General features: G+C 41.2%; 2 protein-coding genes, 5 long non-coding RNA genes and 5 gene segments (V, D, J or C); 6 read left to right on the top strand and 6 right to left on the bottom strand.

The window, feature by feature from the left end:
• The window catches only part of LOC128635440 (uncharacterized), a 1552-nt gene extending 588 nt beyond the window's left edge, over nucleotides 1-964 (bottom strand). Inside the window, exon 1 of the long non-coding RNA XR_008398409.1 lies at nucleotides 600-964. This is a non-coding gene — a long non-coding RNA (uncharacterized LOC128635440). The remainder of the gene's footprint in view (nucleotides 1-599) is intronic.
• A 5514-nt stretch (nucleotides 965-6478) lies between these two features.
• LOC128635442 (uncharacterized) lies at nucleotides 6479-8111 on the bottom strand. Its single transcript, XR_008398411.1, has 2 exons — nucleotides 7666-8111; nucleotides 6479-6947 (listed from the first exon to the last, which is right to left on the bottom strand). It is a non-coding gene; the product is annotated as an uncharacterized LOC128635442 (long non-coding RNA).
• A 9007-nt stretch (nucleotides 8112-17118) lies between these two features.
• LOC128635441 (uncharacterized) lies at nucleotides 17119-18519 on the bottom strand. Its single transcript, XR_008398410.1, has 2 exons — nucleotides 18285-18519; nucleotides 17119-17586 (listed from the first exon to the last, which is right to left on the bottom strand). It is a non-coding gene; the product is annotated as an uncharacterized LOC128635441 (long non-coding RNA).
• A 99-nt stretch (nucleotides 18520-18618) lies between these two features.
• LOC108262444 (immunoglobulin kappa variable 6-21-like) lies at nucleotides 18619-19094 on the top strand. The segment is given in 2 exon segments: nucleotides 18619-18667; nucleotides 18766-19094. Coding segments are annotated over 2 exon segments (378 nt in total).
• A 7891-nt stretch (nucleotides 19095-26985) lies between these two features.
• Nucleotides 26986-28425, bottom strand: LOC128635439 (uncharacterized). Its single transcript, XR_008398408.1, has 2 exons — nucleotides 28188-28425; nucleotides 26986-27457 (listed from the first exon to the last, which is right to left on the bottom strand). It is a non-coding gene; the product is annotated as an uncharacterized LOC128635439 (long non-coding RNA).
• Nucleotides 28426-31438: 3013 nt separating this feature from the next.
• Nucleotides 31439-31914, top strand: LOC108261783 (immunoglobulin kappa variable 6-21-like). The segment is given in 2 exon segments: nucleotides 31439-31487; nucleotides 31586-31914. Coding segments are annotated over 2 exon segments (378 nt in total).
• A 4855-nt stretch (nucleotides 31915-36769) lies between these two features.
• Nucleotides 36770-37299, top strand: LOC108261767 (immunoglobulin kappa variable 6-21-like). The segment is given in 2 exon segments: nucleotides 36770-36860; nucleotides 36959-37299. Coding segments are annotated over 2 exon segments (432 nt in total).
• Nucleotides 37300-44277: 6978 nt separating this feature from the next.
• LOC128635443 (uncharacterized) lies at nucleotides 44278-45488 on the bottom strand. Its single transcript, XR_008398412.1, has 2 exons — nucleotides 45439-45488; nucleotides 44278-44742 (listed from the first exon to the last, which is right to left on the bottom strand). It is a non-coding gene; the product is annotated as an uncharacterized LOC128635443 (long non-coding RNA).
• Nucleotides 45489-45530: 42 nt separating this feature from the next.
• On the top strand, nucleotides 45531-46376 carry LOC128635438 (Ig kappa chain V region 120-like). The segment is given in 2 exon segments: nucleotides 45531-45737; nucleotides 45836-46376. Coding segments are annotated over 2 exon segments (420 nt in total).
• A 3334-nt stretch (nucleotides 46377-49710) lies between these two features.
• Nucleotides 49711-50177, top strand: LOC108262182 (immunoglobulin kappa variable 1-39-like). The segment is given in 2 exon segments: nucleotides 49711-49759; nucleotides 49858-50177. Coding segments are annotated over 2 exon segments (369 nt in total).
• Nucleotides 50178-56275: 6098 nt separating this feature from the next.
• Nucleotides 56276-63249, bottom strand: LOC108279649 (Ig kappa chain V-III region MOPC 63). Its single transcript, XM_053688454.1, has 4 exons — nucleotides 63186-63249; nucleotides 62801-63087; nucleotides 57448-57499; nucleotides 56276-56743 (listed from the first exon to the last, which is right to left on the bottom strand). Exons 1-4 carry the CDS (start codon nucleotides 63232-63234, stop codon nucleotides 56427-56429), a joined length of 705 nt encoding a protein of 234 aa, XP_053544429.1. The 5' UTR covers nucleotides 63235-63249; the 3' UTR covers nucleotides 56276-56426.
• On the top strand, nucleotides 63233-64743 carry LOC108279645 (immunoglobulin kappa constant). Its single transcript, XM_053688126.1, has 3 exons — nucleotides 63233-63271; nucleotides 63505-63556; nucleotides 64276-64743. Exons 1-3 carry the CDS (start codon nucleotides 63233-63235, stop codon nucleotides 64590-64592), a joined length of 408 nt encoding a protein of 135 aa, XP_053544101.1. The 3' UTR covers nucleotides 64593-64743.
• The last annotated feature ends 6949 nt before the right edge of the window (nucleotides 64744-71692 follow it).

The following is a 71692-nucleotide window of genomic DNA, read 5'->3' as shown; positions in this document are numbered from 1 at the left end:
GTGGAACTGTCTGATCTTACAGAGTAATTAAGTCTAATAAAGTCTGATTCATGACTGAGTTTCATCGAGTACTTTATTATTTGACATCAGTTTCAGTGCAGAGACAAAACAAACATGTTCCACACTGTAATTTATCTGGGAAAAATCATTTTTTATAACAAGTGTTATTACTTTATAGTTCAAACCTTCAGCATATTTAACTGCAGCAAATACAAATGAAGCTGATTACAGAAATATTCATTGTTTAACACAAACACACACAGCAGCTTTCATCTGGATTTTACATCCGCACAAAGTAACTCTATTTATTAAATGTTTATTATAGAGGAACTGCAGAGTTATTGCATGTCGAATATATAGCGAGTGTGTAATTATTACATATTTAACATCAATAATTGTAGATTTGTTGAATGTTCAAGAACATTGATATGGGATCTGTTCTGATACTGAAATGTGTTCCTCATCAGAGCTTAATATTACACAATAACATCAATGATGCAATTATAAACATAAATAATCTGTTTAGTTTAAGTTTATTTATTCATGTAATTAGTAATGAACTAAATGGATTTTGTGTTAAAAGAAGAAAACACACTTACTGTTCACCACGAGTTTGGAGCCTCCACCAAAAGTGACCCACAGTGATACATTCTAATGAAACCATCGTACAAAAACCTCCATCACACTGCAGTGCACACACACACACACACACACACACACACACACACACACACACACACACACACACACACACACACACACACACACTTTGCATTGCCAGTCCATGCTTCAGTGCTCTGCGAGTGTTTATAGCCCTGTGACTTTAACACTTCATGACTGAGAGCTGCTGCTCAGCAACTTCACCCACAGCAACCATGACTTTGATCAGCGTCTTCATCTGCACACTGGCCCTCTGGACTCAAGGTGAGAGTTTAACATCAACTCACAGCCTCACACACTTCATTTCATACGAATTCTACACCACTTTACAGCATAGAAACACAATCTATGTTTCTCTTCAGGATCCAGAGGTCAGGTGACTGTGACTCAGACTCCTTCACTGCAAACTGCTGATCCAGGACAAACAGTCACCTTCAACTGTAGAACCAGTAGCAGTGTCGATTGGAATATGTTTCTTGGTTACTATCTACACTGGTACCTGCAGAAACCTGGAGAAGCTCCTAAACTCCTGATCTATGGGGCTACTACTTTACAGTCAGGAACTCCAGCTCGTTTCAGTGGCAGTGGATCTGATACTGACTTCACTCTGACCATCAGAGGAGTCCAGACTGAAGATGCAGGAGATTACTACTGTCAGAGTTACCATAGTGGTGGAGTGTTCACACAGTGTTAGAGCGCCGTACAAAAACCTCGGTCAGTGAGAGTGCACAGAGAAGCACTGCTGCAGCTGGGAGCGACTGCAGGTGCTGAGGGGGAGGATGTGATACAGCACAATGACACACACTGTGGACGAGAGAAAACACACCACACTAACCCACTAATGCACACACACATCTGTGAGAGGAGTCCACCTTTCTCTTTATTCTACTCTGCATGATTATGTCACAGTCACACTGATGGCCACATAATGCAGTCATATAAAACCATAAAGTACTGACTCTACTGCTGAGACACTGAGACTCCTCTCTCATTCTCCAGAGTCTCTGTGTGTTTCTCCAGAAGAGACTGTTATTATCAGCTGCAGGACCGGTGTGGATATTGTCTGAACCTTCAGAAACCTGGAGAAGCTCCTAAACTCCTGAAACACCAGGTATATCAGCATCAGTGTGGGATTCCACCTGGTTTCAGTGGGAGTGGATTATGGGAGAGAATTTGTAAAAGTCACTTGAATATGCAGGAGATCAGTACTGTCAGACACAACTCATGCTGGTGTGTTCAACAGCTGCTCATAGCAGGGTCGCTGATCTTCATTTGATCATTTATTCCATAATCACTCCTTTTTGTTCATTTTGATCCCAAACTTTCTATAAGAAAGATATCAATTCTGTATCTAATACAGTTAGGGTTAGGATTACACTGACGTCCAATAACGGCTTGTACTTCTTTTAAACTGCTCACCATTACATCGAACACAATAATGGACTGAGCCTAGCTTACCTTTGTGCACTTCTCCAGTCCTACTGACCATTCCACTCTCTTAGAGCGTTTTCAGACCTGTAGATCTGTGATTTGTTCTGAAACGGGGACATAAATTGTTCAAACGTTGCATTTTGTCCTTGGCTCGGTTTGCTTTCACAAGGCAATTTAAAATCGTCCCAAAATGTGTTTATGCAAGTCAGGTGTGAGGAACCGAATTGTAAACGAATACAGATTGTTTTGGTGCGGATCCGAGCAAGATTGCAGTGTTCATATATGTCTAAATGAACCGAACCAAGGGAGAAAACACACCAGGTTCCGAAACAAACGCTCCAAATGAGCCAGGTGCGCTAACAGTTCAGGTGAAAGCAGCTATCGACTCCGCTCTGGCCCCAGTTGTTGCGTCGTTTGAGAGTTTGAAATTGGGCACTGAATCACAAAATTCCTGCTTTGAACACGTATCTCTTGATATTTGGGGGAGATTTAAACTGTGTTATTGACCCGGTTTTGGACAAATCTAGCGCTGTTGCAAAGGCTCCCTCTGCAATGGCAAAGGTGTTCTCTGAGTTTATGGTTCAGAATGGTTACATTGATCCGTGGAAGTATTTTAACCCCACAGTGAGAAAATATTCTTTTTTTTCTCACGTACATAAAACGTTTTCTCGCATTGATTACTTTTTTATTAATAACTCTCTAATTTCTCGAGTTGTAAACTCTGAATATCTACCAATTGTTATGTCAGGCCATGCTCCTCTAAGTCTTGACATTCTTCTACCTTCACATCGCGCCTTTCGTCCACCATGGAGGCTTAACTCTCTACTTCTATCCGATTCAGCGTTTTGCAAGTATATCTCTACTTCAATAGATGATTTTCTTCTTACTAATCAAACTGATTCAATCTCTTAGTCTTTACTTTGGGAAACTTTAAAGGCCTTCTTAAGGGGACAGGTAATCTCTTATTCTGCACATGCCAATAAGCAACGCAAGGATAAGAAAAAAGAAATATCGGATAATATTCGAGCCATTGATGACCAATATGCTCTCAACCCGACCCCTGAGCTGCATAAACAAAGGCTTAATTTGCAGGCGGAGTTCGAGTTGTTATCGACAGGTGAGGCGGAGAGGCTGTTGTTACATACACGTGGCAATTATTATGAATATGGAGATAAGATTGGTCGGTTGTTGGCTCACCAACTGCGTAGCCGAGTGGCCTCGCGCTCTATCACTCAGATTATGCAGTCCAGTGGTGCATTAACCTCGGATCCTATAGAAATTAATTCAACTTTTAAAAGTTTTTACTCCTCTTTATACACAGCTGGATCTCCTGACAATTCAGGTAACATGGACCATTTTCTTGGAAATATTAATTTTCCCGGAGTTGACCCTTTATTGGCATCTGAGCTTGACAGCCCCATCACCTTAGATGAGATCACTAACTCAATCAACTCATTGCAATCTAGGAATTCACCTGGCCCGACGGGTTTCCTGCCGAATTTCATAAGAAATTTCATGTTGTATTGGCCCCATTACTTCTGGCTGTATTCGAGGAATCCTTAGAACTAGGGACAGGGCCACAAACATTGAGACAAGCGTCTATAACTCTAGTGCTCAAAGATGGGAAGGACCCAACATTATGTAATTCATACAGACCTATTAGCCTCCTCAATGTTGATGTCAAGATTTTAGCCAAACATTTGGCCTCTCGTTTGGAGGGGGTTCTCCCTAGCATTATTTCAGAGGAGCAAACCGGGTTTATAAAAGGACGGCATTCCTTTTCTAATATTCGTACTCTACTTAGCATTTTGTATTCAAAACAAAACAGCGCCTCATCCGAAGTGGTCATCTCTTTGGATGCAGAAAAGGCATTTGATAGGATCGAATGGGAATATCTTTTTACGGTGCTAAGGAGGTTCGGCTTTGGGGATGGACTGATGATATGGATCTGTTTATTATATGTGGAACCGCAGACTTCCATATATACCAGCGATGCTAAATCTGACTATTTTACTCTGTCACGGGGTATGCGCCAGGGTTTGTCCTCTGTCTCCCTTACTTTTTGCTATAGCAATTGAGCCTCTCTCGATGGCGCTTAGAACTCTTCCTGTATTTCAGGGTATAATCCGCAAGGGAACTGAACATAAACTAGCCCTATATGCTGACGACTTACTACTTTATGTTACAGATCTGATTGCATCTAGTACTGAGATAATACGCATGTTAAATGACTTTGGGAAATTTTCCAGGTATAAACTGAACCTACAGAAGAGTGAATGCTTACCATAAACCAATCTGGCCAAAAAATAAAACAGACTGAAATATCTTTTCATTTGGAGGACTCAAAATTCAAATATCTCAGAGTTAATGTCAGCCGTTCTTATTCTGCGTTAATGGGGGCGAATTTTACACCCTTAATTTCCTACATGAAGTCGGCTTTCCAAAGATGGGCAGCTCTACCATTATCCCCTCTTGGTAGAATAAACACAGTAAAAATGAACATTCTTCCAAAATTCCTCTACCTTTTCCAGTCCATACGTTTTTGTTTTTTTTTTTACCCAAATCTTTCTTCAAGAATATAGACCAATTAATCTCCTCTTTTGTATGGGCAGGGAAAATTTGGGGGGTTTCCAAATTTTCACTTCAGAGGGGTCGACTAAGTGGTGGCCACTCCTTGCCCAATTTCATGTATTATTATTGGGCGGCTAATATTCAGAAACTGGTGCTCTGGGTGCAGGCCCCCTCTCTTCCATGGTGCCACTTATAAGTGAAGTCTTGTACTTCAACCTCCCTCCCTGCTATGGTGTTCTCCTCCCTTCCTATAGCCCTTTCACAATACACGGATAATCCCTCTCTAAAAATTTTCTATCAGTTTTGCCGTCATTTTAAATCCATCTCGGCCTCAACCATGACACCTATATGTAATAGCTACCTCTTTCTCCCCTCCTTTATGGATTCCACGTTCTCTTTGTGGGAAAAGAAGGGTCTGAAACGCTTTGAGGATCTTTTCATTAATAATGTGTTTGCAAACTTTTCTGAATTATCCTCGTCATTCAGCCTGCCTCCGTCTCACCTATTCCGTTTCCTTCAAGTTAGGCATTGTGTCTCCTCCCTATTCGCTGGTTTTCCCTCCTTACCTACAAAGTCTGTATGGGAAGAGGTGTTCAAGCTGAATCCTAATAAGGGTGGCATTATTTCACGGATATATGCAACGATCTGTTCACAGGACGATTCTTACAATATCAAAACCATTAGTGCTTGGGAAGAGGAATTGGACCTGGAGCTTGATAATGATTAGTGGGGCAGAGCGTTAGATAATATACGTACCGCCACGTCATGTGCTAGAGTTAGTTTCATACAATTTAAAGTGGTCCATAGAGCTCACCTCTCTAGTAGTAAACTGTCTAATATATATCCCAATGTTCCTGACATGTGAAAAATGCAAACTTTTGCCCTGTAGCCTCAGTCATATGTTTGCAGTTTGTCCCAAACTGCAGAACTTTTGGAACTGTTTCTTCAAAACTCTGTCCGACATTCTTAAAATCAAATTAGATGTCTGTCCTTTAATTGCCATCTTTGGTGTTCTATCTCAGCGTCAGCCTCTGAACCATAAAAAAGCTAGTGTTGTGGCTTTTGCATCGTTACTTGCTCGGCGCAGAATACTGTTGTATTGGACCTCTCCACAACCCCCCTCTATATCAGTCTGGCTTAAAGATTTAATCTTCTTTTTAAAACTTGAAAAAATCAAGTACAACATCAGAGGCAGGGGTGACTCATTTTTGGGAAAATGGGCACAATTTATTACCTACTTCAATGATGTACGCCCCCTGGTGGTGGACTGAGGAGAGGTGGACTGTAATTCCTGAACATTTTAACCTTTTTTTCTTCTTTTTTGTTGTTGTTGTTATATTGGGTTTTAATGTTTGTTAGTTTTTTTTGTTTGTTTGTTTGTTTTTTTGTGTTTGTTTTTTTCTCCGGTTGTTTGTTCATTGTTTTTTTTTGTTTCCCCCTTTCTTTTGGTTTTGGCTGTGGTTGTTTGTTGGGGTTGTCGAGTGGGGTGTTATGTAAAATGTAAATTTTCAATAAAAATTCTATGATTAAAAAAAAAAACTTCTAGACATTATTACTGAGTGAGAGAGAGAGAGAGAGAGAGAGAGAGAGAGAGAGAGAGAGAGAGAGAGAGAGAGAAGTGAGGTGTAAGTGAGATTCGCATGAACAGGATTGAAGAGTTTCATTTCTCCCAGAATAGAGCAGAAACTTCACCAGATGTTCAACTTCCTTCAGTCAAACTCACTGAAGCACATCACACAGCACTGAATCTACAGCTAATCCCACTCTCTCATCACACTGATCATCACTATTAACTCCAATAAAAGAACACACAACGTCCAAAACTCAGCTTTATTTCAGCAAAAACTACAGGAAGAGCAACAGGACAGTGAAGAGAGTAAAGACAGAAATGTCAGCATTGTGTAGAATTGAAACTCTATTGTAGATGGATCATAAGCAGCTCTATGTTAAACTCTTATCTTGGATCCACTAGCCTTCACACTGACTCTTTCTGAACGTGACCGGATGATCGACGTTGTTATGGGAGACCCTACAGCTGAACTCCTCCCCCTTTTCCCAGAGGTCTTTGCTGAGGGTCAGGGTGCTGCTGCGGCTGTAACGGCCGTTCTTCTCTTCTTCTGCGCTGGTCAGAACCTCGTTCTTCACCTGTGAGCCGTCCACTGTCCAGCTCACCAGCGCCCCCTGTGGAGAGTAGCCAGACAGCAGGCAGAGCAGCGAGGCCGATCCCTCAGACAGCTGCAGAGGGGACGGAGGGAGCAGAGACACGGAGGGAGCTGTGGGACCCGCTGGAGAGGAGAAACACACACACACACACACACACACACACACACACACACACACACACACACACACACACACACACACACACAATTAGAAATGATTATGAAAAATTTCTGTAACTTTGTGGAACTGTCTGATCTTACAGAGTAATTAAGTCTAATCAAGTCTGACTTCATGACTGAGTTTCATTGAGTACTTTATTATTTGACATCAGTTTCAGTGCAGAGACAAAACAAACATGTTCCACACTGTAATTTATCTGGGAAAAATCATTTTTTATAACAAGTGTTATTACTTTATAGTTCAAACCTTCAGCATATTTAACTGCAGCAAATACAAATGTAGCTGATTACAGAAATATTCATTGTTTAACACAAACACACACAGCAGCTTTCATCTGGATTTTACATCCACACAAAGTAACTCTATTTATTAAATGTTTATTATAGAGGAACTGCAGAGTTATTGCATGTCGAATATATAGCGAGTGTGTAATTATTACATATTTAACATCAATAATTGTAGATTTGTTGAATGTTCAAGAACATTGATATGGGATCTGTTCTGATACTGAAATGTGTTCCTCATCAGAGCTTAATAATACACAATAACATCAATTATGCAATTATAAACATAAATAATCTGTTTAGTTTAAGTTTATTTATTCATGTAATTAGTAATGAACTAAATGGATTTTGTGTTAAAAGAAGAAAACACACTTACTGTTCACCACGAGTTTGGAGCCTCCACCAAAAGTCCTCCACAGTGATACATTCTAATGAAACCATCGTACAAAAACCTCCATCACACTGCAGTGCACACACACACACACACACACACACACACACACACACACACACACACACACACACACACACACACACACACACTTTGCATTGCCAGTCCATGCTTCAGTGCTCTGCGAGTGTTTATAGCCCTGTGACTTTAACACTTCATGACTGAGAGCTGCTGCTCAGCAACTTCACCCACAGCAACCATGACTTTGATCAGCGTCTTCATCTGCACACTGGCCCTCTGGACTCAAGGTGAGAGTTTAACATCAACTCACAGCCTCACACACTTCATTTCATACGAATTCTACACCACTTTACAGCATAGAAACACAATCTATGTTTCTCTTCAGGATCCAGAGGTCAGGTGACTGTGACTCAGACTCCTTCAGTGCAAACTGCTGATCCAGGAAAAACAGTCACCTTCAACTGTAGAACCAGTACCAGAGTGCTTGGTGGTAGCTATCTACACTGGTACCTGCAGAAACCTGGAGAAGCTCCTAAACTCCTGATCTATGGGGCTACTACTTTACAGTCAGGAACTCCAGCTCGTTTCAGTGGCAGTGGATCTGATACTGACTTCACTCTGACCATCAGTGGAGTCCAGACTGAAGATGCAGGAGATTACTACTGTCAGAGTTTCCATTATATCAGTAGTCGTGATGTGTTCACACAGTGTTAGAGCGCCGTACAAAAACCTCGGTCAGTGAGAGTGCACAGAGAAGCACTGCTGCAGCTGGGAGCGACTGCAGGTGCTGAGGGGGAGGATGTGATACAGCACAATGACACACACTGTGGACGAGAGAAAACACACCACACTAACTCACTAATGCACACACACATCTGTGAGAGGAGTCCACCTTTCTCAGCTGTGGACATACAAACAATTCCTCATCATTCTCTTTCACTGCTTAGTAATTATCTTTATCCTCATTTAGAAACTTTAGATAGTATTTATTATCTTTATGTTTTGTTACCAAAAGAGTTCTTTATGGTTAATATCAAATACTATTATAGATTTAATATTTTATTATATAATCTTTAATATTCATTAAATAGATTCACATTAGAGAGCTGAGACTGACATTTAACTGAACATTTCTTGAATTATTAATAAACCCTTAGATAATGATTTTCTGTATAAAGTCATCAAAAACAAAATAAATCAGCAGCACGGTCAACAACCTGAGCCCTACAACAACCATGCAGAAAGTCTGACCAATCCCACAAGGTGTTGCAGAAAGTCTGAATAATCCCACCTGCTCCTGATCAAACTCTGACCAATCCCGCCCCACCCAGTCTCACAGTACAAATGTTTCCATGTAACTTATCTGTAGCTCCTTCTACATGTTGAATATCAATGTTCTGGCACAGGAATATGTGTATTTCAGAATCAAACCATACAAAACAAAGAAAGAGAGGAAGGGACTGGAAGAAAATTTCAGTGAGCAGGAGAAGTTTAAATCAGTGGCGTGAGGAGAAGAGGAGTGGAGCTGTAGAAGACAGGAGGAGGAGAGAGGAATAACTTCTTATATGATAGTGAGGGCGTGGAATGTCCAAAACGTCCTACAGAGGAGGGTCGAGGGCCGTGATAAATATTCACCTCTATGACATATCAATATTCATGCACATTACAAGCAAAATAATGCTGAAAACATGTGTACATGAAATTCCAGGCATCTCTCCTGAATTTTAGAGTAAAGAAGTGAAGTGTCCCGCTTTGACAGCGTCACGTGTGAAAGTAGAGTCCAACAAGCAGAGAATCTAAGAAGTACCGTTCTACCTGTGCTTGGTATTTCTAAATTTGTATAAGGAAGATTATAAGCTTTTTATGATGGTTTTATTTTTGTATTTTATATGAAACGGTGATGATGGTTAAAGAAAAGTGATAGAAAATGTAATATTTTCAAAAGCAACAGACAGATTTCACTCGCGTTGTTTACTCCCGGGTCGCTAGAGACGTCACTCGGGGCATTTTATAGATCAATCAATTGTAAACACGGCATCACAGACACAATGAAAAGAGAAAGTGAGATTTACTGACACTTTAGGTAATGGTTCAAATGCAGTACACTTCACAAAACTCGAGTTAAAGGGTGGAAAAGACCCGTATGAAGACATTGTTATGAAGGACTGGTCAACTGTTCTGGATTCTTTCCCACTGTTTACATACACAGACATCATGTGTCACCTGGTAAATGGGAAAAGTGCTTATAGCTTGGAACATATGAAAGCATTCAAGTTACTTTAATAATAAAATGACTTTATTTGTGGATTGTTTAGAGATGTTCAACACACTGTACTTAACAACTGACATCTCCTCATCTCCATACTGCTAAGGTTTATTTATTTATTCATCTTATAAAATGTAATATTGCACCTTAATGACTGAATGTACTGTATATGATATGAATAAAAGCTCAGTGTTACTGTCTGAACATTCTGGTGTAAGCTTCTTTAAGAACTGTTTTAAACTGCTCAGGTTGGGAAAAATCATAAAGTGTTCCCGTAGCAGGTGAATTACACTCGTCTTGTCAGTTTAAGAAGTTATATGTAGGTCCAAGTGAACCAGCCCTGAATGATCCTGCAAATATGATTTTCATGACGAAATTGAGTCACTCAAGTGCAAAATGTAGGTGATGCTGACCCTTAACATACAGTACAGTGATGGTGATTTTAAATTCTGCTCTCTCCCTGGTGGGAAAAAAAAACAATTCTGTGTGAACATGTGCTTTACAGTATTGATGTGTTTATGATTGGACCAGGTCTGAGCATGTGCAAGTACATTTTATTTTCTTTCAATAAACATTTCAAAACAATCAATGATGAGTGCAACCTTCAGTCCAAAGTTTCTGTGAGAATCCACTGGCATTGTCTTACTCACTTCTTCTCTCACTGGACGGTAGATTAAATCTTTCTTTATTATATACATTACATCTACTGTGGTGCTTGAAAGTTTGTGAACCTTTTAGAATTTTCTATATGTTTGCACAAATTAGACCTAAATCAACATCACATTTTCACACAAGTCCTAAAAGCAAATAAAGAGAACTCAATTAAACAAATGAGACAAAAATATTATACATGGTCATTTATTTATTGAGGAAAATGATCCAATATTTCATAAGTGGCAAAAGTATGTGAACCTCTAGGATTAGCAGTTCTTTGAAGGTGAAGAAGAAGAAGATTTATTTATATAGGGCCTTTCCAAAGCTCAAGGTCACTTTACATTGTATATATATCAAATACATAAGATACATACAAATACATACAACACAAATGTAATAAACTGAGGGAAAAAAATCATTGAAAATGCATTTCAAACAGATATGTTTTTTTAAATCTGGGTCTTGAAACTAGGCAGAGAAGTGATGTTACGGAGAGTAAGAGGTAGTGAGTTCCACAGTTTCAGAGAAGCAACACAAAATGACCTTCCACCTGCAGTGGACAGCCGAAATCTAGGAATGGACAAAAGGCCTAGTTCTGATGATATAAGGGACAAGTCAGGAAGTATGGATGAAGTAAGTCAGACAAGTATGGAGAGGCAAGACCATTTAATACCTTGAATGTTAAATTAGAGTGAAGTGTTTTCAATCAATGGGATGACAATCCCTTGTGACTGAGCACCATATGTAATTAAAAAAACAGGGATCTATCAAAGTCTGACCTTCACAACACATGCTTGTGGAAGTTTTCATTGCATGAACAAAGGAGGTTTCTGAGGAGCTCAGGAAAAGAGTTGTTGATGCTCATCAGGCTGGAAAAGTTCACTAAACCATCTCTAAAGAGTTTTGATGAGTTTACTGTGAACACTCTTCTCTCTCTGTTCCCTTGTTAACACGTTTCCTCTTTGTTCCTTTGTTAACTCTTCCACCACTGCACAAAACCAGTTTCAATCAGGTACGGACAGATAAAGCTCCTAACCATTTGTGCTCATTGCTTTATCTCCCAGAGTACCATTTACTTGCATTCCTATGACTTCTTGAATATCATATATGGAGTTGTTCCTCTCTTACACTGAAATGCTTCCTGTTTTATGTAAATATGCCCTTCCGCCTAGCCAATCAATAGTTAACCCATTGTTTCTGTTGTGTGTCAAGCATGATACATATTCTCTGATTTTCTTTGAATGAGGAGAGAGCTTGCCATTTGAATTGTGTGTGTCTCTGTGTCATTTGGCAACTCTTCCAAGCGCTTGGTGCAGGAAGTGTGTAGCGGGGCGAGGGCGCCTTCTTTTCTTCTTTTCTTTTTTCTTAAAAATCGCAACCCGAAGACCACATTCCTAACAAGTTTGGACTCCACCAATCCACAGTCAGACAGATTGTGTACAAATGGAGGAAATGTAAGACCATTGTACGCTCCCCAGGAGTGGTCGACTAACAAAGATCACTCCAAGAGCAAGACATGTAATAGTCCATGAGGTCACAAAGGAACTTTGGGTAACTTCTAAGCAACTAAAGGCCTCTCTCATATTGGGTAATATTAATGTTCATCCACCATCAGGAGAATACTGAATAACAATGATGTGCATGGCAGGGTCGCAAAGTGAAATCCACTGCTCTCCAAAAAGAACATTGCTGCCCCTCTGCAGTTTGATAAAGATTGAGGACAACCAGAAGGCTATTGGAAAAATGTTTTGTGGATAGATGAGGCCAAAATAGAATATTTGGTTTAAATGAGAAGAATTATAGTTGGAAAAAGGACAGCACTGCATTCCACCTTATCCCATTTGTGAAACATGGTGATGGTAGTGTCATGGTTTGGGCCTGTTTTGCTGCATCTGGGCCAGGACGGCTTGCCAACATTGATGGAACAATGAGTACTGAATTATGCCAGCAAATTCTAAAGGAAAATGTCAGGACATCTGTCCATGAACGGAATCTGAAGAGAAAGTGGGTCACGCAGCAAGACAACGAGCCTCAACACAGAAGTTGTTCTACCAAAGAATGGTTGAAGAAGAATAAATTTAATTTTTGGAATGGCCAAGTCAAAGTCCTGACCTTAATCCAATAGAAATGTTGTGGAAGGACCTGAAGCTAGCAGTTCACATGAGGAAACTGTCATGATCTCCCCTGTAGACAGCGCTGCAGCTTGCAGCGGGCTTGGAGAGCCGGAGTGCACTTGTGTGCACGAGCCAGGGGCGCAAGTGCTCAGCAAGCACACGCTCTTTGAATGTTGATAACTGTGACATTGTTTACTGTGGACACGTGTGTTTGTTTTGTTTCTGTTCTATCTCCTACCTCTTTTGTCATTGTTTGTTGTTCGAGTGTTCAAGTGCTGTCAGCACTTAACGCTGATTATGTTTGTCATATATACCCCTTGCCTCCCAGTAAATGGTGCAGAGTATTACGTTAGTTAAGTTACCTCGATAGATAGTTTAGTTTAACATAGATTAGTTCTCAATACCACACTGTTGTCTCCCACCTCTCGTTTCCCTGTTCACGTTTCATGTTTTGTGTTTTGACCTCGTTTCTTGTGACCTCGCTTTTCATTCCTGCCTAGCCCAGTTTATGCATGTTTGCCGATCACCCGACCCATTGCCTGTTTCCGACTACGCCTCTGTTTCACGTTTTGGATTTGTCTGCCTACCTCCTCTTTATAAAATGTCTTTACCTGCACTTGCTTCCGTACTCAACTCCCTTACGTCTTGGGTCGTGACAGAATACTCCGCCCTAACGTGCATGCAGCAGGAAGACGGAGGAGATATCACACCAAGAAAATGCAGCAAACCATCCAGCTGTGAATTCGATCCAGTTTCCACAGTGGACTAGAACCGATCTCCCGGAGCTGTTTGATGGTTTCTCAGGTGATCCTGAATATTTTCTTGGGGACTGCCAGATATATTTTCCCAGCCTAACAGACCACAAGCTCGGCGAGAAGCAATGGCTAGGGTTCCTGTTGTCCTGGTTTTGTGGCCCAGCATGCCAGTGGGCACAGCGTTTAGCAGCTAGGGGATCCTGGGGACTGGAAAGTGTCAGTTTGTTTGTGAGACTGGTCATGAGGGTGTACGGTGGCCCAGAATCCTGGGCAATCTTGGAGGATATTGTGGGGGAACCATGCCTCAGAGGTGAACTGGATGTGTCATATACATTATTATCAGCAGCCTCACATGGAAACCCCAGAACTCCAGCTCGAGACCCATGAGGAGTTTTCACCTGCAGAGCTCCAGCCGGAGGTCAATGTGGCAACCTCGGCACCAGAGCTCGAACCTGAGACCCATGAGATGGTCTCACCTGCCGAGCTCCAGCCGGAGGTCGACGTGGCGACCCCAGAGCTCCAGCTTGAGACCCACGAAGAGGTCTCAGCTCCATAGCTCCAGCATAAAGCCAAGTTCCTGTCAGAGGTTGAAAAGATGACCTTTCAAGCCAAGTTTATGTCAGCAGTCATAGATACGACCTCTCAAGCAAAGTTCCTGTCCAAGGTCGAAGAGCCGCACTCTCAAGCCAAGTTCCTGTTCCAGGTCGAAGAGACGGCCAATCCAAGCTCTGCTCATGCCAAGTTCCTGTCCCAGGTCAAAGTAGACGTCATGACCAACCAGGTTCTGCTCATGCCTGAAGCCAACGTCACGACCAAGCAGGTCCTGCTCACGATTGAAACCAACGTAACGACAAACCAAGTTATGCTCAAACCAGAGTCTGTTAACAGGACTAACCAGATTCTACTCACACCTAAAGCCGACATCACGAACAACCAAGCTCTCCTCACGCCTGAAACCGATTTCACGACCAACCAAGTTCTGCTCATGCCTGAGTCTGCTGACACAGACAACCAAGTTCTGCTCACGCCGAGTCTGTTGACACGGACGACCAAGTTCTGCTCACATCCCAGTCTGCTAACATGGACGACAAAGTTCTGCTCACACCCAAATCTGCTGGCAAGGATGACCAAGTTCTACTCATGCCTGAAGCAGACTTCATGACTCGCCAAGTTCTCTTCATGCCTGAGACTGACAACATAACCAACCAAGTTCAGGCGGCAACATCGATGGTGAACGACGCTCAGACTCCTTGCGGGACAGAGGAGGCCACTCAGCCACCCTGTTCTGCTAAGGAGGTTTCTCGACCTCCCATTGCAGCCAAAAGCTTCGCTCTGCTTACCTGCTCTGCTGAGGATATCGCTCTGCTTACCTGTTCCACTGAGGACGTCGCTCTGCTTTCCTGCTCTGCTGAGGACATCGCTCTACTTAACCTGTTCTGTTGAGGACGTTTCTCTGCTTACTTGCTCCGTTGAGGACATTGCTCCGCTTTTCTTTTCTGCTGAGGACGTCGTTGTGCCTCCATGTTCCGGGTGAAGCGCCCTTGTGGTGGATTATGTCACAGTCTCCCCTTTAGACAGTGCTGCAGCTTGCGGTGTGTTTGGAGGGCCGGAGTACGTGCGAATGCACGAGCCAGGTGCGCAAGTACTCAGTGAGCGCATGCTCTTTGAATGTTGATAACTGTGACATTGTTTACTATGGACACGTGCGTTTGTTTTGTTTCTGTTCTGTCTCCTCCCTCTTTTGTCATTGTTTGTTGTTCAAGGGTGTATGTTCATTGGTTTCAACCGTCAACACTTAACGCTGATTATGTTTGTTACATATACTCCTCGCCTCCCAGTATATGGTGTGGAGTATTACATTAGTTAAGTTACCTCGATAGATAGTTTAGTTTAACATAGATTAGTTCTCGATACCACGCTGTTGTCTCCTGCCTCTCGTTTCCCTGTTCACGTTTCATGTTTTGTGTTTTGACCTCGTTTCTTGTGACCTCGCTTTTGATTCCTGCCTAGCCCAGTTCATGGCTGTTTGCCGATTGCCCGACCCATTGCATGTTTCCGACTACGGCCCGACATCGGAATCGGAAACAGGTCCGACATTGCCTGTTTCCTATGCTCCCTGGGATAGGCTCCAGGTTCCTCGTGACCCTGAAAAGGATAAGTGGTATAGAAGATGGATGGATGGACCTTCAAATGTTGCCTGTTTTTTGGTAGTTGCTGCATCTCTTTAAACAATAATGAACTGATACCAACATTCACTCTGAAGATATAAAAACTTGTGAATAAATTGTCCATAGTAGCTTAGGTAATAGAGCAAATAGTTACTGTCAACTCCTAATTATTAAACTTCCAAGTGTCTACGTTTACATGAGTCATTCACCACTAGGGTGCAGTGTGACACCATAAACACATTCAATACTGCATTTATTTTAATCAAAATATAGTTTATGGATGACTTTAGTCTTTGTTCAGGATGACTGTCACGGTAGCACCAAGACAGTGCTGGAGTACAACACCCATAAGCCATTGCACATCACATGCTCTGAACCACCTGATGTGGGTGCAACAAGCAATGAATAAATGGATCAATGCCACAGTGGCATGGCTCGAAGCTATGCACCCCGTTGAGAAATTACTTCAGGAGGAGGCTGCTGACCAGGCTAGGACAATCTCCCACCCTCCCTAGCCCAATGAGCATACCATTACAGCTTGCAGCATTGCTATTGTAATCATTCCTTCTCCCTGCTCAACCAAGGACATTGCTGCACCATCCGCCTCTGACTTAGATGTCGATCTGCCTTGCTGCTATGCTGAGGATGTTGCTCTGCCTCCTTGCTTGGATGAGTACGTTGCATAGTTACTTTGCTTTGTACTGTATGTTGCTCTTCCTTGGCAGAAAACTTCCTCCCACTCTTGCTCCATGGAGGTCATCACGCCCCCTCTTGCCACACGGAAAATATCCCCCCTCCCCTTTTGGGATTATGGAAACCTTGCTCCACCCGCTGGCTCCACAGTGGACATGGCTACCTTCGATGGTTTGATAGTGGCTATCGCTACATACACAGGTTCCTCCTTGGACGTTACACCACCCCTTAGCTATGTGGAGGAGGTCACATCTTCTGCCAGCTCAGCAAAGTATAGCGCTCCATATGTAATTCATGTAACATTTCATGTAGAAATCCATTCATGTAAAATTTAGATTATGTTCACTTAAAACTGTCTGTGTGCTACCATAAAAGGAAAATGTGTTTTGGGGCAATGCATTTTCACGCTTCTGGAGCTGAGTGTTAGGCGGGGTTCTGTCATGGTTCCACCGATAAGGCGGTGGACTAAAACACCCATAAAACCATTGTACATCACGTGCTCACTGCACGCATCAAATCACATGACCACAAGCATCTGAAACTCGTTGTTGTGTAATTGTCACAGGTATTTAAGTCAGAAGTGATATTTGCATTAACAGGACTGAAGGGTTTCATTTCTCCCAGAATAGAGCAGAAACTTCACCAGATGTTCAACTTCCTTCAGTCAAACTCACTGAAGCACAACACACAGCACTGAATCTATAGCTAATCCCACTCTCTCATCACACTGATCATCACTATTAACTCCAATAAAAGAACACACAACGTCCAAAACTCAGCTTTATTTCAGCAAAAACTACAGGAAGAGCAACAGAACAGTGAAGAGAGTAAAGACAGAAATGTCAGCATTGTGTAGAATTGAAACTCTATTGTAGATGGATCATAAGCAGCTCTATGTTAAACTCTATCTTGGATCCACTAGCCTTCACACTGACTCTTTCTGAACGTGACCGGATGATCGACGTTGTTATGGGAGACCCTACAGCTGAACTCCTCCCCCTTTTCCCAGAGGTCTTTGCTGAGGGTCAGGGTGCTGCTGCGGCTGTAACGGCCGTTCTTCTCTTCTTCTGCGCTGGTCAGAACCTCGTTCTTCACCTGTGAGCCGTCCACTGTCCAGCTCACCAGCGCCCCCTGTGGAGAGTAGCCAGACAGCAGGCAGAGCAGCGAGGCCGATCCCTCAGACAGCTGCAGAGGGGACGGAGGGAGCAGAGACACGGAGGGAGCTGTGGTACCCGCTGGAGAGGAGAAACACACACACACACACACACACACACACACACACACACACACACACACACAATTAGAAGTGATTATGAAATATTTCTGTAACTTTGTGGAACTGTCTGATCTTATAGAGTAATTAAGTCTAATCAAGTCTGACTTCATGACTGAGTTTCATCGAGTACTTTATTATTTGACATCAGTTTCAGTGCAGAGACAAAACAAACATGTTCCATACTGTAATTTATCTGGGAAAAATCATTTTTTATAACAAGTGTTATTACTTTATAGTTCAAACCTTCAGCATATTTAACTGCAGCAAATACAAATGTAGCTGATTACAGAAATATTCATTGTTTAACACAAACACACACAGCAGCTTTCATCTGGATTTTACATCCGCACAAAGTAACTCTATTTATTAAATGTTTATTATAGAGGAACTGCAGAGTTATTGCATGTCAAATATATAGCGAGTGTGTAATTATTACATATTTAACATCAATAATTGTAGATTTGTTGAATGTTCAAGAAGATTGATATGGGATCTGTTCTGATACTGAAATATGTTCCTCATCCGAGCTTAATAATACACAATAACATCAATTCTGCAATTATAAACATAAATAATCTGTTTAGTTTAAGTTTATTTATTCATGTAATTAGTAATGAACTAAATGGATTTTGTGTTAAAAGAAGAAAACACACTTACTGTTCACCACGAGTTTGGAGCCTCCACCAAAAGTCCACCACAGTGATACATTCTAATGAAACCATCGTACAAAAACCTCCATCACACTGCAGTGCACACACACACACACACACACACACACACACACACACACACACACACACACACACACACACACACACACACACGCACACACACGCACACACACGCGCACACACACGCACACACACACACACACGCACACACACTTTGCATTGCCAGTCCATGCTTCAGTGCTCTGCGAGTGTTTATAGCCCTGTGACTTTAACACTTCATGACTGAGAGCTGCTGCTCAGCAACTTCACCCACAGCAACCATGACTTTGATCAGCGTCTTCATCTGCACACTGGTCCTCTGGACTCAAGGTGAGAGTTTAACATCAACTCACAGCCTCACACACTTCATTTCATACGAATTCTACACCACTTTACAGCATAGAAACACAATCTATGTTTCTCTTCAGGATCCAGAGGTCAGGTGACTGTGACTCAGACTCCTTCAGTGCAAACTGCTGATCCAGGAAAAACAGTCACCTTCAACTGTAGAACCAGTAGCAGCGTGCATGGTGGTAGCAATCTACACTGGTACCTGCAGAAACCTGGAGAAGCTCCTAAACTCCTGATCTACTATGCTACTAGCTCATACACAGGGACTCCAGCTCGTTTCAGTGGCAGTGGATCTAATACTGACTTCACTCTGACCATCAGAGGAGTCCAGACTGAAGATGCAGGAGATTACTACTGTCAGAGTGAACACTGGATCAGTGGTAGTGGAGTGTTCACACAGTGTTAGAGCGCCGTACAAAAACCTCGGTCAGTGAGAGTGCACAGAGAAGCACTGCTGCAGCTGGGAGCGACTGCAGGTGCTGAGGGGGAGGATGTGATACAGCACAATGACACACACTGTGGACGAGAGAAAACACACCACACTAACTCACTAATGCACACACACATCTGTGAGAGGAGTCCACCCTTCTCAGCTGTGGACATACAAACAATTCCTCATCATTCTCTTTCACTGCTTAGTAATTATCTTTATCCTCATTTAGAAATTATTTATTATATTTTGTTGCATATATCATCTACCAAAAGACTTCTTTATGGTTAATATCAAACACTATTATAAAGTTAATATTGTATTGTATAAACTTTAATATTCATTAAATAGAGCCACATTATAGAGCTGAGACTAACATTTAACTGAACATTTCTTTAATTATTAAAACATTAGATAATAACTAATTCAGTCTAGCTTCTCAAATCACTGAACCAGATCATTGTTAAAAAGCATGACAAAATTTATTTAAAATTAATTTAATAAACAAATTTAAAATTCTAAAAAGGTGTCCAGTGTAATACATAAATAAATACACATGTAAATGTTTCTGCGAACCTTTATCCTCTATATTTAAACAGTGTTTTTAAAATAAATACATTAATTTCAGTAACGCAGCAAGGACACTGAGTTATACAGGAGTTTGTGTGAAACGCGTCAATACGGTGCTTTATTTGTAATTAATTGGAAGATACTAATTAGAAACTCTGCAAGGCACTTGTTGTATTTTTACATTAATTATTAACTCCAGTGTTTTACAGCAACAGGGTCAACAACCTGAGACCTACAACAACCACGCAGAAAGTCTGAATAATCCCACCTACTCCTGATCAAACTCTGACCAATCCCGTCCCACCCAGTCTCACAGAACAAACATTTCCATGCGATTTATCTGCAGAACCTTCTACATGTTGAATATTAATGCACTGGCACAGGAATATGTTGCATAGCAATCTATCAAACTTTAACTTGACTGCTCTGTACGTCACCTTCTACACCAACATAATGTAACCACGTCCACCTCTACCAATAAGCTAGGTGAACAAAACCCATATGTAATTAATCATTTTACTTCATTTTTTATACATATTGAGCATAGCCCACTTGAACTGTAGTTTGGAATGAAACATGGAAAGTCTCTGTATTTTTAGTAACCTAAAGAATTTACAGACAAAATAAAATCTGCATTTTGAAAGTACCCTCTTTACCATACCACGTTGTCGAGGGCAACGGGAGCGAGCTGGCATTTGACCCAGCACTTTTCAAACTGAGGTGGTGGCCCAGCACTTCAGGCAATTACAAACAGGTCTGAAATCCAACCAAAACGTCCTCTTCAGCTGGGTGGTGGGACATTTCTCCTAAAGGGGATCTTCAATGGCGTTCACTGGTGCTTAAAGAGGAAGATGCTGTTTCTGTAGCACAGCTGGAGTCAGGGCTGAGGTGCAGATGGAGCTGGTCCTGGCTGAAGGTTGAGGCCAAAACAGAGGTGAATGGAGTCCAGCACAGGTTCCCCAGGTCACAGAATTTTAATAAAAATATGCAAAATGTAGCCTCTGATCGAGATAAATAAATTACAGAAACAAGGGCTCTCATGCCCTCTTGGCACACTGCCAAACCGAGATGGCTGGTATACCAAAAAGTTCAAATGAAGTGGTGTCAATAAATGTGTTTTTATTATTATTTTTTTTACTTGAAGCAAATGTTTTCTTTTCCCTTTATTTTCTTGTCAGAGTGCACCAGAATGCTTCGGGTTCATGTTAAACTCACAAAAATGTTCTTATGGAGGAGGAGTTTATAATCATTTACTGCAAAAGCTCATTGGAAATAACGGAGTTTTAAACATTTTGTTTGTGTTTTTGTGTCGTTGTTTGCCGAGGTGCATTATGGATGTATTCCAACGTTCCACTGAATCATACACGTGTCTCTTAGTTCAGTGCTTTGTTCTTTACATGGTTTTCTCAAGCTGAAGAGCAGAAAATCAGGATGAAATAAAATGTGAATAAAAACCAGAAAGCACAAAAGAACCAGAGACAACATGCTAAAGCTATAATTACACCCAATCCCAGTGTAGAATCTGGCCGATGTACCGTTGTTGAAAGAGTCGATTCTCTTAAACGATTCCTTGCGGTGAATCTGCACGTTGGAGCCGTTTGGAGTCTCAGGCATGTAGATAAAGCCGTTACTCGCGCAGTGTAATGAAGGACTTCCGCATTGATCTGAGTGGCCACCGCGACCGGAAGTGATTAGATTCAGTGAGCGCTGTCAGCCCGGCTTTGTACACTCGCTGCTTGTAAGATCTTCCGCGGATTACTGTTAACGATGTCGGCCGCATTGTGAGGTTGGCATCTGTCACTCCGTCTAGTAAGAAGGAGAACGGCTTTAAATGCTGTGTTTCCACTTATATCCACAACTCTGAGCGGAAGTATTCTCAAGTTAACAAGCTAGCTAGCCTCGTCTGTGACAGTTCATACTCTTATACGTTTCATTTTCTATCTCGTTAACCTGTTTTAGATATTCTGCTCTATAGTTTAACTAATGTTATGATGTTAATACAATATGTATGATTGTTTAGGAGTATAAATGTCAGTAATAGAGTGGTGTAGGAATGAGTCCTAACACTGTCCAATGAGTCCTAAAATAATAATAATAAAAAAAACCCAAGTCTCTTATCATTGAAGTGAATGGGAAGGTCTGTTTACCCCTCATACATTTTTATAATGGAACATAATTCCAAACAAAGTCTCTCTTAAATACGGAGAAATAAGGGGTTTGCCTTGTTTTAACATTTACCCAGAAGCAACATTACATTAATGACAAATTCAGACTTTTTTTTTCGTCCAACAACATTCCAAATATAATACAATATGGTTTGTAGAAAAAGTAGGCCATGATTCGAGCTTTGTTTCCAACCAGCTGACATATCTTCCCAAAAAGTATTTGAGTGCATACAATGAAAAAAATAAGATGATCAGCTGGCTCTAGGTCAAAAAAGTACAAATGTTTTGATCAAAATGAAATCGAAGCTCCACTGGAAGGTTATATGCCATTGAATGTTTTAAAATGAGTTTTCTTTGCTTTAGGAGCCACCGGTAAGTTCATGTATAGGATTTGGATTGGATTTCACTTTTGTTCAGTTCAGTAGTACTATATATTGTTGTAGTTCATTCAGAAATAAAGATATACATGGTTTTGAATGACCAAATCTGCATTATGAATGTGATACATTGCCAACAGAATAAAGATAGAAAGAGTTATTTAGTGGTGGTGACGAAGTCAACGTTCAAGTCAACATTTTTCCAACAGCCTTCTTTCTTGTCCATGTGATCTTTAGCAAACTGCAGAAAGGAAGCGATTAATTTTTTAGAAAGCAGTGGCTTTCTCCTTGCGACCCTGCCATGCACACCATTGTTGTTCAGTGTTCTCCTGATGGTGGACTCATGCACATTAACATTAGCCAATGTGAGAAAGGGCTTTAGTTCCTTGGAAATTACCCTGGGTTCCTTTGTGACCTCGCAGACTATTACACGTCTTTCCCTTGGAGTTATCTTTCTTGGTCGACCGCTCCTGGGGAGTGAAACAATGTTTTTCAATTTTGACACTTTTCCCAGCTCCATATCACCAGATGGTTCTGTTGCACAGTACACCCGGAGAAACTCCATCATGCTGCAGGTGATATCTCAGGTGCTAGAAGGTGATTAACTGTAACACATTTTCAGTCTTTTTAAACTTTATACACTTCATATCAGTTTAAATCGTTGTGTATGTTTAACGTTTTGTATAAAAGTGAGTGTTTGGAGTGTGAGCGTTTCTCACTTCTCACCTAGTGATCAAAACATCCGAACAAACAGCAACTCAAATAACTCAATGTTTGTTATATTTAAATTCATAGTAATTGTTTTATGTTGTTTAATTTACTGGAATAATTAAATGCAAATTTAATGAAGTGATTACTTTTAAAATCTAGTTACTGTAGTAGATAGAAATGATAAGTGATGGAGTGAATTTGGTTTTATTTGGAATTCATACAGTTAAGAAATAATATTTTTTTCTTCTGGTGAAAATCTGATAATTTAATATAGTAGGAACGATAGAATATCAAGCAGTGCATTTGTCTTTTTTAAACTCCTACATCTATACACCACACATCCATTTTAGTTGTCTCTGCACGGCATAAATACTGTGAAATATGAAGCATTTACTTACAAACATACAAACATTTCCTGATCACTCTGAATAACTGCTTAGTAATTACCTTTATTATATTTTAAATAATTAAGATTTAAATTTAATGTCATAAATGACACCTCTCAGGTCTAATTTATGACGTTTAATTAAGGTTAGTCTAGTTAAGTCTTGTTTACCTGCTTCAGTCATGTTTACCTGTTTTAGTAAATATAAAGCAGGCTAAGATGATAATACGAATGAAAACAGACAGATAACCAGCTTGAAATATTTACAGATACAATGCTGAAGTGAGACTTCACAAAGTATTAATAAGAGTCCAGGTTATTTAAAGGGAGTAGTGTGAGTGCAAACAGCTGAGGGTCAATAGTAATCCGGTGACTGTACATGGGGACAGAAGCTTGACTAGGGATGCAGGCTGAGGATCATGGGATGCTGATGTGACAGTGAGTTTCATTTGGAGAGGATTTGTGCAATTTGTAGATCATTTTTGCCTTCTGTAAATCCATTTATAGATGTTTTTACCTGTGTTTGCTACCTTTTTTCTCTGAATATATTGCCTGTAGTAGCTTAGGTAAAAAGAACAATTACTGTAGTTATGTTCAACTCCTACTTATTAAACTTGCAAGTGTCTACATTTACATGAGTCATTCACCACCAGGGTGCAGTGTGACACCATAAATGCATTCAATGCTGAGGTCAGGCAGCTCCTAAACAGCTGGAAATTCCATGTACAATAAAGTTCATGATTCAAGCTGGATCCAGGAGTTTATTGGACTATTTTTGTAAAATTTCACAAAGTTAGGAATAGGGATGTCACGATAACCGATACTTCGGTACCAAGTCGGTACCAACATTCTTAAAACATGACGGTACTTGTCTTTCTGCCGTTCCGTTGGTATCGTTTGTAAAGAAAGTACCGGGGTTGCGATTCTTCCGAACCTGAAGGGTGCAGGAAATATGCGGGAGTGTTTTAGTCGGTCCACAAGTGATAAAGAAGAAGAACTACGCACACGGGGCAAAACTGCAAAAGATGCTATGGCGACAAGTTCAGCTCCTCCCCGACTCGTCGAGAGGAAAAAGGCAAGCGTCGAATATGGAAATACTTCGCATTCTAGGCGGATAAAAACGGACATATAATTGATGCTCTGAAGCCGGTGTGCAAACGATGCCATCGTTCACTTCAAACAAAGGGAGGAAACACCTCGAATTTGGCGAAGCACCTGAAAGACAGGCACCCCGATCTCTTCAAAGAATTCAAGATGAGTGAGTTTCAAATCATATTAACGTGAAACAACCTATAAAACTTCTAATCCTTATCCTGAAAGACGAGTCCTATATTATGTTTGTTTGAGGCAGGTGCATTGTTGTCGTGAAACCAGCTAATGTTATGCTCCATGTAATGTTAGAGATAGACAGTTATTTGTTAATGATGCTGACACATTGCAATGTTATAAACTACCTCCTAATGGGCCACCATGCATCTCCATTCAGCCCGTGTCCTGTCAGATAAATATAGCCTCATGTGACTAGATTAAATAATCATTTTAACTTTAATGGTTTTAATAAATCTTTTCGGCCTGAGACCATGTCAGTGAATTTAAACTAATGCTTGCATTCAGTGTATAAGGTGTGTGTTTAGGAGCGCACCTTAGAACCTGTAGACTCCACTGTTTTAGTCATTGTCAGACCGTGTTGGATAACTAAAATCAATCTCTCTCTCTCTCTCTCTCTCTCTCTCTCTCTCTCTCTCTCTCTCCAGTATCAGCCAGAGGAGGATGTCCACCAGGAGAGTCAGGAGCAAAGTCAGCAAACATTAACACAGCCAACCTTAAGAGCAGCTTATAAAAGGCACAGAAAACATGACAAAAACTCAACGAAGAAAGGAAACTGGACAGGGCAGTTTCTGAATTTATATTCATGGATCAAGTTCCTGTCTACACTGTAGAAAAGCATGGATTCCAGCAAATGCTTCAGCAGTTCAACCCCAGATACCAGCTACCAAGCAGAAATTACTTCATGTATACAGAGTTCCCCAAACTATACACCGAAACCAGAGACCTCATTTCAGAACCCCTCAAAGAAAAAACATTTTATGCCTACATATTTATTATATATCTATTTTGTAATTCCTTTTTTAGATTATGTGACTGTTGCCAATATTGTATTTTGTGTTTTGTAATGCTAAAATGTTTTAAATAAAGGAATTAATGTTTAAGTATTATTTATTTATTTTTTACACACTGTGGTGTCGACTTTGGTCTTGAGTATCGTGTATTTTTGCTGGTATCGGTACCAACTACTGGATTTATGGTATCGTGACATCCCTAGTTATGAATACTCTGTATCTGTGGGATTGTCCTCCTGTACTGATGCTCCTGTCTCAGACTAAATAAAGTGAATTAAGTGTAAATCCATCAGACAGTTTTTCTGTAGTAGTGTTGAAGACCTGGCCAGTGCTCCTGTAACAACACGAGACGGTAACCAGGAAGTAAGCGCAGGAGCGATGTCTTTATTAATAAATCAAGCAAATAATAAACAAGGAACGCGGTGTATACTGAACAGGACTGGCTAGATTACACAGGGGACTAAAGTTTAGGCATTACACGAAAACAGGGTATGGAACCAAGACCGCTAGCATGCTACACGCATTCGCTACTACATGCGAACTCATCCTACATAACGTAAACGAATATAATACTGCGGGAAGTGCACAGCAACATGAGGGGTTTAAAGAACAAACATCATTAAACTAAAATCACAGACACCTGGAGTAAATCAGCCAATACTTGCACACGGGGAGTAAAAACACAAAGGCTCCTGTCCAAATACAAAAAGTCTCGTGCACGATGGTTTAGTGGTTAGCACGTTCACCTCACACCAACAGGGTTTGGGATTTGATTCCCACTGTGTGTGCAGAGTTTGCTGGGATTTCCTCTGGGTACTCTGGTTTCCTCCCTCCAGTCCAAAGACATGCATGGTAGGGTGATTGGCATGTCCAAACTGTCAGTAGTGTATGAATGGGTGTGTGAATGTGTATGTGATTGTGCCCTGTGTTGGACTGGCACCCTGTCCAGGGTGTACCCCACCTTGTGCCCGATCCTCCCTGGGATTGGCTCCAGGTTCCCTGTGACACTGAAGGATAAGTGGTACAGAAAATGGATGGATGGATGGATTACTCTTTGTTAGATATGGGCAATAAAAGGGATCAGTAATAAACTATGTTTGTAGCCTGTAATGCAACTGAACCAAAAGGGAAATTGACTTCAGACCGATATAATTTAAACCAACTAATAACTGTTTCTACAAGAGTTTTGATATACAGTCAGGTAGAATTTCATTACTGTCTGTGTCTGTGTTATTATTAAGTCAGAACCAGGTATGGTTTATGAAAAGGTAAATTCATGTAAGAGAGAGAGAGAGAGAGAGAGAGAGAGAGAGAGAGAGAGAGAGAGAGAGAGAGAGAGAGGTGAGGTGGAAGTGAGATTTGCATGAACAGGACTGAAGAGTTTAATTTCTCCCAGAATAGAGCAGAAACTTCACCAGATGTTCAACTTCCTTCAGTCAAACTCACTGAAGCACAACACACAGCACTGAATCTACAGCTAATCCCACTCTCTCATCACACTGATCATCACTATTAACTCCAATAAAAGAACACACAACGTCCAAAACTCAGCTTTATTTCAGCAAAAACTACAGGAAGAGCAACAGGACAGTGAAGAGAGTAAAGACAGAAATGTCAGCATTGTATTAGAATTGAAACTCTATTGTAGATGGATCATAAGCAGCTCTATGTTAAACTCTATCTTGGATCCACTAGCCTTCACACTGACTCTTTCTGAACGTGACCGGATGATCGACGTTGTTATGGGAGACCCTACAGCTGAACTGCTCCCCCTTTTCCCAGAGGTCTTTGCTGAGGGTCAGGGTGCTGCTGCGGCTGTAACGGCCGTTCTTCTCTTCTTCTGCGCTGGTCAGAACCTCGTTCTTCACCTCTGAGCCGTCCACTGTCCAGCTCACCAGCGCCCCCTGTGGAGAGTAGCCAGACAGCAGGCAGAGCAGCGAGGCCGATTCTTCACACAGCTGCAGAGGGGACGGAGGGAGCAGAGACACGGAGGGTTTCACCACGGGACCCGCTGGAGAGGAGAAACACACACACACACACACACACACACACACACATACACATACACACACACACACACACACACACACACACACACACACACACAATTAGAAATGATTATTAAATATTTCTGTAACTTTGTGGAACTGTCTGATCTTACAGAGTAATTAAGTCTAATAAAGTCTGACTTCATGACTGAGTTTCATTGAGTACTTTATTATTTGACATCAGTTTCAGTGCAGAGACAAAACAAACATGTTCCACACTGTAATTTATCTGGGAAAAATCATTTTTTATAACAAGTGTTATTACTTTATAGTTCAAACCTTCAGCATATTTAACTGCAGCAAATACAAATTTAGCTGATTACAGAAATATTCATTGTTTAACACAAACACACACAGCAGCTTTCATCTGGATTTTACATCCGCACAAAGTAACTCTATTTATTAAATGTTTATTATAGAGGAACTGCAGAGTTATTGCATGTCGAATATATAGCGAGTGTGTAATTATTACATATTTAACATCAATAATTGTAGATTTGTTGAATGTTCAAGAACATTGATATGGGATCTGTTCTGATACTGAAATGTGATCCTCATCAGAGCTTAATAATACACAATAACATCAATTCTGCAATTATAAACATAAATAATCTGTTTAGTTTAAGTTTATTTATTCATGTAATTAGTAATGAACTAAATGGATTTTGTGTTAAAAGAAGAAAACACACTTACTGTTCACCACGAGTTTGGAGCCTCCACCAAAAGTCCACCACAGTGATACATTCTAATGAAACCATCGTACAAAAACCTCCATCACACTGCAGTGCACACACACACACACACACACACACACACACACACACACACACACACACACACACACACACACTTTGCATTGCCAGTCCATGCTTCAGTGCTCTGCGAGTGTTTATAGCCCTGTGACTTTAACACTTCATGACTGAGAGCTGCTGCTCAGCAACTTCACCCACAGCAACCATGACTTTGATCAGCATCTTCATCTGCACACTGGCCCTCTGGACTCAAGGTGAGAGTTTAACATCAACTCACAGCCTCACACACTTCATTTCATACGAATTCTACACCACTTTACAGCATAGAAACACAATCTATGTTTCTCTTCAGGATCCAGAGGTCAGGTGACTGTGACTCAGACTCCTTCAGTGCAAACTGCTGATCCAGGAAAAACAGTCACCTTCAACTGTAGAACCAGTAGCAGCGTGTATGGTGGTGACAGTCTCGCCTGGTACCTGCAGAAACCTGGAGAAGCTCCTAAACTCCTGATCTACTATGCTACTAGCTCATACACAGGGACTCCAGCTCGTTTCAGTGGCAGTGGATCTGATACTGACTTCACTCTGACCATCAGTGGAGTCCAGACTGAAGATGCAGGAGATTACTACTGTCAGAGTTACCATGAGATCGGTAGTAGCTATGTGTTCACACAGTGTTAGAGCGCCGTACAAAAACCTCGGTCAGTGAGAGTGCACAGAGAAGCACTGCTGCAGCTGGGAGCGACTGCAGGTGCTGAGGGGGAGGATGTGATACAGCACAATGACACACACTGTGGACGAGAGAAAACACACCACACTAACTCACTAATGCACACACACATCTGTGAGAGGAGTCCACCTTTCTCAGCTGTGGACATACAAACAATTCCTCATCATTCTCTTTCACTGCTTAGTAATTATCTTTATCCTCATTTAGAAAGTTAAAGAAAGTATTTATTATATTTATATTTTGTTGCATATATGATTTACCAAAAGACTTCTTTATGGTTAATATCAAACACTTTTATAGATTTAATAATTTATTATAATAAATTTAATGTTCAGTGTATAGAGCCACATTATAGAGCTGACATTTAACTGAATGTGTCTTTAATTATTAACAAACCATTAGATAATAATAATTATTTTTATTAAATCATTAGATATGATTAATTCAGTCTAGCATTCTCAAATCAGTATAAACACGAGAATTATTTAAAAGCATAGCAATTAATTTAAAAATAAATATAATAAACAAATGTAAAATGTAATGCAGAAATACACATGTAAATGTTTTTTTTATATCTTAATCCTCTATATTTAAAGAGTGTTTTAAAATAAATACATTAATTTCAGTAACGCAGCAAGGACACTGAGTGATACAGGAGTTTGCGTGAAACGTGTCAATATGATGCTTTATTTGTAATTAATTGGATGACATTAATTAGAAACTCTGTAAGGCACTGGTTGTATTTTTACATTAATGATTAACTCCAGTGTTTTACAGTTTCATGACTTTATTGCAGTGTGAAATGTAAAACTTTTGTCTGGTTTTCTGTACAGATTCTTCAAAAACACTGCAACATCAGCAGCATCAACAACCCGAGACCAACAACAACCACACAGAAGCTCTGACCAGTCCTGCTCCTGACCAATCCCAAACTGCTCCTGACCAATCCCAATCTGCTCCTGACCAATCCCAATCTGCTCCTGACCAATCCCAGTCCTGCTCCTGACCAATCCCAGTCTGCTCCTGACCAATCCCAGTCCTGCTCCTGACCAATCCCAATCTGCTCCTGACCAATCCCAGTCTGCTCCTGACCAATCCCAATCTGCTCCTGACCAATCCCAATCTGCTCCTGCTCAGACTATCTTCAATCTCACCCATTTCTGCAGAATGCTTGATCAATCCCACCATCTCCCACATACAGTTTAAACATTCCCACCCACTCACACATACAGTTTAAACATTCCCACCCACTCCTGCAGAAAGTATGACCAATCTCACCTGAGGACTGTTCCACAAAGCAAGCTCAACAGTCTTGGGGCAGTGGCAGTGGAAATGGAGTCATCAGGTACTTCTTGCAGACGTACCCACTCAGGTTTCTCCAGGTAGCCCATTAAATTAATCTATGATGCAGAATGTACAGGAAAATTTTAAGAAAAACATTTTAAAGCAAATCCATATACAGTAAGGTCGTCATCATTCATACCAAGCTGTACATGGTGATATAGTGTACACTCCCTGAGAATACGAGTCCTGAACTGACCCAGGCTATTAATGCTGGTGGTCAGGGACTGAACACAGGTCGTATAAACAGGGGAAAATGGTTTAATGAGGTCCATATTCATGTTCTGTTAAAGCCCAGTTACTACTAGGGTTAGGGTTAGATATTTCAGCAAGTCTGAAAATGAATATTCTACCTGAACACTGATGCTATGCACTGACTGTAGAACGGCAGCTGTTTTTTCTCTGAATATATTGTCCATAGTAGCTTCAGTAAAAGAACAACTAGTTATGGTCAACTCCTACTTATTAAACGTCTACATGTTTACATTCACACGAGTCATTCAGCAGCAGGGTGCAGTGTGATAAACACAGTCAGTGCTGAAATCAGACAGCTCCTAAACAGCTGGAAATTCCATGTAAAATAGAGTTCATGATTTCAGCTAGATCCAGGATTTTATTGGACTATTTTGGTGTAATTTCACAAAGTTAGGAATACTCTGTACCGGTGGGATTGTCCTCCTGTGCTGATGCTCCTGTCTCAGACTAAATAAAGTGAATAAAGTGTAAATCCTTCTGCTTATAAAGTTTCAGATTAATTATGCTTAATTTCATGACTGTCATCACTGTCTGTGTCATACAGAGTTGAAGTGTCGAGTCATGAAGGAGCTCAAACTGGAATTTTGGTAAAATGAAGAAATTAAAGTACAACAGACACTTAGCTTCACACAAACAGACTGATTTAGTGTTTAACCTGAGAGAGAGAGAGAGAGAGAGAGAGAGAGAGAGAGAGAGAGAGCAGTGAAGTGTAACTGAGATTTGCATAAACAGGACTGAAGAGTTTCATTTCTCCCAGAAAAGCAATTGGCAGTCCATGCTTCAGTGCTCTGTGAGTGTTTATAGCCCTGTGACTTTAACACTTCATGACTGAGAGCTGCTGCTCAGCAACTTCACCCACAGCAACCATGACTTTGATCAGCGTCTTCATCTGCACACTGGCCCTCTGGACTCAAGGTGAGAGTTTAACATCAACTCACAGCCTCACACACTTCATTTCATACGAATTCTACACCACTTTACAGCATAGAAACACAATGTATGTTTCTCTTCAGGATCCAGAGGTCAGGTGACTGTGACTCAGACTCCTTCAGTGCAAACTGCTGATCCAGGAAAAACAGTCACCTTCAACTGTAGAACCAGTAGCAGAGTGTATAGCGGTGATACTCTTCACTGGTACCTGCAGAAACCTGGAGAAGCTCCTAAACTCCTGATCCATGATGCTACTAGCTCATACACAGGAACTCCAGCTCGTTTCAGTGGCAGTGGATCTGATACTGACTTCACTCTGACCATCAGAGGAGTCCAGACTGAAGATGCAGGAGATTACTACTGTCAGAGTTATCATGAGATCGGTAGTAGCTATGTGTTCACACAGTGTTAGAGCGCCGTACAAAAACCTCGGTCAGTGAGAGTGCACAGAGAAGCACTGCTGCAGCTGGGAGCGACTGCAGGTGCTGAGGGGGAGGATGTGATACAGCACAATGACACACACTGTGGACGAGAGAAAACACACCACACTAACTCACTAATGCACACACACATCTGTGAGAGGAGTCCACCTTTCTCAGCTGTGGACATACAAACTATTCCTCATGATTCTCATTCACTGCTTAGTAATTATCTTTATCCTCATTTAGAAATTATTTATTATATTTTGTTGCATATATGATCTACCAAAAGACTTCTTTATGGTTAATATCAAACACTATTATAAAGTTAATATTGTATTGTATAAAATTTAATATTCATTAAATAGAGCCACATTACAGAGCTGAGACTAACATTTAACTGAACATTTCTTTAATTATTAAAACATTAGATAATAACTAATTCAGTCTAGCTTCTCAAATCACTGAACCAGATCATTGTTAAAAAGCATGACAAAATTTTACTCAAAATTAATTTAATAAACAAATGAAAAATTCTAAAAAGGTGTCCAATGTAATATATAAATATATACACATGTAAATGTTTCTGTGAACCTTTATCCTCTATATTTAAACAATGTTTTTAAAATAAATACATTAATTTAAGTAACACTGCAAGGACACTGAGTTATACAGGAGTTTGTGTGAAACGTGTCAATATGTTGCTTTATTTGTAATTAATTGGAAGATATTAATTAGAAACTCTGCAAGGCACTGGTTGTATTTTTACATTAATGATTAACTCCAGTGTTTTACAGTTTCATGACTTTATTGCAGTGTGAAATGTAAAAATCTCCTCCGTTATTTTGTATAGATTCTTCAAAAACACAGCAACAGGGTCAACAACCTGAGACCTACAACAACCACGCAGAAAGTCTGAATAATCCCACCTGCTCCTGATCAAACTCTGACCAATCCCGCCCCACCCAGTCTCACAGAACAAACATTTCCATTCGATTTATCTGCAGAACCTTCTGCATGTTGAATATTAATGCTCTGGCACAGGAATATGTTGCATAGCAATCTATCAAACTTTAACTTTAACTCTGTATGTCACCTTCTACACCAACATAATGTAACCACGTCCACCTCTACCAATAAGCTAGGTGAACAAAACCGATATGTAATTAATCATTTTACTTCATTTTTTAAACATATTGAGCATAGCCCTCTTGAACTGTAGTTTGGAATGAAACATGGAAAGTCTCTGTATTTTTAGTAACCTAGAGAATTTACAGACAAAAAAAAAATTGCATTTTGAAAGTACCCACTTTACCATACCACGTTTCCGAGGGCAACGGGAGCGAGCTGGCATTTGACCCAGCACTTTTCAAACTGAGGTGGTGGCCCAGCACTTCAGGCAATTACAAACAGGTCTAAAAACCAACCAAAACGTCCTCTTCAGCTGGGTGGTGGGACATTTCTCCTAAAGGGGATCTTCAGTGGCGTTCACTGGTGCTTAAAGAGGAAGATGCTGTTTCTGTAGCACAGCTTGAGTCAGGGCTGAGGTGCAGATGGAGCTGGTCCTGGCTGAAGGTTGAGGCCAAAACAGAGGTGAATGGAGTCCAGCACAGGTTCCCCAGGTCACAGAATTTTAATAAAAATATGCAAAATGTAGCCTCTGATCGAAATAAATAAATTACAGAAACAAGGGCTCTCATGCCCTCTTGGCACACTGCCAAACCGAGATGGCTGGTATACCAAAAAGTTCAAATGAAGTGGTGTCAATAAATGTGTTTGTTTTTTTTGTTTTTTTTACTTGAAGCAAATGTTTTCTTTTCCCTTTATTTTCTTGTCAGAATGCACCAGAATGCTTCGGGTTCATGTTAAACTCACAAAAATGTTCTTATGGAGGAGGAGTTTATAATCATTTACTGGAAAAGCTCATTGGAAATAACGGAGTTTTAAACATTTTGTTTTTGTTTTTGTGTCGTTGTTTGCCGAGGTGCATTATGGATGTATTCCAACGTTCCACTGAATCATACACGTGTCTCTTAGTTCAGTGCTTTGTTCTTTACATGGTTTTCTCAAGCTGAAGAGCAGAAAATCAGGATGAAATAAAATGTGAATAAAAACCAGAAAGCACAAAAGAACCAAAGACAACATGCTAAAGCTATAATTACACCCAATCCCAGTGTAGACTCTGGCCGATGTACCGTTGTTGAAAGAGTCGATTCTCTTAAACGATTCCTTGCGGTGAATCTGCACGTTGGAGCCGTTTGGAGGCTCAGGCATGTAGATAAAGCCGTTACTCGCGCAGTGTAATGAAGGACTTCCGCATTGATCTGAGTGGCCACCGCGACCGGAAGTGATTAGATTCAGTGAGCGCTGTCAGCCCGGCTTTTTACACTCGCTGCTTGTAAGATCTTCCGCGGATTACTGTTAACGATGTCGGCCGCATTGTGAGGTTGGCATCTGTCACTCAGTCTAGTAAGAAGGAGAACGGCTTTAAATGCTGTGTTTCCACTTATATCCACAACTCTGAGCGGAAGTATTCTCAAGTTAACAAGCTAGCTAGCCTCGTCTGTGACAGTTCATACTCTTATACGTTTCATTTTCTATCTCGTTAACCTGTTTTTAGATATTCTGCTCTATAGTTTAACTAATGTTATGATGTTAATACAATATGTATGATTGTTTAGGAGTATAAATGTCAGTAATAGAGTGGTGTAGGAATGAGTCCTAACACTGTCCAATGAGTCCTAAAATAAAAAAAACAAACCCAAGTCTCTTGTCATTGAAGTGAATGTGAAGGTCTGTTTACCCCACATACATTTTTATAATGGAACATAATTCCAAACAAAGTCTCTCTTAAATACGGAGAAATAAGGGTTTTGCCTTGTTTTAACATTTACCCAGAAGCAACATTACATTAATGACAAATTCAGACTTTTTTGTCGTCCAACAACATTCCAAATATAATACAATATGGTTTGTAGAAAAAGTTGGCCATGATTCGAGCTTTGTTTCCAACCAGCTGACATATCTTCCCAAAAAGTATTTGAGTGCATACAATGAAAAAAATAAGATGATCAGCTGGCTCTAGGTCAAAAAAGTACAAATGTTTTGATCAAAATGAAATCGAAGCTCCACTGGAAGGATATATGCCATTGAATGTTTTAAAATGAGTTTTCTTTGCTTTAGGAGCCACCGGTAAGTTCATGTATCGGATTTGGATTGGATTTCACTTTTGTTCAGTTCAGTAGTACTATATATTGTTGTAGTTCATTCAGAAATAAAGATATACATGGTTTTGAATGACCAAATCTGCATTATGAATGTGATACATTGCCAACAGAATAAAGATAGAAAGAGTTATTTAGTGGTGGTGACGAAGTCAACGTTCAAGTCAACAGTTTTCCAACAGCCTTCTTTCTTGTCCATGTGATCTTTAGCAAACTGCAGAAAGGAAGCGATTAATTTTTTGGAAAGCAGTGGCTTTCTCCTTGCGACCCTGCCATGCACACCATTGTTGTTCAGTGTTCTCCTGATGGTGGACTCATGAACATTAACATTAGCCAATGTGAGAAAGGGCTTTAGTTCCTTGGAAATTACCCTGGGTTCCTTTGTGACCTCGCAGACTATTACACGTCTTTCCCTTGGAGTTATCTTTCTTGGTCGGCCGCTCCTGGGGAGTGAAACAATGTTTTTCAATTTTGACACTTTTCCCAGCTCCATATCACCAGATGGTTCTGTTGCACAGTACACCCGGAGAGACTCCATCATGCTGCAGGTGATATCTCAGGTGCTAGAAGGTGATTAACTGTAACACATTTTTAGTCTTTTTAAACTTTATACACTTCATATCAGTTTAAATTGTTGTGTATGTTTAACGTTTTGTATAAAAGTGAGTGTTTGGAGTGTGAGCGTTTCTCACTTCTCACCTAGTGATCAAAACATCTGAACAAACAGCAACTCAAGTAACTCAATGTTTGTTATATTTAAATTCATAGTAATTGTTTTATGTTGTTTAATTTACTGGAATAATTAAATGCAAATTTAATGTAGTGATTACTTTTAAAATCTAGTTACTGTAGTAGATAGAAATAATAAGTGATGGAGTGAATTTGGTTTTATTTGGAATTCATACAGTTAAGAAGTATATATATTTTTTCCTTCTGGTGAAAATCTGATAATTTAATATAGTAGGAACGATAGAATATCAAGTAGTGCATTTGTCTTTTTTAAACTCCTACATCTATACACCACACATCCATTTTAGTTGGCTCTGCACCCCATAAATACTGTGAAATATTAAACATTTACTTACAAACATACAAACATTTCCTGATCACTCTGAATAACTGCTTAGTAATTACCTTTATTCTATTTTAAATAATTAAGATTTAAATTTAATGTCATAAATGACACCTCTCAGGTCTAATTTATGACATTTAATTAAGGTTAGTCTAGTTAAGTCTTGTTTACCTGCTTCAGTCATGTTTACCTGCTTTAGTAAACATAAAGCAGGCTAAGATGATAATACGAATGAAAACAGACAGATAACCAGCTTGAAATATTTACAGATACAATGCTGAAGTGAGACTTCACAAAGTATTAATAAGAGTCCAGGTTATTTAAAGGGAGTAGTGTGAGTGCAAACAGCTGAGGGTCAATAGTAATCAGGTGACTGTACATGGGGACAGAAGCTTGACTAGGGATGCAGGCTGAGGATCATGGGATGCTGCTGTGACAGTGTGTTTCATTTGGAGAGGATTTGTGCAATTTGTACACACACACACACTTTGCATTGCCAGTCCATGCTTCAGTGCTCTGCGAGTGTTTATAGCCCTGTGACTTTAAGACTTCATGACTGAGAGCTGCTGCTCAGCAACTTCACCCACAGCAACCATGACTTTGATCAGCGTCTTCATCTGCACACTGGCCCTCTGGACTCAAGGTGAGAGTGTAACATCAACTCACAGCCTCACACACTTCATTTCATACGAATTCTACACCACTTTACAGCATAGAAACACAATCTATGTTTCTCTTCAGGATCCAGAGGTCAGGTGACTGTGACTCAGACTCCTTCAGTGCAAACTGTTGATCCAGGACAAACAGTCACCTTCAACTGTAGAACCAGTAGCAGTGTGAATTGGGATATGTTTTTTGGTTACTATCTACACTGGTACCTGCAGAAACCTGGAGAAGCTCCTGAACTCCTGATCTACTATGCTACTAGCTCATACACAGGGACTCCAGCTCGTTTCAGTGGCAGTGGATCTGATACTGACTTCACTCTGACCATCAGAGGAGTCCAGACTGAAGATGCAGGAGATTACTACTGTCAGAGTTTACATGAGATCGGTAGTAGCTATGTGTTCACACAGTGCTAGAGCGCCGTACAAAAACCTCGGTCAGTGAGAGTGCACAGAGAAGCACTGCTGCAGCTGGGAGCGACTGCAGGTGCTGAGGGGGAGGATGTGATACAGCACAATGACACACACTGTGGACGAGAGAAAACACACCACACTATCTCACTAATGCACACACACATCTGTGAGAGGAGTCCACCTTTCTCAGCTGTGGACATACAAACTATTCCTCATCATTCTCATTCACTGCTTAGTAATTATCTTTATCCTCATTTAGAAACTTTAGATAGTATGTGTTATCTTTATATTTTGTTACCAAAAGAGTTCTTTATGGTTAATATCAAACACTATTATAGAGTTAATATTTCATTATATAATCTTTAAAATTCATTAAACGATTCACATTATAGAGCTGAGACTGACATTTAACTGAACCTTTCTTTAATTATTAATAAACCCTTAGATAACGATTTTCTGTATAAAGTCATCAAAAACAAAATAAATCAGCAGCACGGTCAACAACCTGAGCCCTACAACAACCATGCAGAAAGTCTGACCAATCCCACAAGGTGTTGCAGAAAGCCTGAATAATCCCACCTGCTCCTGATCAAACTCTGACCAATCCCGCCCCACCCAGTCTCACAGTAAAAACCTTTCCATGTAACTTATCTGTAGCTCCTTCTACATGTTGAATATCAATGTTCTGGCACAGGAATATGTGTATTTCAGAATCAAACTATACAAAACAAAGAAAGAGAGGAAGGGACTTGAAGAAAAGTTCAGTGAGCAGGAGAAGTTTAAATCAGTGGCGTGAGGAGAGGAGGAGTGGAGCTGTAGAAGACAGGAGGAGGAGAGAGGAATAACATCTTATATGATAGTGAGGGCGTGGAATGTCCAAAAATTTCCTACAGAGGAGGGTCGAGGGCTGTGATTAATATTCACCTCTATGACATATTAATATTCATGCACATTACAAGCAAAATAATGCTGAAAACATGTGTACATGAAATTCCAGGCATCTCTCCTGAATTTTAGAGTAAACAAGTGAAGTGTTCTGCTTTGACAGCGTCACATGTGAAAGTAAAGTCCAACAAGCAGAGATTCTAAGAAGTACCGTTCTACCTGTGTTTGGTATTTGTAAATTTGTATAAGGAAGATTATGTAACAACGTACGTAACAACTGACATCTCCTCATCTCCATACTGCTAATTAATTAAAAAAACAGGGATCTATCAAAGTCTGACCTTCACAACACATGCTTGTGGAAGTTTATCATTGCATGAACAAAGGAGGTTTCTGAGGAGCTCAGGAAAAGAGTTGTTGATGCTCATCAGGCTGGAAAAGTTCACTAAACCATCTCTAAAGAGTTTTGATGAGTTTACTGTGAACACTCTTCTCTCTCTGTTCCCTTGTTAACACGTTTCCTCTTTGTCCCTTTGTTAACTCTTCCACCACTGCACGAAACCAGTTTCAATCAGGTACGGACAGATAAAGCTCCTAACCATTTGTGCACATTGCTTTGTCTCCCAGAGTACCATTTACTCGCATTCCTATGACTTCCTGAATACCATATATGGAGTTGTTCCTCTCTTACACTGAAATGCTTCCTGTTTTATGTAAATATGCCCTTCCGCCTAGCCAATCAATAGTTAACCCATTGTCTCTGTTGTGTGTCAAGCATGATACATATTATTTGATTTTCTTTGAATAATGAGAGAGCTTGCCATTTGAATTGTGTGTGTCTGTGTGTCATTTGGAAACTCTTCCAAGCGCTTGGTGCAGGAAGTGTGTAGCGGGGCGAGGGCGCCTTCTTTTCTTCTTTTCTTTTTTCTTAAAAATCGCAACCCGAAGACCACATTCCTAACAAGTTTGGACTCCACCAATCCACAGTCAGACAGATTGTGTACAAATGGAGGAAATGTAAGACCATTGTTACGCTCCCCAGGAGTGGTCGACTAACAAAGATCACTCCAAGAGCAAGACATGTAATAGTCCATGAGGTCACAAAGGAACTTTGGGTAACTTCTAAGCAACTAAAGGCCTCTCTCAGATTGGGTAATATTAATGTTCATCCACCATCAGGAGAACACTGAATAACAATGATGTGCATGGCAGGGTCGCAAAGTGAAATCCACTGCTGTCCAAAAAGAACATTGTTGCCCCTCTGCAGTTTGCTAAAGATTGAGGACAACCAGAAGGCTATTGGAAAAATGTTTTGTGGATAGATGAGGCCAAAATAGAATATTTGGTTTAAATGAGAAGAATTATAGTTGGAGAAAGGACAGCACTGCATTCCACCTTATCCCATTTGTGAAACATGGTGATGGTAGTGTCATGGTTTGGGCCTGTTTTGCTGCATCTGGGCCAGGACGGCTTGCCAACATTGATGGAACAATGAGTACTGAATTATGCCAGCAAATTCTGAAAGAAAATGTCAGGACATCTGTCCATGAACGGAATCTGAAGAGAAAGTGGGTCACGCAGCAAGACAACGAGCCTCAACACAAAAGTTGTTCTACCAAAGAATGGTTGAAAAAGAATAAATAAATTTTTGGAATGGCCAAGTCAAAATCCTGACCTTAATCCAATAGAAATGTTGTGGAAGGACCTGAAGCTAGCAGTTCACATGAGGAAACTGTCATGATCTCCCCTGTAGACAGCGCTGCAGCTTGCAGCGTGCTTGGAGAGCCGGAGTGCACTTGTGTGCACGAGCCAGGGGCGCAAGTGCTCAGCAAGCACATGCTCTTTGAATGTTGATAACTGTGACATTGTTTACTGTGGACACGTGTGTTTGTTTTGTTTCTGTTCTATCTCCTACCTCTTTTGTCATTGTTTGTTGTTCGAGTGTTTAAGTGCTGTCAGCACTTAACGCTGATTATGTTTGTTATATATACCCCTTTCCTCCCAGCAAACGGCGCAGAGTATTACGTTAGTTAAGTTACCTCGATAGATAGTTTAGTTTAACATAGATTAGTTCTCAATACCACGCTGTTGTCTCCCACCTCTCGTTTCCCTGTTCACGTTTCATGTTTTGTGTTTTGACCTCGTTTCTTGTGACCTCGCTTTTCATCCCTGCCTAGCCCAGTTTATGCATGTTTGCCGATCACCCGACCCATTGCCTGTTTCCGACTACGCCTCTGTTTCACGTTTTGGATTTGTCTGCCTACCTCCTCTTTATAAAATGTCTTTACCTGCACTTGCTTCCGTACTCAACTCCCTTACGTCTTGGGTCGTGACAGAATACTCCGCCCTAACGTGGATGCAGCAGGAAGACGGAGGAGATATCACACCAAGAAAATGCAGCAAGCCATCCAGCTGTGAATTCGATCCAGTTTCCACAGTGGACTAGAACCGATCTCCCAGAGCTGTTTGATGGTTTCTCAGGTGATCCTGAATATTTTCTTGGGGACTGCCAGATATATTTTCCCAGCCTAACAGACCACAAGCCCGGCGAGAAGGAATGGCTAGGCTTCCTGTTGTCCTGGTTTTGTGGCCCAGCATGCCAGTGGGCACAGCGTTTAGCAGCTAGGGGATCCTGGGGACTGGAAAGTGTCAGTTTGTTTGTGAGACTGGTCATGAGGGTGTACGGTGGCCCAGAATCCTGGGCAATCTTGGAGGATATTGTGGGGGAACCATGCCTCAGAGGTGAACTGGATGTGTCATATACATTATCAGCAGCCTCACATGGAAACCCCAAAACTCCAGCTCGAGACCCATGAGGAGTTTTCACCTGCAGAGCTCCAGCCGGAGGTCAATGTGGCAACCTCGGCACCAGAGCTCGAACCTGAGACCCATGAGATGGTCTCACCTGCCGAGCTCCAGCCGGAGGTCAACGTGGCGACCCCAGAGCTCCAGCTTGAGACCCACGAGGAGGTCTCAGCTCCATAGCTCCAGCATAAAGCCAAGTTCCTGTCAGAGGTTGAAAAGATGACCTTTCAAGCCAAGTTTATGTCAGCAGTCATAGATACGACCTCTCAAGCAAAGTTCCTGTCCAAGGTTGAAGAGCCGCCCTCTCAAGCCAAGTTCCTGTTCCAGGTCGAAGAGACGGCCAATCCAAGCTCTGCTCATGCCAAGTTCCTGTCCCAGGTCAAAGCAGACGTCATGACCAACCAGGTTCTGCTCATGCCTGAAGCCGACATCACGACCAAGCAGGTCCTGCTCACAATTGAAACCAACGTAACGACAAACCAAGTTATGCTCAAACCAGAGTCTGTTAACAGGACTAACCAGATTCTACTCACGCCTAAAGCCGACATCACGAACAACCAAGCTCTCCTCACGCCTGAAACCGATTTCACGACCAACCAAGTTCTGCTCATGCCTGAGTCTGCTGACACAGACAACCAAGTTCTGCTCAAGCCGGAGTCTGCTGACATGGACAACCAAGTTCTGCTCACACCGAGTCTGTTGACACGGACGACCAAGTTCTGCTCACATCCCAGTCTGCTAACATGGACGACAAAGTTCTGCTCACACCCAAATCTGCTGGCAAGGATGACCAAGTTCTACTCATGCCTGAAGCAGACTTCATGACTCGCCAAGTTCTCTTCATGCCTGAGACTGACAACATAACCAACCAAGTTCAGGCGGCAACATCGATGGTGAACGACGCTCAGACTCCTTGCGGGACAGAGGAGGCCACTCAGCCACCCTGTTCTGCTAAGGAGGTTTCTCGACCTCCCATTGCAGCCAAAAGCTTCGCTCTGCTTACCTGCTCTGCTGAGGATATCGCTCTGCTTACCTGTTCCACTGAGGACGTCGCTCTGCTTTCCTGCTCTGCTGAGGACATCGCTCTACTTAACCTGTTCTGTTGAGGACGTTTCTCTGCTTACTTGCTCCGTTGAGGACATTGCTCCACTTTTCTTTTCCGCTGAGGACGTCGTTGTGCCTCCATGTTCCGGGTGAAGCGCCCTTGTGGGGGATTATGTCACAGTCTCCCCTTTAGATAGTGCTGCAGCTTGCGGTGTGTTTGGAGGGCCGGAGTACGTGTGAATGCACGAGCCAGGTGCGCAAGTACTCAGTGAGCGCACGCTCTTTGAATGTTGATAACTGTGACATTGTTTACTGTGGACAGGTGCGTTTGTTTTGTTTCTGTTCTGTCTCCTCCCTCTTTTGTCATTGTTTGTTGTTCAAGGGTGTATCTTCATTGGTTTCAACCGTCAACACTTAACGCTGATTATGTTTGTTACATATACTCCTCGCCTCCCAGTATATGGTGTGGAGTATTACGTTAGTTAAGTTACCTCGATAGATAGTTTAGTTTAACATAGATTAGTTCTCGATACCACGCTGTTGTCTCCTGCCTCTCGTTTCCCTGTTCACGTTTCATGTTTTGTGTTTTGACCTCGTTTCTTGTGACCTCGCTTTTGATTCCTGCCTAGCCCAGTTCATGGCTGTTTGCCGATTGCCCGACCCATTGCATGTTTCCGACTACGGCCCGACATCGGAATCGGAAACAGGTCCGACATTGCCTGTTTCCTATGCTCCCTGGGATAGGCTCCAGGTTCCTCGTGACCCTGAAAAGGATAAGTGGTATAGAAGATGGATGGATGGACCTTCAAATGTTGCCTGTTTTTGGGTAGTTGCTGCATCTCTTTAAACAATAATGAACTGATACCAACATTCACTCTGAAGATATAAAAACTTGTGAATATATTGTCCATAGTAGCTTAGGTAATAGAGCAAATAGTTACTGTCAACTCCTAATTATTAAACTTCCAAGTGTCTACGTTTACATGAGTCATTCACCACTAGGGTGCAGTGTGACACCATAAACACATTCAATACTGCATTTATTTTAATCAAAAGATAGTTTATGGATGACTTTAGTCTTTGTTCAGGATGACTGTCACGGTAGCACCAAGACAGTGCTGGAGTACAACACCCATAAGCCATTGCACATCACATGCTCTGAACCACCTGATGTGGGTGCAACAAGCAATGAATAAATGGATCAATGCCACAGTGGCATGGCTCGAAGCTATGCACCCCGTTGAGAAATTACTTCAGGAGGAGGCTGCTGACCAGGCTAGGACAATCTCCCACCCTCCCTAGCCCAATGAGCATACCATTACAGCTTGCAGCATTGCTATTGTAATCATTCCTTCTCCTTGCTCAACCAAGGACATTGCTGCACCATCCGCCTCTGACTTAGATGTCGATCTGCCTTGCTGCTATGCTGAGGATGTTGCTCTGCCTCCTTGCTTGGATGAGTACGTTGCATAGTCACTTTGCTTTGTACTGTATGTTGCTCTTCCTTGGCAGAAAACTTCCTCCCACTCTTACTCCATGGAGGTCATCGCGCCCCCTCTTGCCACACGGAAAATATCCCCCCTCCCCTTTTGGGATTATGGAAACCTTGCTCCACCCGCTGGCTCCACAGTGGACATACCTACCTTCAATGGTTTGATAGTGGCTATCACTCCATACACAGGTTGCTCCTTGGACGTTACACCACCCCTTAGCTATGTGGAGGAGGTCACATCTTCTGTCAGCTAAGCAAAGTATAGCGCTCCATATGTAATTCATGTAACATTTCATGTAGAAAGCCATTCATGTAAAATTTAGATTATGTTCACCTAAAACTGTCTGTGTGCTACCATAAAAGGGAAATGTGTTTTGGGGCAATGCATTTTCACACTTCTGGAGCTGAGTGTTAGGCGGGGTTCTGTCATGGTGCCACCGATAAGGCGGTGGACTAAAACAGCCATAAAACCATTGTACATCACGTGCTCACTGCACGGATCAAATCACATGACCACAAGCGTCTGAAACTCATTGTTATGTAATTGTCACAGGTATTTAAGTCAGAAGTGATATTTGCATGAACAGGACTGAAGAGTTTAATTTCTCCCAGAATAGAGCAGAAACTTCACCAGATGTTCAACTTCCTTCAGTCAAACTCACTGAAGCACAACACACAGCACTGTATCTACAGCTAATCCCACTCTCTCATCACACCGATCATCACTATTAACTCCAATAAAAGAACACACAACGTCCAAAACTCAGCTTTATTTCAGCAAAAACTACAGGAAGAGCAACAGGACAGTGAAGAGAGTAAAGACAGAAATGTCAGCATTTTGTAGACTTGAAACTCTATTGTAGATGGATCATAAGCAGCTCTATGTTAAACTCGGTGTTACCACTAGCCTTCACACTGACTCTTTCTGAATGTGACCGGATGATCGACGTTGTTATGGGAGACCCTACAGCTGAACTCCTCCCCCTTTTCCCAGAGGTCTTTGCTGAGGGTCAGGGTGCTGCTGCGGCTGTAACGGCCGTTCTTCTCTTCTTCTGCGCTGGTCAGAACCTCGTTCTTCACCTGTGAGCCGTCCACTGTCCAGCTCACCAGCGCCCCCTGTGGAGAGTAGCCAGACAGCAGGCAGAGCAGCGAGGCCGATCCCTCAGACAGCTGCAGAGGGGACGGAGGGAGCAGAGACACGGAGGGAGCTGTGGGACCCGCTGGAGAGGAGAAACACACACACACACACACACACACACACACACACACACACACACACACAATTAGAAGTGATTATGAAATATTTCTGTAACTTTGTGGAACTGTCTGATCTTACAGAGTAATCAAGTCTAATCAAGTCTGACTTCATGACTGAGTTTCATCGAGTACTTTATTATTTGACAACAGTTTCAGTGCAGAGACAAAACAAACAAGTTCCACACTGTAATTTATCTGGGAAAAATCATTTTTTATAACAAGTGTTATTACTTTATAGTTCAAACCTTCAGCATATTTAACTGCAGCAAATACAAATGCAGCTGATTACAGAAATATTCATTGTTTAACACAAACACACACAGCAGCTTTCATCTGGATTTTACATCCGCACAAAGTAACTCTATTTATTAAATGTTTATTATAGAGGAACTGCAGAGTTATTGCATGTCGAATATATAGCGAGTGTGTAATTATTACATATTTAACATCAATAATTGTAGATTTGTTGAATGTTCAAGAACATTGATATGGGATCTGTTCTGATACTGAAATGTGATCCTCATCAGAGCTTAATAATACACAATAACATCAATGATGCAATTATAAACATAAATAATCTGTTTGGTTTAAGTTTATTTATTCATGTAATTAGTAATGAACTAAATGGATTTTGTGTTAAAAGAAGAAAACACACTTACTGTTCACCACGAGTTTGGAGCCTCCACCAAAAGTCCACCACAGTGATACATTCTAATGAAACCATCGTACAAAAACCTCACTGCAGTGCACACACACACACACACACACACACACACACACACACACACACACACACACACACTTTGCATTGCCAGTCCATGCTTCAGTGCTCTGCGAGTGTTTATAGCCCTGTGACTTTAACACTTCATGACTGAGAGCTGCTGCTCAGCAACTTCACCCACAGCAACCATGACTTTGATCAGCGTCTTCATCTGCACACTGGCCCTCTGGACTCAAGGTGAGAGTTTAACATCAACTCACAGCCTCACACACTTAATTTCATACGAATTCTACACCACTTTACAGCATAGAAACACAATCTATGTTTCTCTTCAGGATCCAGAGGTCAGGTGACTGTGACTCAGACTCCTTCAGTGCAAACTGTTGATCCAGGACAAACAGTCACCTTCAACTGTAGAACCAGTAGCAGTGTGCTTAGTGGTAACTATCTCGCCTGGTACCTGCAGAAACCTGGAGAAGCTCCTAAACTCCTGATCTACTATGCTACTACTTTACAGTCAGGAACTCCAGCTCGTTTCAGTGGCAGTGGATCTAATACTGACTTCACTCTGACCATCAGAGGAGTCCAGACTGAAGATGCAGGAGATTACTACTGTCAGAGTGTACATTATATCAGTAGTAGCTATGTGTTCACACAGTGTTAGAGCGCCGTACAAAAACCTCGGTCAGTGAGAGTGCACAGAGAAGCACTGCTGCAGCTGGGAGCGACTGCAGGTGCTGAGGGGGAGGATGTGATACAGCACAATGACACACACTGTGGACGAGAGAAAACACACCACACTAACTCACTAATGCACACACACACATCTGTGAGAGGAGTCCACCTTTCTCAGCTGTGGACATACAAACAATTCCTCATCATTCTCTTTCACTGCTTAGTAATTATCTTTATCCTCATTTAAATCATTGAGAAAGTATTCATTATCTTTATATTTTGTTGCACATAAAATTTACCAAAAGAGTTCTTCATGTTTAATATCAAACACTATTATAGATTTAATAATTTATTATAATAAATTTAATGTTCAGTGTATAGAGCCACATTATAGAGCTGACATTTAACTGAATGTGTCTTTAATTATTAACAAACCATTAGATAATAATAATTATTATTATTAAACCATTAGATATGATAATTCAGTCTAGCATTCTCAAATCAGTGTAAACAAAATAATTTTTTTAAAAGCATAGCAATTAATTTAAAACTAAATATAATAAACAAATGTAAAATGTAATGCAGAAATACACATGTAAATGTTTTTTATATTTTAATCCTCCATATTTAAAGAGTGTTTTAAAATAAATACATTAATTTCAGTAACGCAGCAAGGACACTGAGTGATACAGGAGTTTGTGTGAAACGTGTGAATATGATGTTTTATTTGTAATTAATTGGATGACATTAATTAGAAACTCTGTAAGGCACTTATTGTATTTTTACATTAATGATTAACTCCAGTGTTTTACAGTTTCATGACTTTATTGCAGTGTGAAATGTAAAACTTTTGTCTGGTTTTCTGTACAGATTCTTCAAAAACACTGCAACATCAGCAGCATCAACAACCTGAGACCAACAACAACCACACAGAAGCTCTGACCAGTCCTGCTCCTGATCAATCCCAATCTGCTCTTGACCAATCCCAATCTGATCCTGCTCAGACTATCTCCAATCTCACCCATTTCTGCAGAATGTTTGATCAATCACACAAACTCCCCCATAAAGTTTAATCATTCCCACCCACTCCCACATAAAGTTTAACCATTCCCACCCACTCCTGCAGAAAGTATGACCAATCTCACCTGAGGACTGTACCACAAAGCAAGCTCAACAGTCTTGGGGCTTCAGTACAATAGCCGACTTCACTTAACAAAACATTCAAAAGCTGGGTTTTCTGGTATCACGACGTGGGTTAATAACCGGTTAAGTCGAGCCAGGCTTTCCTCATCAAGTCCTGTGCACATTCACTTTAAAAAGAGCAGATCTCACTCTGATCCAAATGCTTGTTGGAAAAGCTGGAGACGGATCGGCTAAAATAGCTGACCGTGTAAATAAATCAGTTGTAAGAGATCATTTTATTTTAATTCACATGACACTTGATGTAAAAGTAATTGTAAATGAAATAATTAGCAGTAAATTATGAGTAATTGTTAATCCTTTAAGCTGCAATCCCAACAGCGTTAGGAGATCTCGGCAGCAGAAAAGACCAAGTATAAAATATTTTACAAAGTGGGCCACTTGTCTTAATGTTCTTACTCAAGTCATTGTCTGATTTCTTCCTCTGACAAAGTGCCCTGATAGTGTTTTTGTTACAGATAATAGGAGAAAGAATGAATAAATAAAACCTGCCTGTGGTCCTCCACCTCCAGATTATACACTGGCTGAAGAATTGGCCCTTTAATGGAGGACCATAGCTCTGAAATCCCTCTTCTGACCCAGGTGTCTCCAGCATATCAAAGTCTGGCCTGGCAGCACTACACATGAGGTGATAATTGTGTTCTGAACACAAGTGACTTTAGTGTATTCAATACATTAATTCTAGCCAAATTTGAACATAATCCTGATATACAGATGATCTCTGTGTGCTCTGAGAGCTCTCTGGGAGGAAACTCACTCGCTCACTGCTTTATTGAAAAGCACTTTAGTGAAATTACCACAGTGATCTACACAAAGTCTTGTACATTCAAATTTATCTACTAGCAATATTTTCCTGCTTAATCCACAGGGGAAAAGACTTCCTCCAACCTAGGACCCCCATCTATAGCTGTACCAGCGTGACCTCAGAGGTACATCAGTATTAAAAATGTGAATTATCTCACAGGGAGTTTCTCCTTCCTAATCATGCTTATACTGTGCAGCACTGTTATCTTTACAGTCTTAAACAAGTGAAGTGTGACTTGAGAATCCCAAAGGTCATTTCTCTCCTGATCCGAGTTTTTGCAGGATCTACTTAAACTGACCCTGAGGTCCAGGCAGTGGCAATGGAAATGGAGTCAGGTACTTGCAGGCGTACCCTCTCAGGTGTCTCCAGGTAGCCCATTAAATTAATCCATGATGCAGAATGGACAGGAAAATTTTAAGAAAAACATTTTAAAGCAAATCCATATACAATAAGGTCGTCATCATTCATACCAAGCTGTACATGGTGATATAGTGTACACTCCCTGAGAATACGAGTCCTGAACTGACCCAGGCTGGTAATGCTGGTGGTTAGGGACTGAACACAGGTCGTATAAACAGGGGAAAATGGTTTAATGAGGTCTATATTCATGTTCTGTTAAAGCCCAGTTACTACTAGGGTTAGGGTTAGATATTTCAGCAAGTCTGAAAATGAATACTCTACCTGAACACTGATGCTATGCACTGACTGTAGAACGGCAGCTGTTTTTTCTCTGAATATATTGTCCATAGTAGCTTCAGTAAAAAAGCAACTAGTTATGGTCAACTCCTACTTATTAAACGTCTACGTGTTTACATTCACACGAGTCATTCAGCAGCAGGGTGCAGTGTGATAAACACAGTCAGTGCTGAAATCAGACAGCTCCTAAACAGCTGGAAATTCCATGTACAATAGAGTTCATGATTCCAGCTGGATCCAGGACTTTATTGGACTATTTTGGTGTAATTTCACAAAGTTAGGAATACTCTGTACCGGTGGGATTGTCCTCCTGTGCTGATGCTCCTGTCTCAGACTAAATAAAGTGAATAAAGTGTAAATATAAGCAGAAGGAAAGTTTCAGACAGTTTTTCTGTAGTAGTGTTGAAGACCTGGTCAGTGTTCCACATTTAAAAGAAGGTGATGAATTATGCTTAATTTCATGACTGTCATCACTGTCTGTGTCATACAGAGTTGAAGTGTCGAGTCATGAAGGAGCTCAAACTGGAATTTTGGTAAAATGAAGAAATCAAAGTACAACAGACACTTAGCTTCACACAAACAGACTGATTTAGTGTTTAACCTGAGAGAGAGAGAGAGAGAGAGAGAGAGAGAGAGAGAGAGAGAGAGAGAGAGAGAAAGAGAGAGAGCAGTGAGGTGTAACTGAGATTTGCATTAACAGGACTGAAGAGTTTCATTTCTCCCAGAATAGCAATTGCCAGTCCATGCTTCAGTGCTCTGCGAGTGTTTATAGCCCTGTGACTTTAACACTTCATGACTGAGAGCTGCTGCTCAGCAACTTCACCCACAGCAACCATGACTTTGATCAGCGTCTTCATCTGCACACTGGCCCTCTGGACTCAAGGTGAGAGTTTAACATCAACTCACAGCCTCACACACTTCATTTCATACGAATTCTACACCACTTTACAGCATAGAAACACAATCTATGTTTCTCTTCAGGATCCAGAGGTCAGGTGACTGTGACTCAGACTCCTTCAGTGCAAACTGCTGATCCAGGAAAAACAGTCACCTTCAACTGTAGAACCAGTAGCAGCGTGTATGGTGGTAGCTATCTACACTGGTACCTGCAGAAACCTGGAGAAGCTCCTAAACTCCTGATCTACTATGCTACTAGCTTACAGTCAGGAACTCCAGCTCGTTTCAGTGGCAGTGGATCTGATACTGACTTCACTCTGACCATCAGAGGAGTCCAGACTGAAGATGCAGGAGATTACTACTGTCAGAGTTACCATAGTGGTTATGTGTTCACACAGTGTTAGAGCGCCGTACAAAAACCTCGGTCAGTGAGAGTGCACAGAGAAGCACTGCTGCAGCTGGGAGCGACTGCAGGTGTTGAGCGGGAGGATGTGATACAGCACAATGACACACACTGTGGACGAGAGAAAACACACCACACTAACTCACTAATGCACACACACATCTGTGAGAGGAGTCCACCTTTCTCTTTATTCTGCTCTGCATGATTATGTCAGTCACACTGATGGACACATAATGCAGTCAGATAAAACCATAAAGTACTGACTCTACTGCTGAGACACTGAGACTCCTCTCTCATTCTCCAGAGTCTCTGTGTGTTTCTCCAGAAGAGACTGTTATTATCAGCTGCAGGACCAGTGTGGATATTGTCTGAACCTTCAGAAACCTGGAGAAGCTCCTAAACTCCTGAAACACCAGGTATATCAGCATCAGTGTGGGATTCCACCTGGTTTCAGTGGGAGTGGATTATGGGACAGAATTTGTAAAAGTCACTTGAATATGCAGGAGATCAGTACTGTCAGACACAACTCATGCTGGTGTGGTCAACAGCTGCTCATAGCAGGGTCGCTGATCTTCATTTGATCATTTATTCCATAATCACTCCTTTTTGTTCATTTTGATCCCAAACTTTCTATAAGAAAGATATCAATTCTGTATCTAATACAGTTAGGGTTAGGATTACACTGATGTCCAATAACGGCTGGTACTTCTTTTAAACTCCTCACCATTACATCGAACACAATAATGGACTGAGCCTAGCTTACCTTTGTGCACTTCTCCAGTCCTACTGACCATTCCACTCTCTTAGAGCGTTTTCAGACCTGTAGATCTGTGATTTGTTCTGAAACGGGGACATAAATTGTTCAGACGTTTCATTTTGTCCTTGGCTCGGTTTGCTTTCACAAGGCAATTCAAAATCGTCCCAAAATGTGTTTATGCAAGTCAGGTGTGAGGAACCGAATTGTAAACGAATACAGATTGTTTTGGTGCGGATCCGAGCAAGATTGCAGTGTTCATATATGTCTAAATGAACCGAACCAAGGGAGAAAACACACCAGGTTCCGAAACAAACGCTCCAAATGAGCCAGGTGTGAAAATGCCCTTAGATCTGCTGACTCGGGTCTACTTTCCACTGCACACACACACACACACACACACACACACACACACACAGCTCTAGTTCATGAGCACTACCTCTAAAAATGCTCATAATATTTGGAACAAGACACACTTCTTTACACAACGCTGCAATACACACACTCAAAATTTATATTAGTAGTTACTGTATGTGGTGATGTCATAACTGATTTAGTCTGTAGCCACGCCCACATCCCCAGTTTCCACCCATGACACCCATTCCAGCTCCCCAAGTTCTGATCTTCTCACCTGTTACCAGTTCATCTCATTTACTATAATGTGTGTACCGCTCTGTTAGTTACTCTCATTGCTAAGTCTTATAATGTGTATTATCCTTGCTCTGGTTTTGAGAGTCTTGCTCTCTTTGTTTCTTTTAAGCATCCTAGAGGCAGCCTTTATTTTGTCACATATACATTCAATTAGAAAATATTTTATTCACATTTCCCAGCATGTTAGGAAGCTGGGGTCAGAGCACAGGGTCAGCCATGATACAGCGCCTCGGGATGAGAGAGCGTTAAGAGCCTTGCTCAAGGGCCCAACAATGACAGTTTGGTGGTTGGGACATGAACCCCTGACCTTCTGATTCATAACAGCAGTAAACCAAATATAAAGTCATTAAAAATATTTCTAGAGACCATTTTTAAAAACTGGAAATGGCGACCTGCAATGAAAAAGTATAGTTGAAAATATCAAGTGGGGGACTTCCGGCTGAGCATGTAAGTGAGAAGGCACGAGTGGAGTGAGCTCCCGAGCATTTTATCTTTTAATTGTATTTTTCAGGCAACCTGAATCTTTTCTAAGACATTTGTTGCGCTCCTTTTCAATTACTCGGTCCACGACTATAACCAGAAAGTAATTCTGAAAGACTACGGAAACCTAAATCTTCACCGAGCACGACGAGTCCTGGGGACAAGCTACCGGTGGATTTTGAAAATCTCCGCACCACTTTAATAGCGGCGCTAACATCTACCATCGCAGTTCAGGTGAAAGCAGCTATCGACTCCGCTCTGGCCCCAGTTGTTGCGTCGTTTGAGAGTTTGAAATTGGGCACTGAATCACAAAATTGCTGCTCTTGATATTTGGGGGAGATTTAAACTGTGTTATTGACCCGGTTTTGGACAAATCTAGCGCTGTTGCAAAGGCTCCCTCTGCAATGGCAAAGGTGTTCTCTGAGTTTATGGTTCAGAATGGTTACATTGATCCGTGGAGGTATTTTAACCCCACGGTGAGAAAATATTCTTTTTTTTCTCACGTACATAAATCGTTTTCTCGCATTGATTACTTTTTTATTAATAACTCTCTAAGTTCTCGAGTTGTAAACTCTGAATATCTACCAATTGTTATGTCAGACCATTTTCCTCTAAGTCTTGACATTCTTCTACCTTCACATCGCGCCTTTCGTCCACCATGGAGGCTTAACTCTCTACTTCTATCCGATTCAGCGTTTTGCAAGTATATCTCTACTTCAATAGATGATTTTCTTCTTACTAATCAAACTGATTCAATCTCTTAGTCTTTACTTTGGGAAACTTTAAAGGCCTTCTTAAGGGGACTGATAATCTCTTATTCTGCACATGCCAATAAGCAACGCAAGGCTAAGAAAAAAGAAATATCGGATAATATTCGAGCCATTGATGACCAATATGCTCTAAACCCGACCCCTGAGCTGCATAAACAAAGGCTTAATTTGCAGGCGGAGTTCGAGTTGTTATCGACAGGTGAGGCGGAGAGGCTGTTGTTACATACACGTGGCAATTATTATGAATATGGAGATAAGATGGGTCGGTTGTTGGCTCACCAACTGCATAGCCGAGCGGCTTCGAGCTCTATCACTCAGATTATGCAGTCCAGTAGTGCATTGACCTCAGATCCTATAGAAATTAATTCAACTTTTAAAAGTTTTTACTCCTCTTTATACTCAGCTGGATCTCCTGACAATTCAGGTAACATGGACTATTTTCTTGGAAATATTAATTTTCCCAGAGTTGACCCTCTATGGGAATCTGAGCTTGACAGCGCCATCACCTTAGATGAGATCACTAACTCAATCAACTCATTGCAATCTAGGAAATCACCTGGCCCGACGGGTTTCCTGCCGAATTTCATAAGAAATTTCATGTTGTATTGGCCCCATTACTTCTGGCTGTATTCGAGGAATCCTTAGAACTAGGGACGCTGCCACAAACATTGAGACAAGCGTCTATAACTCTATTGCTCAAAGATGGGAAGGACCCGACATTATGTCATTCGTACAGACCTATTAGCCTCCTCAATGTTGATGTCAAGATTTTAGCCAAACATTTGGCCTCTCGTTTGGAGGGGGTTCTCCCTAGCATTATTTCAGAGGAGCAAACCGGGTTTATAAAAGGACGGCATTCCTTTTCTAATATTCGTACTCTACTTAGCATTTTGTATTCAAAACAAAACAGCGCCTCATCCGAAGTGGTCATCTCTTTGGATGCAGAAAAGGCATTTGATAGGATCGAATGGGAATATCTTTTTACGGTGCTAAGGAGGTTCGGCTTTGGGGATGGACTGATGATATGGATCTGTTTATTATATGTGGAACCGCAGACTTCCATATATACCAGCGATGCTAAATCTGACTATTTTACTCTCACAGGGTACACGCCAGGGATGTCCTCTGTCTCCCTTACTTTTTGCTATAGCAATTGAGCCTCTCTCGATGGCGCTTAGAACTCTTCCTGTATTTCAGGGTATAATCCGCAAGGGAACTGAACATAAACTAGCCCTATATGCTGACGACTTACTACTTTATGTTACAGATCCGATTGCATCTAGTCCTGAGATAATACGCATATTAAATGACTTTGGGAAATTTTCCGGGTATAAACCTACAGAAGAGTGAATGCTTACCATAAACCAATCTGGCCAAAAAATAAAACAGACTGAAATATCTTTTCATTTGGAGGACTCAAAATTCAAATATCTCAGAGTTAATGTCAGCCGTTCTTATTCTGCGTTAATGGCGGCGAATTTTACACCCTTAATTTCCTACATGAAGTCGGCTTTCCAAAGATGGGCAGCTCTACCATTATCCCCTCTTGGTAGAATAAACACAGTAAAAATGAACATTCTTCCAAAATTCCTCTACCTTTTCCAGTCCATACGTTTTTTGTTTTTTTTTACCCAAATCTTTCTTCAAGAATATAGACCAATTAATCTCCTCTTTTGTATGGGCAGGGAAAATTTGGGGGGTTTCCAAATTTTCACTTCAGAGGAGTCGACTAAGTGGTGGCCGCTCCTTGCCCAATTTCATGTATTATTATTGGGCGGCTAATATTCAGAAACTGGTGCTCTGGGTGCAGGCCCCCTCTCTTCCATGGTGCCACTTAGAAGTGAAGTCTTGTACTTCAACCTCCCTCCCTGCTATGGTGTTCTCCTCCCTTCCTATAGCCCTTTCACAATACACGGATAATCCCTCTCTAAAAATTTTCTATCAGTTTCGCCGTCATTTTAAATCCATCTCGGCCTCAACCATGACACCTATATGTAATAGCCACCTCTTTCTCCCCTCCTTTATGGATTCCACGTTCTCTTTGTGGGAAAAGAAGGGTCTGAAACGCTTTGAGGATCTTTTCATTAATAATCTGTTTGTGAACTTTTCTGAATTATCCTCGTCATTCAGCCTGCCTCCGTCTCACGTATTCCGTTTCTTTCAAGTTAGGCATTGTGTCTCCTTCCTATTCGCTGGTTTTCCCTCCTTACCTACAAAGTCTGCATGGGAAGAGGTGTTCTAGCTGAATCCTAATAAGGGTGGCATTATTTCACGGATATATGCAACGATCTGTTCACAGGACGATTCTTACAATATCAAAACCATTAGTGCTTGGGAGGAGGAATTGGACCTGGAGCTTGAGGATGATTACTGGGGCAGAGCGTTAGATAATATACGTACCGCCACGTCATGTGCTAGACTTAGTTTCATACAATTTAAAGTGGTCCATAGAGCTCACCTCTCTAGTAGTAAACTGTCTAATATATATCCCAATGTTCCTGACATGTGAAAAACGCAAACTTTCGCCGTGTAACCTGAGTCATATGTTTGCAGTTTGTCCCAAACTGCAGAACTTTTGGAACTGTTTCTTCAAAACTCTGTCCGACATTCTTAAAATCAAATTAGATGTCTGTCCTTTAATTGCCATCTTTGGTGTTCCATCTCAGCGTCAGCCTCTGAACCATAAAAAAGCTAGTGTTGTGGCTTTTGCATCGTTACTTGCTCGGCGCAGAATACTGTTGTATTGGACCTCTCCACAACCCCCCTCTATATCAGTCTGGCTTAAAGATTTATTCTTTTTAAAACTTGAAAAAATCAAGTACAACATCAGAGGCGGGGGTGACTCATTTTTGGGAAAATGGGCACAATTTATTACCTACTTCAATGATGTACGCACCCTGGTGGTGGACTGAGGAGAGGTGGACTGTAATTCCTGAACATTTTAACCTTTTTTTCTTCTTTTTTGTTGTTGTTGTTATATTGGGTTTTTATGTTTGTTAGTTTTTTTTTTGTTTGTTTGTTTGTTTTTTTGTGTTTGTTTTTTCTCCGGTTGTTTGTTCATTGTTTTTTTTGTGTTTCCCCCTTTCTTTTGGTTTTGGCTGTGGTTGTTTGTTGGGGTTGTCGAGTGGGGTGTTATGTAAAATGTACATTTTCAACAAAAATTCTATGATAAAAAAAAAATTCTAGACATTATTACTGAGTGAGAGAGAGAGAGAGAGAGAGAGAGAGAGAGAGAGAGAGAGAGAGAGAAGTGAGGTGTGAGATTTGCATGAACAGGACTGAAGAGTTTCATTTCTCCCAGAATAGAGCAGAAACTTCACCAGATGTTCAACTTCCTTCAGTCAAACTCACTGAAGCACAACACACAGCACTGAATCTACAGCTAATCCCACTCTCTCATCACACTGATCATCACTATTAACTCCAATAAAAGAACACACAATGTCCAAAACTCAGCTTTATTTCAGCAAAAACTACAGGAAGAGCAACAGGACAGTGAAGAGAGTAAAGACAGAAATGTCAGCATTGTGTAGAATTGAAACTCTATTGTAGATGGATCATAAGCAGCTCTATGTTAAACTCTATCTTGGATCCACTAGCCTTCACACTGACTCTTTCTGAACGTGACCGGATGATCGACGTTGTTATGGGAGACCCTACAGCTGAACTCCTCCCCCTTTTCCCAGAGGTCTTTGCTGAGGGTCAGGGTGCTGCTGCGGCTGTAACGGCCGTTCTTCTCTTCTTCTGCGCTGGTCAGAACCTCGTTCTTCACCTGTGAGCCGTCCACTGTCCAGCTCACCAGCGCCCCCTGTGGAGAGTAGCCAGACAGCAGGCAGAGCAGCGAGGCCGATCCCTCAGACAGCTGCAGAGGGGACGGAGGGAGCAGAGACACGGAGGGAGCTGTGGTACCCGCTGGAGAGGAGAAACACACACACACACACACACACACACACACACACACACACACACACACACACACACAATTAGAAGTGATTATGAAATATTTCTGTAACTTTGTGGAACTGTCTGATCTTACAGAGTAATTAAGTCTAATCAAGTCTGACTTCATGACTGAGTTTCATCGAGTACTTTATTATTTGACATCAGTTTCAGTGCAGAGACAAAACAAACATGTTCCACACTGTAATTTATCTGGGAAAAATCATTTTTTATAACAAGTGTTATTACTTTATAATTCAAATCTTCAGCATATTTAACTGCAGCAAATACAAATGTAGCTGATTACAGAAATATTCATTGTTTAACACAAACACACACAGCAGCTTTCATCTGGATTTTACATCCGCACAAAGTAACTCTATTTATTAAATGTTTATTATAGAGGAACTGCAGAGTTATTGCATGTCGAATATATAGCGAGTGTGTAATTATTACATATTTAACATCAATAATTGTAGATTTGTTGAATGTTCAAGAACATTGATATGGGATCTGTTCTGATACTGAAATGTGATCCTCATCAGAGCTTAATAATACACAATAACATCAATGATGCAATTATAAACATAAATAATCTGTTTAGTTTAAGTTTATTTATTCATGTAATTAGTAATGAACTAAATGGATTTTGTGTTAAAAGAAGAAAACACACTTACTGTTCACCACGAGTTTGGAGCCTCCACCAAAAGTCCACCACAGTGATACATTCTAATGAAACCATCGTACAAAAACCTCCATCACACTGCAGTGCACACACACACACACACACACACACACACACACACACACACACACACACACACACACACACACACACACACACACACTTTGCATTGCCAGTCCATGCTTCAGTGCTCTGCGAGTGTTTATAGTCCTGTGACTTTAACACTTCATGACTGAGAGCTGCTGCTCAGCAACTTCACCCACAGCAACCATGACTTTGATCAGCGTCTTCATCTGCACACTGGCCCTCTGGACTCAAGGTGAGAGTTTAACATCAACTCACAGCCTCACACACTTCATTTCATACGAATTCTACACCACTTTACAGCATAGAAACACAATCTATGTTTCTCTTCAGGATCCAGAGGTCAGGTGACTGTGACTCAGACTCCTTCAGTGCAAACTGTTGATCCAGGAAAAACAGTCACCTTCAACTGTAGAACCAGTAGCAGAGTGTATTATGGTGATACTCTTCACTGGTACCTGCAGAAACCTGGAGAAGCTCCTAAACTCCTGATCCATGATGCTACTAGCTCATACACAGGGACTCCAGCTCGTTTCAGTGGCAGTGGATCTAATACTGACTTCACTCTGACCATCAGAGGAGTCCAGACTGAAGATGCAGGAGATTACTACTGTCAGAGTGTACATGAGATCAGTGGTAGCTATGTGTTCACACAGTGTTAGAGCGCCGTACAAAAACCTCGGTCAGTGAGAGTGCACATAGAAGCACTGCTGCAGCTGGGAGCGACTGCAGGTGCTGAGGGGGAGGATGTGATACAGCACAATGACACACACTGTGGACGAGAGAAAACACACCAAACTAACTCACTAATGCACACACACATCTGTGAGAGGAGTCCACCTTTCTCAGCTGTGGACATACAAACAATTCCTCATCATTCTCTTTCACTGCTTAGTAATTATCTTTATCCTGATTTAAATAATTAAGAAAGTATTTATTATATTTATATTTTGTTGCATATATGATTTACCAAAACAGATATTTATGATTAATATCAAACAAACACTATTGTAGAGTTAATATTTCTATAATAACTTTAATATTCATTAAATAGACTCACATTATAGAGCTGAGAAAGACATTTAACTGAACATATCTTTATAGAGGCTGTTCCAATGCAGTAAGCCATGCAATAAGAAATTAAAGAGCAACAGAAGCGGTAGAATAAAAGCAGTACAAAACTGTCTGGTCACCAGCATCTTCCACTGTCTAACTAAGAGAGTCTACCTGAGCATATGGAAGACACCATATTAACTCATCAGGTGACCTGGAGCAAATGTTCAAATAAAAGTCTTACGCCAAAGGCCAATTAATACAAATCAAAAATAAGAGTCCCAAGAAAACAAGGTTTGATACTGTGTATAATAAATAATATATAATAAATATAATGTATATTTATACCGTAGAAGTCTGCATTCTGATTGGTCAGAAGGTGTCGATTACACATTTTATAGCATTGTAGTCTGATTCTTAAAAAGGACTTACTTTGGATTTTATATAATGAATCTGTGCAAAGCAGCCTACAATATTGGTATCAGTATAGTTTGCAAAAGTTATTTACAAATAACCAAGACATCAAGGGTAATTCAACATAGGTGGTACTTTTTGCATATCTTTTGCCTGGGAAAGTGCGTGTAGTGTACATTTTATAGCCTTAATCTTAAAGCTAATTAAATGCATGGTGATTAAATCTACAATTATAAATAAAAATATATAAAATGATTTTACAAAGTGCAAACAAGCCCTGGAGCCAGCTGGAGGTCAACAGTGAATTTATTTATGGTGTTACACTGCACCCTAGTGGTTAATGGGTCATATGGAAGAAGAAACTTCAGACTTTAATAATTAGCAGTAGTATATTCATTTGTTCTTTTAGCTAACCTACTATAGTAAATTAGGCAGAATATTCAGAGAAAAGTTACAAAAGAACAACAACAACTACAGAGATTCTGATGATTGGAAGGCGACCCTCAGTGTGCCCTCAGGTCCCTATGGATATTTGGTAATGCTATTTGGCGTGCTTAATGAACTCTCTATTTTCCAGTCCGCCATTAATGATGTAGACCTGCTCAGAGAATTGTGATTGCCTACATACTAGATGAGTATTTAATGTAGCCGAACTCCTAATCCAGCCAATCCAGCACATAAAAAAAGATGCTGGACCTTTTAATAAAAACAATCTCTTTCTCAAAGCATAAAAAACCCCAAGTGCCACCTTCCTGGAAATGTCAAGATGATGCTGTCATGGACAAAGCCAAGGTTCAAGCAGTAGCAGAGTAGCCCACTAACTTAACTTTCCATTTATGTTAATGATTCGTCAGAAACTGCAGCATCATTGCAACCCCTCTCACATCACTCCTTACAGGAGGATGACAGGAACTCTTCTGCAACACCAGCGCAGAACATCCTAAAGCAGCGTTTCAAACTCACTGTAGGTAACAGGACACATTACACTTATATCAAGTGGGCTGGGAAAAAAATCACTTTAGTAGACCAATAGCATCAGCAACTCCTCTTAAATGTGTTATCAGCATTTATCTGCTACATTCATAAATCTACAAACTACATACAGATTAACACACGGCAGTTTATTTAAAAAAAAAAAAAAAACACCTAGGGTTAAGGTGCTAAGTAAACTCTAAGTACTTACATATACACAAAATTATTAAAAAAAAAAAAAAAAATAGTGATTGCATTGTTTTCACCCTCCTGCTGTCAGACCCCTAAATGAGTTCTTTTGGAAAGAGACTTGGTTACAGAGCCAGAATTTGAGCTTACTAATAAACATGTACTTTTCATTATCAGATTGTTAGGTGGTGTTTATGGCCCTGAGTTTATTGCTCCAGTCTGCCCCCTGGTGGAGAAGTAGAGACTAGTAGTAAGAAAACGTGAAAAGACAAACAAGTACAAAAGAACTCTTGGGTGTGAACATACCTGTGCTGCAAAAGAGAGTACACTCATAAATACAGCAGAAGTGGCAGACAGTATGATTCCCTTAAAGAAAATAAGTGGACGAATAAATTAGTCCCAGTGTAAAAGATAACAGATGTTGGCATTTAGCAAAAACGCCGGTGACTAGCCATGTCAAGTCCACTTGCTAAAACTCTCTTTACGACTGAAATATAAATAGAATACACAGTAATTCAATAATGTCGCTTTGCTGATCTGATACTTATACAAAATACTTGTGTATATTCTCTCATTATTTCACTGATAAACATTTTTGGGCAAAGCATACAGTAAGACACATTCCTCTTTCTGCAAAAAAAAAAAAAAGAAAAAAAAAAAACACCCCAGAAACAACAGAAACCCTCATAGAATTTCTAATGGTTTTAATTGTTATAATGGGAAGTGTAATGGTTTTAATGGAAACTGTAACGGTCCTTGTGGTTCTCTACTGGTAATTTGTTGCCATCTCTTGATTGGATGTTATGTCTAGTGGATACCATTAAGGACCGATAATGGCAATGATAATAGTTTTAGTGTTTAGCTGATGGTTTGTAATGGTATTTCTAGTGGAAACCATTAGCATTTCTGTGATGGTAGTTACAGTTACAGACTGACGAGGGAGCCACAGGTAGTTGAAATTCCTATAAACACATCAATATCAATGTAAAACCCATATAAAAGACAGGAACAACTACATTTAATGATGCAGGTAAAATAAAACTACGTATTTGGTTAAATGAATTTAAATAAAGAATATACAAGTAAAGGTGACTTTACACTCATTACACGTCGCTCCACTGAACGTGACATGACAGACATAGCACTTGATTAATTTAACCCTTTACGTCCCAAGCATGAACTCAGGAAGTTAGATCAGTGAAGTATATACACATTAAGATACAGAGGTTCAAGTTTAATAGTTCCACTTTACACTTTGTGTCACTTCACCCGTATTCACCCTACATAAGATACAAAGGCGAGTGTGTGAACAATGTCGCTCGTGTTTGCTGCTGCTTCTGCACGTGCACAAAGTCACGTGTCAAGTATAAACCAGGCTCCTCTGCTACATGACGATTCGTATCACACCACACCAGCGTGGATTATTTTCCTATATCAACATGCCTGTTGTGTTTTATTCCCTCTATATGTATGTGACAGCGGAAAGAGATTCACCCTTTCAAACACACCTAATTATTTTATAAAAAGCTGTGTCAAGACCTGCAAGTTCACTCCTCCCACTAGACGGGTAAACCAGTGCAAGGAATATTCCTTTGGTTTTTACTCACTTACGTTACCCATGTGTTAGTGACATAATACAATGTTCAAGTTTTACTGTAGTCCGACATTATACATCTGGAATTTAAAAAATATGTCGTGGTGAAGGCTTTGGGTCACAGGAAATTCATAAAGGCCATTTGAGGTCATTTGCCCAAAAAGTTTAGGAACCCCTCAGGAACCCCTGGCCTAACTTCTCTTCTCTACAAACACAATCAGCGTTGCAAGTCACGTAATAACGTGGTACGGTAACATGGGTGTTTCCAAAATGTCTCACTGTACCAAGCTACTGTGCAAGACTTATTGTGTTTGCAGAGAAGTTTGATGATCGCAGCAAGTCTGATCATGTTCCTGATTAAATATGGAGGATTAAGGGGGCAAAAATATTTGCATGTTTATTTATTACAGTTTACAACTTATAGAAATGTAAAGTTTGTTTATAATATCAATTTATAAATGTATTTTGTCATGCTTTTAAATAATTCTCTGGTTTAAACTGACTTGTGAATGCTACACTGAATTAATCATTATCTAATGGTTAATAATTATTAATTAATCGTTAATAAATATTCAGTTAATTGTCAGTCTCAACACTATAAAGAAGCTCTATTTAATGAACATTAAAATTATATAATAAAATATTAAATCTATAATAGTGTTTGATATTAGCCATAAAGAACTCTTTTGGTAAATCATATATGCAACAAAATATAAATATAATAAATACTTCTTTAACTTTCTAAATGAGGATAAAGATAATTACTAAGCAGTGAAAGAGAATGATGAGGAATTGTTTGTATGTCCACAGCTGAGAAAGGTGGACTCCTCTCACAGATGTGTGTGTGCATTAGTGAGTTAGTGTGGTGTGTTTTCTCTCGTCCACAGTGTGTGTCATTGTGCTGTATCACATCCTCCCCCTCAGCACCTGCAGTCGCTCCCAGCTGCAGCAGTGCTTCTCTGTGCACTCTCACTGACCGAGGTTTTTGTACGGCGCTCTAACACTGTGTGAACACATAGCTACCACTGATCACATGTGCACTCTGACAGTAGTAATCTCCTGCATCTTCAGTCTGGACTCCTCTGATGGTCAGAGTGAAGTCAGTATTAGATCCACTGCCACTGAAACGAGCTGGAGTTCCTGACTGTAAGTAAGTAGCCAAGTAGATCAGGAGTTTAGGAGCTTCTCCAGGTTTCTGCAGGTACCAGTGTAGATTGCTACCACCATGCACACTGCTACTGGTTCTACAGTTGAAGGTGACTGTTTTTCCTGGATCAACAGTTTGCACTGAAGGAGTCTGAGTCACAGTCACCTGACCTCTGGATCCTGAAGAGAAACATAGATTGTGTTTCTATGCTGTAAAGTGGTGTAGAATTCGTATGAAATGAAGTGTGTGAGGCTGTGAGTTGATGTTAAACTCTCACCTTGAGTCCAGAGGGCCAGTGTGCAGATGAAGACGCTGATCAAAGTCATGGTTGCTGTGGGTGAAGTTGCTGAGCAGCAGCTCTCAGTCATGAAGTGTTAAAGTCACAGGGCTATAAACACTCGCAGAGCACTGAAGCATGGACTGGCAATGCAAAGTGTGTGTGTGTGTGTGTGTGTGTGTGTGTGTGTGTGTGTGTGTCTGTGTGTGCGTGTGTGTGCGTGTGTGTGTGTGTGTGTGTGTGTCTGTGTGTGTGTGTGTGTGTGTGTGTGTGTGTGCACTGCAGTGTGATGGAGGTTTTTGTACGATGGTTTCATTAGAATGTATCACTGTGGGTCACTTTTGGTGGAGGCTCCAAACTCGTGGTGAACAGTAAGTGTGTTTTCTTCTTTTAACACAAAATCCATTTAGTTCATTACTAATTACATGAATAAATAAACTTAAACTAAACAGATTATTTATGTTTATAATTGCATCATTGATGTTATTGTGTATTATTAAGCTCTTATGAGGAACACATTTCAGTATCAGAACAGATCCCATATCAATGTTCTTGAACATTCAACAAATCTACAATTATTGATGTTAAATATGTAATAATTACACACTCGCTATATATTCGACATGCAATAACTCTGCAGTTCCTCTATAATAAACATTTAATAAATAGAGTTACTTTGTGCGGATGTAAAATCCAGATGAAAGCTGCTGTGTGTGTTTGTGTTAAACAACGAATATTTCTGTAATCAGCTACATTTGTATTTGCTGCAGTTAAATATGCTGAAGGTTTGAACTATAAAGTAATACTTGTTATAAAAAATGATTTTTCCCAGATAAATTACAGTGTGGAACATGTTTGTTTTGTCTCTGCACTGAAACTGATGTCAAATAATAAAGTACTCGATGAAACTCAGTCATGAAGTCAGACTTTATTAGACTTGATTACTCTGTAAGATCAGACAGTTCCACAAAGTTACAGAAATTTTTCATAATCACTTCTAATTGTGTGTGTGTGTGTGTGTGTGTGTGTGTGTGTGTGTGTGTGTGTGTGTGTGTGTGTGTGTGTGTGTGTGTGTGTTTCTCCTCTCCAGCGGGTCCCACAGCTCCCTCGGTGTCTCTGCTCCCTCCGTCCCCTCTGCAGCTGTCTGAGGGATCGGCCTCGCTGCTCTGCCTGCTGTCTGGCTACTCTCCACAGGGGGCGCTGGTGAGCTGGACAGTGGACGGCTCACAGGTGAAGAACGAGGTTCTGACCAGCGCAGAAGAAGAGAAGAACGGCCGTTACAGCCGCAGCAGCACCCTGACCCTCAGCAAAGACCTCTGGGAAAAGGGGGAGGAGTTCAGCTGTAGGGTCTCCCATAACAACGTCGATCATCCGGTCACGTTCAGAAAGAGTCAGTGTGAAGGCTAGTGGATCCAAGATAGAGTTTAACATAGAGCTGCTTATGATCCATCTACAATAGAGTTTCAATTCTACACAATGCTGACATTTCTGTCTTTACTCTCTTCACTGTCCTGTTGCTCTTCCTGTAGTTTTTGCTGAAATAAAGCTGAGTTTTGGACGTTGTGTGTTCTTTTATTGGAGTTAATAGTGATGATCAGTGTGATGAGAGAGTGGGATTAGCTGTAGATTCAGTGCTGTGTGTTGTGCTTCAGTGAGTTTGACTGAAGGAAGTTGAACATCTGGTGAAGTTTCTGCTCTATTCTGGGAGAAATGAAACTCTTCAGTCCTGTTCATGCAAATCTCACTTACACCTCACTTCTCTCTCTCTCTCTCTCTCTCTCTCTCTCTCTCTCTCTCTCTCTCTCTCTCTCTCTCTCTTTTACATGAAATAACCTTTTCAAAAACCATATCATGTACCTTATTCTGACAGTAATGAAATTCTACCTGACTGTATGTCAAAACTCTTGTAGAAACAATTTTTAGTTGTTTTAAATTATATCTCTCTCAACCAAATTTTCCTTTGGTTCCAGTTAGATTACAGGCTACAAACATTGAAACTTATTGATCCCTTTTATCAACCATGTCTAACAAAGAGTAATTCATCCATCCGTCCATTTTCTATACCACTTATCCTTCCGTGTCGCGGGGAACCTGGAGACTATCCCAGGAGGCATGTGGCAGAAGGCGAGGTACACCTTGCACAGGTTGCCAATCCATCACAGGACACAATCACATACACATTCACACACCCATTCATACACTACTGACAGTTTGGACACGCCAATCACCCTACCATGTATGTCTTTGGACTGGAGGGAGGAAACCAGAGTACCCGGAGGAAACCCCCGCAGCACGGGAAGAAGATGCAAACTCTGCACACACAGCGCAGTGGTGGAAATCGAACCCCCAACCCTGTTGGTTTTACGTGAACATGCTAACAACTAAGCCACCTTGCACCCAACAAAGAGTAATGTAATCCATAAATAAACCATTAAATTTCATAATTCACCTTTCATCCTTCACTTCAAGCCTAATTCATCACCTTCTTTTAAATGTGGAACACTGGCCAGGACTTCAACACTACTACAGAAAAACTGTCTGAAACTTTATAAGCAGAAGGATTTACACTTTAATAACTTTATTTGTTCTGAGACATAGGAGCATTAGTACAGGAGGACAATCCCACAGATACAGAGTATTCCTATCTTTGTGAAATTTTACAAAAATAGTCCAATAAAGTCCTGGATCCAGCTGGAATCATGACCTTTATTGTACATGGAATTTCCAGCTCTTTAGGAGCTGCCTGACCTCAGCATTGAATGTATTTATGGTGTCACACTGCACCCTGGTGGTGAATGACTCATGTAAATGTAGACACTTGCAAGTTTAATAAGTAGGAGTTGGCCATAACTCCAGTAATTGTTCTTTTTACCTAAGTTACTACAGGCAATATATTCAGAGAAAAAAGGTAGCAAACACAGGTAAAAACATCTATAAATGGATTTACAGATGGCAAAAATGATCTACAAATAGCACAAATCCTGTCCAAATGAAACGCCCCCTCCACTGTCACATCAGCATCCCATGATCCTCAGCCTGCAAGCCCTAGTCAAGCTTCTGTCCCCATGTACAGTCACGTGATTACTATTGACCCTCAGCTGTTTGCACTCACACTACTCCCTTTAAATAACCTGGACTCTTATTAATACTTTGTGAAGTCTCACTTCAGCATTGTATCTGTAAATATTTCAAGCTGGTTATCTGTCTGTTTTCATTCGTATTATCATCTTAGCCTGCTTTATGTTTACTAAAGTAGGTAAACAAGACTTAACTGTACTAACCTTAACTAAACATCATAAAAGAGACCTGAGAGGTGTCATTTCGATGCAAGGTTTTCTCCTGCAATGCTCCTTGTTCCTCGCCAGCAATCCCGGCATGCCGGAGACACGTAAGGTCACCTAATTTATGGAGATCTTAACTGGTAATGCTCTCACCTGGGCAACCTCAGTGTTCGAGCAAGGCAGCGAGCCCACCTCCTCTTTTGAACAATTTACTGGGCTATTCCGACTCATCTCAGATCACACTCCTGAGGGCAGGGAAACGGGAGAGACCTTCCTGACTATTTCTCAAGGCTCACGACATGTTGCAGCATATGCCCTCAAGTTCCGGACCATCATTGCAGGAATTCAGTGGGACAAACCTACTCTAAAGATGGGGTATTGCAATGGGCTTAACCAGGAAGTAGTGACGGAGCTCACCCTCGACTCACTCATTGACCTGGCCATCCGACTTGATCGACTTCTTCAAAGCCGCAGTCCAGTGTGTAGCGAAGGAAGTTTCACAGTGTCAGATGCCACCATAGAGCCCATGCAGCTGGGGCACGCAGGGCTCAGCAAGAAGGAGAGAGAGGGGCATCATCGAGAGCTTCGCTGCTTTTACTATGGAAAAGACAACCATCTCATCCAGCAGTGCCCTCTCAAGTCTTATTGGGACAACGGGGAGAGCGGGGACTCCAGATTCCACTCCCTAAGGGTGAGTCCATCCCAGTTACTCTCTCACCAAGCCTTCATTCTTCCAGTTATGGTTGAACACTCAGGGGTTTCTTCTGTTCTCGCAGCACTGATCAACTCTGGAGCAGTGGGGAACTTCATTTATCAAGACATAGTGAACCAGTTCAACATCCCCGTTCATCCCTTACTGCAGCCACGTAAGATTCAAGCCATTGATGAAGCTCCAATCGAAGGAGGGATCATCTCCTACTGCACAGAACCCCTATTCCTCCACATCAGCACACACCATAAGGAAACCATCATTCAGTATGTCAGCGTTTTTGCCAGACATCCTGTCATCCTAGGTCTCCCATGGTTGGAGCTACACAATCTTCATATTTTTTGGACTGACAAACAAATCACTTACTCGTCTCCTTACTGCCATGCACACTGTCTTCAAGCTCAAGTTATCCTGCTAGCAGCCACAACAGTGGAAAGTACCAACCAACCTGCTCCAGTTCACGTTCCGCCTGAGTATCATGACCTCGTAGAGGTATTTAGCAAGGAGAAAGAAAGAGGACTACCGCCACACCACCCATATGACTGTGCAATTGAGCTGCTGCCCAGAACCAGCCTACCTCGAGGGCAGGTGTATCCACTCTCACAGACAGAACAGTGAGCCATGGAGGAATATATGCAGGAGGCACTCCAACAAGTATACATCAGACCCTCTACATCCCCGGCTTCTGCTGGCTTCTTTTTCATGGAGAAGAAGTGTATGAATGGGTGTGTGAATGTGTATGTGATTGTGCCCTGCGATGGATTGGCACCCTGTCCAGGGTGTTCTGTCCACTGGCACCCTGTCTTGTGCCCCATGCTCCCTGGGATAGGCTTCAGGTTCCCCGTGACCCTGATGTTAGATAGTTTAATACAAAAAAGTCCAGGAAATGAGCTCCAACCGGAGCTGCTCAGGAACAAACTGCTTCCCTGGTGGACATACTGCTGGGATTTGTGATCTTGGGATGTGCACAAGGGTTTGATACAATTCCCATTCAATAGTGCTGACCACACGCTAGGTGGTAGAATGTATTCCTTGTGGGTGTCTCGAACTGCTGTGCTGCATAGCCAGGAGAAGGCATCGGCTTAAAATACCAAAGGTCAGAAATGACTGACTTATAAAATAAGTAAAATAATATAATATAAAATAATATCAAATATATAATAATATAAAAATAAACTAAGCAAGGAACTGGAGAAATCTAGAGAAACACTCTCTGGTGCCAGGCCTGGGCCATGGCGGCCTGCTCCCTACAGGATCGCGGCCATGCACCAATACCAGAAGCCCAAGATTAGACCTGGATCCAGAATATGTCTAGCAGGTACCCATGACTGCTCTTAGCCTTGCCAGACCACAAGGTATTAATGCCTGTTATGGACTCAAAGACAGTCCAGGAGATACAGTGTATGCCAGAGCACCAGTAATGACAAGGGGCTGGCAGAGGAGCTGCGGCTGGTGAGAACAGTCTACAAAGGACCCCCCCTGAGTTGTGAGACATGAATGGTGGAGTTCACTTTCATGGATGGGGAAGTTAAAGAAAGTATGAGAGAAGTTTGACCTGTCTCTGCAGCTTAAATGGTCCCACATACAAGGGGAGATCTCTAGTGGTCCCGATTTGCATATCACTCTCAGTTGTGGAAGGCTGACAACAGTGCAGCCCAGGCTTTCTTCTAGGATTGTCAGCAACAATGCACCAGAAGTGCTGCAACAGGGACACCGACTTCACACTCCTGCTCAGGAAACAGTAGCGGCGTTTACCCAAATTGGCAGTCAAAGGGCACCATACACAAGGAAGAGTGCCAAAGGGTATTGTGGGCATATTCCACCCAGAAAATGTGGTCATGTTAAGAGGTGTGGTTGGCCTACATGAGGAAATGAAGGGTTTGCTACAGATCCAAGGACAGACTTACACAGGCCCTTAAAAGCTTACAAAAGGCTGAGAGCAGCTAGTGAACTGGGGTCCATGGCCAGAGACCAAATTCTGAGGTATCCCAGGGATCTTCACAACATGCTGCAGCAGTAGTTCAAAAGTGCATTTGGCCAATGGGAGAGCCTGCAGGATTATGAACCGACTCTGTGAATGGCCACTGCTAGGATCACAGAGTTGTCTCCAGGGATTTGAAGACCAGTAATAAAATTGAGAGACTGGTGGGACTATGGATGAGTGGGTATAGGAACAAAGTGTAGGAGGCCAGTTGGTGGTGCCCTAATTTCTTGTTTTGGGCACACACCTGGCAAGCTGCAATATAGGAGTTGACATCCTGATTTTTGATGAGTCACCAGAAGCATCAGGTTTCATTTTCTTAGTCCCAGGATTGTAAGATAACACGAGAACAAATTGGTTAAAGTACAGCACCCACTTGACCTGCCAAATGGTGAGCACCTTGGATGTATGCCAGTTTTTTCACAGTGAGTCCAGACGACAAAGGTATATTTAGTTGCTTCCAACCAGTACATCAATTTATCGAGAGCAAGCTTGACCTTGAGCAGGTTGTGATTCCCAACATCATAATTGGACTCCACTGGGGTGAGATGGTGGGAGTAACAAGCACATAGCCATAGCTTTTTATCAGGATAAGTCCACTAGAAGAGGGCAGCCCCATCCCAAGATCATAAGCATCTACTTCCACTAAGAAGGGGACATCAGAATCTTGCAAGCAGAGCAATAGAGCTGCTGTGAGACACTATTTCAGCTCTGGGAATACATGCTTAACCTCAGGAATCCCTGTTAACATCCCCTGGTTGTTTTTGGTAAGAGCCATTGGAGGGGTGGTGAACTCAATTGCAGGGCCAAGTAAAAACTGATGTACTCAATGTGCCAACCAAGGGATAGGGCCTAGAGTAGTGGGGCTAGGCCTTGGGAAGCAAACATAGGGAAAACACCAACAAAAGGGGGGGGGGTCATCCCAAGCTGGGATTGAACATGGGGTTGGAGGATTGAGGACTATCTTGAAAAGTAAATAATTAAATCAGATTTGTTTGTTTTGTTTTGTTTTTCTGGGGGAATGAGCAAATTAACGTGGCTCTCATTTGTAATTGCTCATTTAATGTAATTGCTTGTCTTTTTAAATTTGTTTTTTCTCCTTCAGTGAGCAGGACCGGTGTGTGTGCAGTTGTGTGTGTGTGTGTGTGTGTGTGTGTGTCTGTGATTGTGTGATTGTGTGTGAGCGAGAGAGCAGTGCTGCTGAAGTAAACTGAACTGAACTGAACCACTGGTTGAAAGCAGCTGATTTTCTGTGTTTTTTTTTTTCAGTGGTCTGCATTCTATGGTCTGCAGATGCACGTACAAAAAAACCCCACTCACCAGTCATCTTACCCTGAGGCTGCCGTGTCCTTGCGCTGTCATATACCTGTTAGAGCGAGACTGTATAGTTTGATTGGAGGTTCTGAAGATTACGGTGATGAAGGATCAACATTCAGAATTTCAGCCATGTTTGTATCAATCTTGTCTATCTCAGTCATAATCTTCACAATGTTCTTCAACATGGTGGATTTAGTCTCTTGTGAGCTAATGGCAAAAAGTAAATAATTTCAGTTTGATGAAGCTGAATTAAACAGTTCAATATTACAAGACTCACCTGCTCACTCATCACCTCTCTCATCACTTGTAATTGTCTGAAAATAAAAAAAAAAAGAGCAAAGCTGAAATGTTCAATGTAACAGTGCAGACAGAGCAGTGCTGAGTACATACTGAGCAGTCAGACACTCCAGGAAGTTGTGGATTATCGTAGAGACAGGCGGTTTCCGAGTAAGAAACTGCTGCTACATTAAGAAGCATCTGGGTCACGTCTTCTCTTGAGTCGGATGAAATGCCTGTGATTATAACACACAAAAGCAAGAAATCAGTAAAAGGAGAAAGCTGGTAAAGTCTACAAATGAAATGTGTGTACTGTATATACTGCAGTCTATATACTGTAGACTTAGAAAACGTGAACAAGAACTCAGAGCAGAAAGAATTGCTAAGGACGAAGGAACATAACAAAATATATATTGGCAATATAAGACAAAAGCTAGACAGATTGGCAAAGGTAGGGCAAGACAAGACTTAAATACCAGTGCTCATTAAACCAAAAGATGAATCAGTTGCAAACAATCATGTGACATGATGTAGTGAAGTGCATTTGCTGATTTGAATCATAGTCCTGCACCGAAGTCGGCGTAACCATGACAAAGTCCCCCCTTGAATGTGTGGCTCCCAACACGTGAAATAATTTTGAGAGAGAGGGAGTTGTGGAGAGGGAGTTGTGGACAACCAGACAAGATGTCTCTCAACTGATCTGGATCCATAGTTGTGCTACCCATCGTGAAGCCATCAGGAGATACGACATCGTCCCTCAGGCAATGAGGTTGAGCAATCTCCGCCGCATAGCTGAGGGGTGGCATAACGTCCCAGGCAGAGCATGAGTGCAAAACGATGGCCACCATGAAGCCAGCAGGGGGAGTGAATTTTAAAGGTAGAGGCAGAGTAGGGAGTGACATCCTCTGCAAGGCCAGAGGGAGGATGGGTATCCACCACATAG

Source organism: Ictalurus punctatus, chromosome 19 (assembly GCF_001660625.3).
Source record: "Ictalurus punctatus breed USDA103 chromosome 19, Coco_2.0, whole genome shotgun sequence".
NCBI lineage: Eukaryota > Metazoa > Chordata > Actinopteri > Siluriformes > Ictaluridae > Ictalurus > Ictalurus punctatus.
Note: the sequence above shows the minus strand (reverse complement) of the source record. Positions and strands in the feature narration are given on the sequence as shown.

Coding starts and splice junctions, on each gene's coding strand:
- LOC108279645 (XM_053688126.1), top strand. CDS start 63,233: ATGGTTGCTGTGGGTGAAGTTGCTGAGCAGCAGCTCTCA. Junction 63,272..63,504: donor TTGCTGAGCAGCAGCTCTCA/GTCATGAAGTGT, acceptor TGGTTTCATTAG/AATGTATCACTGTGGGTCAC. Junction 63,557..64,275: donor CTCCAAACTCGTGGTGAACA/GTAAGTGTGTTT, acceptor TCTCCTCTCCAG/CGGGTCCCACAGCTCCCTCG.
- LOC108279649 (XM_053688454.1), bottom strand. CDS start 63,234: ATGACTTTGATCAGCGTCTTCATCTGCACACTGGCCCTCTGGACTCAA. Junction 57,500..62,800: donor GAGATTACTACTGTCAGAGT/GCACATGTGATC, acceptor TGGTTTCATTAG/AATGTATCACTGTGGTGGAC. Junction 56,744..57,447: donor CTCCAAACTCGTGGTGAACA/GTAAGTGTGTTT, acceptor TCTCCTCTCCAG/CGGGTACCACAGCTCCCTCC.